The 72,089-nt window shown below is 35.3% G+C and overlaps 1 protein-coding gene and 1 pseudogene across 1 annotated transcript; both read right to left on the bottom strand.

Moving 5' to 3' along the window:
* Positions 1–18,661: 18,661 nt before the first annotated feature.
* Positions 18,662–19,387, bottom strand: LOC149150972 (delta(24)-sterol reductase pseudogene; annotated as a pseudogene).
* A 13,308-nt stretch (positions 19,388–32,695) lies between these two features.
* Positions 32,696–43,118, bottom strand: FZR3 (FIZZY-related 3). The gene is made up of 11 exons (XM_089446058.1): positions 42,257–43,118; positions 38,002–38,124; positions 37,614–37,718; positions 35,314–35,493; positions 35,133–35,195; positions 34,828–35,022; positions 34,175–34,276; positions 33,864–33,926; positions 33,687–33,755; positions 33,190–33,567; positions 32,696–33,083 (listed from the first exon to the last, which is right to left on the bottom strand). The coding sequence occupies exons 1-10, from the start codon at positions 42,827–42,829 to the stop codon at positions 33,514–33,516; spliced, it is 1,527 nt and encodes a 508-aa protein (XP_089302184.1). The 5' UTR covers positions 42,830–43,118; the 3' UTR covers positions 32,696–33,083; positions 33,190–33,513.
* Between the last annotated feature and the right edge of the window lie 28,971 nt (positions 43,119–72,089).

Here is a 72,089-nt window from a genome sequence, read left to right as displayed (position 1 = left end):
AGAACATAATTCAAGTAAAGGCAAGAGTCAGATCCCTTGCAGATCAGTTACCCCTCCAAGTGATGAGTGGGTACGATGAATTACCTTGCAGATCATGTGCAGAGATTAAAAAAGAAACGTTATAGGAATGGTTGAACAGAGTTGTACCTACCTGCGTCGAACGTGAACAAGGGAGATGACGTTATGGTTGGGTATGGTCAAATTCCTCTCCAAGTTGCTGCAATAGGGGATAAGAGAACGTGAATAGGAGAGATGGCGTCGGGTGTGGGTGTCGCTGCAAAAAAAGATATGGCGTGGGCAGGGAGGGGTTTTGGAAATTTGAACGGGAGCGAGAGGTGGTGGACGTAGTTAACGTGAGGGGAGAAGTTGGTGGTATGTAATGCAGCGAAGGTTGTTCGGGGTGGCGCAGATGCCGGCACCGACAATGGTCAATGGGATTTTCAGGCGACGTTCCATCAGCCGGAGGTCAGTCGGAATGCGTTGGTCGGTGTTTCCAAAAGAACACTACCCGGAAGGGATATTTGTGTGTGTTTTTAATACAAATATTATTTAATCTACATAAAAATTATCAATTTAATACATCACCAATCAAGAAAATTTATTTGTAAAAAAAATAAAAAATAAAAAATAAAGATAATTTTTTTTATTTTTTAAAATTTGTTTTAATAAAAATTCACAAATAACATTATAAAAAAATATAATATTTTTTTGTTTAATATAAAACAAAGTAATTTGAGTAGCAACATAACTATTTTATGATAGTGGTTCAAAACCAGAGGGGGGTAGAGTATGTATGCCTTCGTAGACTTAGCAGTCAAATCGCTGCGCGGAGGTGGGTCCCTTGTCCCACAAACAAGGGGGTCTCATACACCAACTTGGTGTCTGGCTTGGCTGTGACCTTAAAATGGATATTATTATTATTATAACAAGAGCCACGTGGTGGCATGTCACTGCTTATTTGTATACATGATTCATGTGCATGTAGTTTTTAGTTCATTTAGTTATGATGTTATGTGTGAAGAAGAAGATGAACTTATAGCTCAAGTTCATATATACAAGGAAAGTTTAGGCCTAACTAATTGCTAAAAACAAAAAACAAAATAAGGCCAAGTATTTTGAAACTAATACAAAACTATTCCATTTTAGTTTCTAATTTCAAAGTATTGAATCTTAATTTCTAAGTGTAATTTTATAGATTGTTCTTAATTGAAGAAAAACATGACGTTTTGATAATATCATTTTTTTCCTGAGTTGATTCTATTTTTATTGGTATTTATTTACATGGAATGGGAAAACAAGTTTTTTTTGCAAGAATTACTTTTAGCTATCTTTTTACAAAATGACATTTGCGTTGTTGTTTATTTGGTTTAATTGTGTACTGATATTCATAGTGATTAGTTGATAGACAATTTATTTCCTAAAATATATAAGTAAATAGTTAGAACAGTTTGACATTTTCTTTAGTTTGCATCAGATCAACGAACAAAAATAGACATTAGAAAAGGGTATTTGTTGGTCATAAGTTTTTCTGAGTTTTATTGTCTATGTCACAGTCTCATCGAAGGTTTTAGTATAAGCTTCGTTGTAAAAAGAATGTATATACGTTGTAATATTGGAATGACAAAACAAAAAAGTGATTGGATCTGAGGACATGAATTATAGAGCTAGGAATGGAGAACTCTCAGTAGGGATGGTACACTTTATTGTGCAAAGAATAAACTTGAACTTGACGATAGGAATTAAATTCTTAGTGGTCCATGAGGTAAAGGTGATGGTTCGTTAAATTAAATGGTCTTAGGAAAATATTCAGGCCCATGCTTGTTTGAAATAATACAAGGAGCAAAAGGGAACAAAATTTATGGATTGATTGCAAGAGAAAGGATGCAGTAGTAAGGGAGGGACAGGAAACTTGCTCCAAAAGAAAGAGAGGCATTTGGAAGAGATGATGTGGATAGAGGGCCAGATTCAGTTTTACTGCAAACAAAAAAGATAAATATTGTATGATTACAATTTCCAATTAATGGGTTATGTTGCATTGTCATTGTAATAGATATGGATAAATAGGAAGTGCAATATGTGTTGTTTTTAATATATCTACGATGCAACTGTGAACCGATATTTTCCTAATTTGTATATTGATTGTGGTTATGATTATGCATGGGCACATGTGTCCTATGCTTCTATGAAAAAGTAAATAAGTTAATATAGTAAACAATAGTAATTACAGAGTGTCTAAAGTTCAAACTAAAGAAGAGTCCCATAACAGTTTTTCCTAAATGCTTAATGATATCATAAATAATTCAATAAATGAAGTTAAGGACCTCAACGATCTATTCAAATTGCAAAAAAAGATCAGTTAGAAGAATTGGGTTCTGAGACTCTTTGTATTAATGTACAAATCTATACTAGAGATGCTCTATTTGACAGAGACAGTCAATGTGTACATTAAGATATTTGTTTACAAAATATTGTCCTGACAGGAAAATAGTATGTGAAAGATCAAATGAATGTACTCATGCCAATTATGTCTTTTTGTAGTGCTTCTATAGGCTTTATCCTTTATTATGCATGAGCCTCCATTCCCACCACAAGGAGCTTGGAAATGAGGATCACAATTCCCTGTCAATAGCCAAATTCCTTGGTTACTTATGATCAGTCTTAAGGAGCTACTGAGAGATTTCGTGATCATTCTAGAATAGTTGGTGTGTGGTAGGTGAGGTGGAAGCCTGATGTAAGGTGGCTCCAGGCTTCTATCAGATAATAACTATAGGAGCACTTATGTCTCCATGCGAGGAATTACCTAACTGAAGGAAAAGAAGCACCACGGGATAGTAATTCCTCAATGTAGCTATCACCCAAGCTCAGAAGGGGTAATGCCATGGAACATCTTAGTATGACTTCAACAGAGTGGTGAGGTGCTCATTTAGATATAAAAGTGGAATGAATTCCTGAGAGCAGCCTGTAATCGAGAGTATTAGATGGAGGTAGTTCATGCATTAGCACACGTAGTCTTTGAGGACAGTGCATAAATGTCGACTAAAGCCTATGTGTGGTGCAGATCCAAAGGGCCATGACACAACCATTCTTAAAAAATAAGAAAGGATGTTCAATGTCGAGCAAAGGGGAAAAATACTGAATTTATAAAAAGAATTGGATAAGGCTTATCCTGTTACAGTTAGGACCATGGGTGAGTGATCCAGGTGGATGTTGGTGGCCACCCACCTATCCCATTTGGACCCCCACAACTGTCTCTTTCAGTTTTTCAGTTTCCTTAATTATAGCACAGTTTACTATTTTTAGTAGTTTTTCGGGTCCTAAACTTTCAGAGCCGTTTTGAGGCCCTAAACGACTTTTTTTGGGAAATCCACTGCCAGCGAATTTTTTGATAAAAATTGTCTTTTCCATCGTAGTCCTCGGAGAGATCTTTCCAACGGGCTATCATGCGCGTCAAACGGAGATAGTACGACCAATTCGCGACCCCGGGAAGTTGATGTACCAACTTACCCAAAAACGGGGTCCACAATTTGGCATTTCATCTTCTAGGGTTAGGTTTTGGAATGTGAAGGGTTTTCCATTGTTTCTCAACAATAAATAGGCCCTCGAGCCTCATTGTAACACAGTGGGAAACAGTTCAGAGGCATGTAGCCGACACATCTCTTCTCAGAGATAAGCTACCATCGCCCTAGCTGGGTTTTTTCTATTTGTAAGCATATTTCAATATTCTCCATTAATGAAATGAAGTATTATTTCCGTTGCATCTCTGTTTTTATGGTTATCGCATCTTTGTATTTATGGTTATCTCTGTAATCTATTGCGTTCCTGCTTAAATCCGGATCAGTGAGAAAACTTGTGATTGTGGTAGCAAGATTCTCCTGTTGTACAATTGAACATCGTACATGGATTATCTGCAGGGTTCAAGCAATGAGGTGGGTAATGGAGATTTGGAAGGACAGAGTAATAGTTGCATAATATCATAAGAAAAGTAGTGTCGAAAGCCATTTAGTGCAAGTTCGGAAGGTTGGGCCATATTCGGGTGTAACCACCCCGAGTTGGTAGTCGTGTGGTCAGAAGGTCGGGTAGTCGGGAGGTAACATTTTGTTTCAAAATCTTTCTCGATCCCATATCCAACTTAATATTGGTATAATTATATAGTGGGGAGGTCAGACAGTAGGGTGTTTTTTGTTTTATGATAATTATTCTATCATGAGCTCGACTATACCATAGTTGAGTAGTTTCATTAGGTCAGGTAGTTTGATAGTCGAGAAATGATAAGGTGAGGAAGTCCAGTAGTTTGATAATCAAGCAATGTTGAGGTCTGGAGATCAGATAGTTTGACATTCGGGCAACACTGAGGCTGCGAGGTCGGAAGGTTGGGTCATTTGATAGTCGGGTGTTTTCATTAGGTCAGCAATTTCACAGTAGGGCATTGCTGAAGTCGGGAGGTTGGGTAGTTTGACAGTGGGGAATGTTGAAGTTGGAGGTTGGGCTAATCATTTATAATAAAAAATCGTTGTCACTCTGTGTTGCTAGTCGGGTGATCGGAAGGTTGGGTAGTCGAAAGGTTGTATTTCTTTTTTACAAAATGTTTCTAGATCCAACTTCTGACCTAATTTTCAAAAAAAAATGTTTAAGGCTTTTTTTATGAATTTTGTGAGTACAAAAGAAAAAATTGTAGAACAAACAAATAAAGGAGACTAGGGTTTCAGTAACTAACTCTGAAAAGTACAAGATTATTGTCATGATTGTTACGGGTTTTTTTTGTTTGTGAGCTGATTATACAGTCAGGGGGCGGACGGTCAAGCAATTTTTTGTTTTATGATTCATTTATTCTATCACAACCTGGACTAGACCACAGTCAGGTGAACTCATTAGGTCGAGTAGTTTCCCAACCTGGTAATGTCAAGATTAGTAGGTCATCTCGATTATTTATAAAAAAAATTGTGGTGGTTAGCTCAAGTTCCTAGTCATGTGGTCAGAAGGTCGAGTAGTCAGGAGCTTGCATTTTTTTTACAATTTTTTTATGGATCCGACCTATGACTTAAGTCTTTAGAAAATAAAAAGATTGTTTAAGGCTTTTGTTTTTATTGATTTTGTGACGCAAAAAAAAAAAAAAAACTTGTTGTAAACATGACAACAAGAATGCAAATTATTCGATGAATATTTAGGTTATAAGTTTCATACCAAAAACTTATAGAGCAAAGAAACATAGAAGACTGGATTCCTGCGACAACACTTGTGCAAATATAAAAATAAAATTTCTGGAAGATATTGATATATGTGGTAAATAAATAAATAAAAAAAACACAAATGTTTGGATGCCCGTGTAGAGGCATTTTTTGTTTATACAGAACATTTCATTGAACATATAAAAAAATCAAACATTTGAGATACTTGTAGCCTTTTTTTCTTTTTTCTTTTTTCCTTTTTCCTTAAGACAAAACAATTTCACAATTATAGAAAAATGAGAACTCAAGTTAATATTGTAACAATGAAAATAAAAACACGTGTATGTATATAATATGGTATAATGAATTTTTTGTAAGTATACAATGTGTTTGTGCAACTGAGATATTATGGTCCTATTAACAAAACGATGCACTGGGTTGCAAGAAATTTTCGAAAGAAGAAGTTGCTCTAGTAACTATGCACATTGGTTTCCATTTATGTGTCACAAAAAACAAGTAAAAAATAATTGAGTAGCATAGTCCAAGTAGCTAGTATCAATGAAACCGCAATCTTCTTAGATTATATTTAAATCTCCAATTTCCTTCTTTCTTTTTTTCCTTGAGTTGAAATGCATTTTAAGAAGAGACAAAAAAAAACTAGAAAAGAGAAACGAGATACAAAATCTCTTAATTCATTGCACAATAAATTTGCAATTGTATATAACTGCATCACAACACTATATAGCTCAGAAAACATGAACAAAAAAAGTTAATTATAAAATGAACACTACATGAAAAAATAGTTATGCAAATAGGAAAATAAGGACGATTTGATCTATGGCAAAAGAAAATGAAAACACAGCTATCTCAATTCTCTTGTAGTGCCTTATTTTAACACAGAGCATTCAATTGTGCATATACAAAAATGAACACATTGATACACATGCAACTATTTTCTTTCCTTCTTTCTTTTTTTTCCCTAACAGAACACAATTCCAGAATTTACAACAAATGAGAATCCAAGCCAATATTTTAACAGTGGAGAGAAAAACATCGGCATATATATAATATGGCATACTAACTATTATGGAGTTACATTATGTTATTGTGGAACTAAGATCTAATGTTCTTATTAACAAAAAAACGAGACCATAGTCTCATAGAAATTTTGATATAACTGAAATATCATATTGCATAGTGTGCATTTTGCTCTCTGTTTTCATCTGGAGTAGGAAAACTTACAGGAAAAAGAGAAATGAGAACTATATATATATATATATATATATATATATATATATATATATATATATATATATATATATATATATTCTTGACTGAGATATTGCAGCACATATCCAAAATGCACTCGACTAAATTTTTTTGTGTTTTGTAATTCTACAACCTGCAATAAAAGCAAAACTACATATTATTATTTCTGCAAGTATTTGTGAATTATGAATTGGTGCAATACAGAAAATAAAAAATGAAAATAGCAAGAACAACTTAATTATCAAAATTTATGAACTTGATATACAAAAGAAGATTTTTGTTTGTTGGTCATAATTATTTTATCTCAACAATAATGTTGTTAATTGTTAAAGTAAAAATACTTCGAATACAAAGTTTTCTTAAATTGAAAAATTTAGATAATATGCTTTGCATGTATTCCTGAAAGTTTGTCCCAACAATAATTGGGCAATGTTATTTTAGTTGTGGCATTTGCATCATATAATCAATTTTGCAATGCTCTATTTCCAGCCTGCATTCAACATTGTGCTCATAGTTAAATGGTGTGCCATCTTTACCAATTGTGCATTTATATGTCGTTGGATGAACAAGTTGTTTGCATTTATTGCAAATTCGCTGAAAATGGGAGAAAACATTTTTCGCTTTCAACACTCCCTAGATCTGTGTTTTTTCAAAAATTGAATTGTTAGGTCCAATATGTATTATCAAAATCCAAGATTTTGTACATAAAACTAAAACTACTGTGACTTGAACAAAAAATCTATTAGTAAATATATCTGTGTTCTTGACATTATAAAAGACAATAAATCTGCTTTTGCAAATTCATCATTCAATGGCTTAAGAAAAGTTGTTGATCCAGAGTGTAATTGTTGACTCCCTTTCACATCATTTCTGACAATGTTTTTGAACAAATAGAGTAGAGTCATCTTTGATGCCAATTCATACTATATTTTGAAAAAATGCTCTCTATGACTATCGTTCAATAGCAGTTGTAGTGAATCAGGCAACATATTTTTGGTTAAGCAGTCTATGCAAAAAATAATGAGATAATTGCTACCTTGATAACAATGGAAAATAAGATACAATAACACAATTTCAAAGAAACTATTAGTTTTTTGTTCAAAATGCAAGTATAGTTATTCTAGCAACAGACTTACACTTGCATTGTCCTCTGTAGCCTCACCATATTTTATATTGAGTTCTAGTTGCTTGTTATTTTGGTGGAGGCCTATTACTATTACTCCTATTGAACCAACTGCATATGTATCACTTGAGACAACAAGATTGTGTATTGTTGTATCTGGAGCCAATCTACGTTTTATGCAAACTTGTGCAATTGATTCAACTGTGGTTTTTTCTGTAATTCGAACACTATTTCCAATGGTAAACATTTTTTCGAAACACTCTATAAGATTGTTGCTCATGTTCACTATGATAGTCAATTTGTCGTGGCCATCAACCAAATCAGAGTGGAGCAGCTGCACCTTTATAGGAGAGTTAGGACTTTTAGTTTGTGTTGGCCCATAAATAACCAATATATCACCTTCAAAAGTTTTTTCATATGCTCCTAAGCATATTTCAATGATTGACAAGGATGTTGCTTCCATTTTTTTTTCTCTACTTATATGAAAAGTCAAAACAATATGCTTCAAAAAACATTGACATTGATTGATGCAAACATGTCATTTGACTATACAAAAATTCAGTGTAGCGCAAACCTAACCTTTTTGGATTCTCATTTTCCACCATTTGTTCTTCCAATAATTGTTTGCTAGATCTAGATATTTCCATGATATTGTTCCAAATGACTGGACCAATCGTTGCTAGAAAATGAAAATGCAAGTCATCAAGTGAGAGACAAGTGTTTAAAGAACATTTAAAACAATGTATACTCTACAATGATACATTATACATACATGTATTTTTTTATAGTACTATTAGCCATTGTTGGTGGCTATGTAGTAAACATGCATAAGTTACATTAATTTTTTTTTTTTAATGTATTTCATTGACAAATATACATATAGTTTATTTTTGGAAATGTGTTATTAAGAATTACCATGGCCACGTTTTTTTTTTAATCAAAAGCAGTTGCATAAGAAATAATGAAATATGAACTACAAGCTAAAGAAAATAATACTATTCAGTATATGGAGCAAAATGCAACAAACTAAGAACGAAAATGCGTAAATTGCATGTGAAGCATGGCATAATAATTTATAGTTATACAAGACAAACTGAACAAATTTATGTTCATGGTTCAAAGACTTACCGGAATTTGATATTTGCATGTTTTTGTTGTTTTCTTGTTTTTTGTTCTGCAAAATTTCTTTGTTTTTCAATGTTTGCAAATCAAGGCATATGCCAAAGGTGCACATTTTCAAATGTGACAAATATTGTGACAAGTCAACAATGAAATCATAGAATATGAACATTTGAAAAATGACTTAAGGTGAAAATAAATATATGGTAAGACAAATTGTATGATGATCTGTCCAATAAGCATCGAAGACATGGAAAGAAACAATACTAGACGAAAGGTTTGTCCAGGAGTGATCTAGCATTGAGCTATAATCAGTTGTTGGTTTTTTCTATGAAAATTGAAGCCATTATTTTGCATAAATTAAAGTAGTTTTTTTAGTTGATGGTTAGTTTGCAACATGTGCAAATTGAAATCACCAACAAGCACAATTGGGAAGTTGTTGCATGTGCGCTCTAAAATGAATTTGATGAAATTAATTATCTCTTCAATGTTTGCATTTGGTGCAACATATACTTTTGCAACTATAATGGTTTTTTTGTTAACATGGAATGTTGCAATTGTTGATTCAATTTGGTCTTTTGTATAAGTGAAATGATTCTCAGCCCCAAGGGTTAGATTGATTGGTCGAGTTCTCGTTGCTAAGTACCTTACTAGTTAGGAGGTCACGAGGTTAAATCTCCTCGATGCCCTTGGGGTTAGGCCCTGCTTGTTTGGTTGACAGGTAGATCCCTTCAGGTTGATCTGCCTCGATTTTTCCATGGATGTAGCAACCACCTAGTGTCCATGAACGACCTCAAAAAAAAAGTGAAATGATTCTCAACCACACTATTTTTTCTGTAATATGTGAGAATTCCATGTAAATGGTATAAATGTATGTAGTCATATTTTCCTGAAAATAATGGATTCGATGGAGGTTATTTTGCTTTTTTTTCTTGGAAATAAAGAATGTCAACACTCATTAGATCATAGTCAACAATGATATCTTTGAAATACAAGGACAAGCTACGAGTGTTCAATGAACATATTGTCAAATCGTCAATTGTTTTATTTTGATATATGCTACATTCAAGCTCACAGGAGGCATTTTTTCAAGTCTATTTAGCTCAATATAAACTTTGTCATTGAGATAAAAGTTACTGTGTTCCAATTTATTTAATAAATACAAGGACTTAATATCTTTGACACGAGAAAGTGCAGTATAAACAAGTCCATGTTATCTAATGCCTTTTGGGTCAAAAGCCAATTTGTCCATTGTTAACCCTTGAGATTGATGTATAGTTCATGCACATATCATTTAAATAGTAAATTGTTCTCTTGTAAAACTAATTTTTTTGTTTGATTCGTTATTCCTACAAACTCTAGTAATAGGTGTCCACGTAGGCATTATTCCATCTTTGTACAAATGCGCCATTTTTCCCCGTTGAATAGTGCCAATAACTGGATCAACAAATTTAATCCAAATTGCACCATTTTCAAATGTTGTTGATGCTCTAAAAATTCCTTCAGCATCATTCACCAATCCATCCTGAATATTGTAATTTCCGCCAATTAGTTCAACAAACATATTTTCTTTCAGCACAATAGAAGATGGAAACTACATTTTGATTTGTTTATTGCAATTTATATTTTTTGAGTCAATTGTTCTATCATATGCATTTAATATAATTGCTTCTTTGTTGATGAGAGAAAACATTATTTCATTATGTTCATGTACATTCTTGTTTAAATAAAACAATATGGAAAAGTTGGATCATTTGGTGTCGATCTATAACAATGTTTGTTCAAGATTGCAATATCATCATCAGTATGTGAACATGTTCTGATTCTGTTTAAGATGAATACAAATTATTTATTGTCTTGTCGCATTACATGTTTTAGTTCATAAGTTTTCACATTTTCTTTCCAAAAGTTGTAAGGAGCACTAGTTTCTTTAAGATGCAGTTGTTCAAATATCCAACAGTCACGTACAGGATTTGCTTGACATAGGTTGGACATAGGTCACCACAAAATATTATGTCAAGGTTCCCAAACGGGGAAGATGGAGTATGCATAATTTCACAGAGTCACTTGTCAATAGTGTAAAGCAATCGAGACCCAATTAATGAAGCCTCATCTATCAACAGGAATTTAAGTTGTTCATATTCTTTTCTCAATAGATTGAGTGTGTTAGAAGCCAATGGAACCATGTGACATGGTGAAAGTGGAAAATGAAAAATGAATGGATTGTATCACCATGTCCAATATATGCAGATTTTCCAGTAAATGCAAGTATTAGACATTTTTTTTCAAAGGGTCACTTTGTAAGTCTTTGTTATAAATTCATATGAGTGCATAGTAAAGTTCTTGTGTAGTGAATGTTTTTCCTATACCTGCACCTCCAGTGATGAACAAATAGAAATGCTTACCAGGATTATTATTTTTCCATAGAACTATTTGTTTGATTATTGATTGTTGCTCTTGATTTAATTGTCTCATAATTTCATGGTATTCCAATGTGTCCAAAACAAAGGGATGCTTAATGAATTCATTGTTTTTTGTATATTTAGTTTGAGTATTTTTTTAATTTCATTTTCTCTTGCAAAACTTGTTGAATGTCATATTTTTCATTAGAACAATCCCTATTGTCAATTTCTAATGGAAGGTGAAGCAAAAATATCTCGTCACTTTGCGATGCAATTGTAGTGGAAGTGGTTTCAATATCACCACATGATGTGACTAAATGAGAAAATTGTTTTTTTGTGACATCGATAATGTGTTTATGAGAAAAGTATGCTTCAACCCATGTTTCTTCATTTTTCTTTAATGTGTATTCAGACTCCCTATATGGGATGTAAAGCATCATTTTTTCTCTATAATGGTTTTTTGGGTCCATGTGTTCATTATATTGAATGAATCTTATGACACATGGACATTTTTTTTTCTTTTTTATGTTGTTTTCATGATTGAATAAGAGGAAACATATTCTGCCTAGCAAAATTGTTCAAGGGAAATGGGACGTACAACATATCTATCAACAAATGTCATGCAAAGAATATCTTCAGAATTATCAGGTTCTTGTTCTAACAAAATAGGTCTTTTTAGAACATATGTTTGTTTTTCAGCTCAAGCAGTGTTAATTAAAATTGTTTTTCTAGAAGTTGAATATAAAGGCAATGATAGAGCAATGTGGACTGCTCGTCGACTTGAAATTTGTTGCATATTTAGCAATGTGTTTCTAATTTTATGAATAGTTTCAATTTTGTTGCCTCCGCAAAATATGCGATTTTCTCAAATTTGTTTGAATGAGTTGTCATGGAGCGATCCATTTTTGTCATATAAGAGTTGTAATATGTTGTTACATCATAGACATCTAAAATATTGAGCATTTGTGTTTGTTTTCCACAATGAAGGGATGTTTTTTTCAAATGCATTTATCCACACATCACAGGGATTTATTTTGAGCAGTACAATTGGCTGAGTAATACAAAATCATAAGAGAAAAATGTATTATTGTATTGTAATTCCAAGATCAGCTAAAAACATGGAAAATTTTATGTTCTTTGAATATGATTTGTCCTATAGAAGAAATGAAAGTTTCTTTTGCATTGTTTTCATATCATTGTTTTCATTGCACAAAGGATACAAGATACAAGTTTCATCCATTAGTGGGATAGGGAAACCAAATCTACAACTAGAATTTTTATGTTTTTTTGCAAGTTTTTGTGTGGTTATTAGTCTAAAATTGAATCATTTGATTCGACAAAATTGTTGAATCACAAGTCAAATATTGATCAATGAAATCTATGATATCGACATCAAGGGATTGTTGATATATTGGCGCATTTTGAATCCAAATCAATCCATGGTCATGCTATGTTCCTCTACTTTGGAATTCTATAATATAAAAATAATCTTGCACTTGACCAAATAATTCATTATTTTTTGTTATCAAGGAACGTAGTGACGAGATTCTATGCCTATAATATCAACTATATATGACTGGTTGACGTTTGATCAATGTGTCAATGCATTCATCATCGAAGTTCTTTGCCTCATTTGTTATGGAGTTGGTACTAACGGACCAAGTTCTCGTATCATTTCAAATATATATATATATATATATATATATATATATATATATATATATATATATATATATATATATATTTGTAAATGCTCAAAGTAGTAAGGATATGTGTGAATGCTTCCTAAACATTGATATGCAATTGGTGACTTTAATAATTTCTAAAGATTTCTTTTATTTTTAATGTCTTTAGCAACTAGTTATTTTCCTTTTAGCTCTCCTTTGCGATTAGAAATCCAAGTTCATTTAGAAACCTAGTTTATCAAAATACAAATTTCTTTAAAAAATAAGTTTGTAATATGTGTTGAAAAGTCACTATACATGTGCAACAGTTCCCATTGTGCAATTTTTTTATACAAAAAGTGATTGATAACATCAGTAGGGTGACTTGATCCAAAGAACAGTGTCAGAAAGTTCATTTCTTCAGAGAATTTGTCTTGAAAAATGCCTAGGGGAAGAAACCCTTCAGAAGGTGCAATTTGTATTATTATTGTATCAATATCATGGATAAGGTGGTATTATGAATAACCATGTACAAGTGTTTCAGTTTCTTTCTCTAGATCATTATCTGCATTTGGTGAGTCTAGTTCCTTCATTTTTGGACTATCGTTCTGATGATCTTGTCTACTTTGATCAAAATGTTTTTTCCATTCATAGTTGATTACTATTTGTTCGCTCTTGTATAGAGACGTTTTGTACAAGTCATGTTATGCACACATCACTTTCTTGTGTCGAATATTTCTGGATAGATAGAAATTCTTGTATTCCAAATTTCTTTTTAGCATAATTCCCACTGTCATATTGTCATCAATATATTAATGCAATTCTCTATGAATTACATCTAGACTGGAAGGAAAATTTATGATTGTTCCTATTAATCCAATTTATGATCTTTTCTAACCAGATTGTCTTATTTGTCCAAAATCCATCCTTGGCACCACTAACCTCTCTTCCAAATATGTCAATTGTGTAACAGACATCAATTTTTTCATTTCATCAAATATAAAGATGTGATGCAAATGTAGGGACTTTTTCATTGAGTATTGCATTATTATAAGATTTTCATATGTGTTCATTGAGTTTAATGGTTTTGAAGTTTTAAGCAGGCATCAGATAGAAAATAGTAGATAATATGTCTTTGTTAATAGATTGTATGTCCTTTCCAAAGGAAAATCTATCACAAATGCAACATGCATATGTAGGTGTGTCTTGTATTGATTGCAAATATGCCTTAATTGGTTTATTTGACTTTACATGTTGCTTTTGTGATTCTTGTATTATATCGCATGTGTTTATATTACAGATTTCAATTGATGTAAGTGAGTGTATCGCTTACTATAAGCATTGGAAAAAGAAGTAGAGACTTCTTTGTTATTTTGTGTCTCCATTGAAAAAGGATTATTGTCCTCATTTGATGATATGGAATCCTTTGATACTACAACAAAATTTCTTTTTTTGATATTGTGTTGTCAATTGACAAATGCTTTAATTGAGTAGAACATTGTTGGGCAATTTATTGGACTTAAATTGCTGCATAAATTATCGACCAGGGAAACTCGTAAGCTTGTGATGATGCCAGCACAATATATGCAGGAGTAGGCAACTAACCTATGTCTAACTAAATTATTTATGATTCAATATAATATGCAAGGGAAGAGGCTCCTAACTAAGGAGGTCCTGGTTGTCCTTCCTTGCAGTATCATAGAGAAATCATTCCTAAAACTAAAAACTTAAAATGAAAACGAGAGAATGAACTTAGTTATTGTTTAGATTCAAGTAGAGAGAGAGACTAACTTAGTCTCTTGATTGTCCTCTCATGTACTAATCCAAACTAAACTAAGAGTCATTCATGAGCATAAGAAATGAAATGACTTGAAACAAAAGAATGAATTTCAATTACCATATAAATCATTGGAGAGAGAGCCTAACTTAGACTCTTGGTATCTCCTCATATGATACTTGAAACATAAAAGCAAAAGAATGAATTTTAATTATCATGCAAATCAAATAGAGAGAGCCTAACTTAGACCCTTGGGTATCCTCTCACATGCTGATAAGATTCTAATTTAAAACCCATTCATCAATCAAATCCTTAAACATCTAAACAATGAAATGAAACAAGATCTAATATGAAATAAAATTTTTCTCTCATCCTTTTAGAGTGAGCTCAATTCTCTTAAGAACAAGACAAATTATTCCATATACTACATTAAGAAAATTAAATCTAAAACTACATAATGGAAAGAAAACTACATAATGGAAATATATGCAAAATGAAGCCTTATTCTATTCCATCATCAATTGGATACAATGCTCTAAGAGTCCTCTCCTTTGGAATGGAGGAGGTACTCCTATTTATACAAAAACTTATGATAACAACCTCATAAATGTAGACCCACTATTCTCTCCTTTGACCCACATATTTCTCAACCAATGATGACACATAACCCTATCCTCCATGATCTCCTCCATGAGGTCCATGATCTTCTCCATGAAGCTTATCTTATCAAATTCGAATTTGATCATTCAAGGCCACATAAAGATGCCTTGGAAGCTTCCTTTGTGCCTACACATGTCAACAAACTCATGCTAATTGTTAGGTATAAGTTTAAGCATATTATTTTCTAAGTTTTAGCCATAAATTCACTTAGAAATGTTAAGAATTAATAAACTTTGGAAAAGTATTGTTAGAACCCAATAATGAGGTAAATGTAATGATATGGAGGTGGAATGGAGGTGACATGAAGGTAAAATGTGAAAATATTGGTGAATAATGGAGTGAAAATAGGGACTATTTTGAGGCCCAACATCTCCCCCAAACTCAAGATATTGCATGTCCTCATGCAATCAATGGTATTACATGTCCTCATGCAATCTATTACATTACGTTTTGGTACTTGAGCTTTGGCTCGAACTCTGCATGATATCATTTACTTAACTTTTGCAAAGCATTTTTGATGAATTACAACTTGGTTGGTTCTTGTGTTTCAACCATATTTTGTTTGTTGCATTCAATGTATGACCTTTGCATAATGATAATGTGCTTTTTATTGCAAAGTATTTTTGTTGGAATGCATCATGGTTGGTTCTTGTGTAACAACCATGCTTGTGTTGGCATTTTGTTGGAATGCACCATGGTTGGTTATTGTGTAACAACCATGATTCTGTTAGCATCCAATTAACTTTTAAATACTTTTGACAAAGCTATTTGTATGCTCATGTAATAGTGAATATAGCTTGAAGGTAAGTGGGGTTAAGAATGTGATATATGAATGTGGATGTTATATGAATGTGATATATGAATGTGGATGTATCCTTCCCCTTAAACGGATGATTTGGGAAATTATGTGAAATGGGGAAAGCAAGGAAAAAGGAAGTGAAGTTTTTCCAAAAATTATTATTCTAACTTTTCAAGGAATTTAATGGTTAAAAGTTAGAAAATACCATACCTTAACTTACCCTTCCAAAATGGATGAGAACTGTGCACGTGTGGCTGCAAGAACTTTTGTTCATGGTCTTCTTTACTTGGTTGGAAAAATCATGCATGAATCATGCATGTGCAGCTGCCACAATTCTGCTCTAAATCTGCTTCTTCAAGCTGTGGAGGAAAGATGAATCTGTGTTATTGTATCGGCTGCTGGATCCTCTGCTGCTGGATGAAAAATCTGAGGAGTCTGCTGAACATGGCTGAAAGTTGTATCTGCTGCTGGATGATGAATCTGATGAGTCTTGCTGAATATGGTTGAAAATATATAAGGCTTGGAAGGTATACAAGATATAGAAGTTACATTTTCCTCCCAGCCTTATTTATTCACTTGTCCTCAAGTGAAATACAATGTATACAATGAATGGAAATACAGTGAATGGAAATTGACTTCATCTGCTACAAAATATGGGTCTTCAAGTCTTCAACGCTCGATGGCACAAATCTTACTATGTGATTAAATGTGTCGATGTCGAACATAGCAAGAAGTTGTTGACTTAGTGGCCGTTAATGAATGCCCCTAGCCAACACAAGAGCTCCCACCATTAATTCCAATGGGAGTCAGGATGCCTAACACATCTTTGTAGGTACGAATAAATTTGTCGTAGTCGAGTCACCTACAAGATCCAACGAACAAGGGATATTAATGTACTCCCATTGTTCATTGGCAAGAGTACTTGCCATTAAGGCATGCAAGCCTCTAGGTGTTTTTCAATGATACATAGACTCTAAGACTTTGACTCAAGCAGGGTTTTATTGGCGGAAATGAAGGGGAATGATAATGACAAAGAAAATGGATGGATGTAAGGAAAATGCATGTTGGATGAATAAGAACTCTTGCTGTGAAAAATGGATATGGAAGTGTCATGCTTTATGGATGTACAATTGGTGGGATTCAAAATCTTTTCAGAAAGGGAGGTGGAAGGTAGTGGTTGTGGAGATGGATTTGTCTTCAGAATTTTTCATGAATTTAGTCTTTGGAAGACTAATTGTCGTCACAATGTAATCTCCTGAATGATCACTTTGATTATCCTGTAACCTGTAAAAAAACTTGGTACAAAGAAAACATAAGTGTGCTCAAGAAGAATTGCGCATATCCTTCATGATTCTTACGCAAAAATTTCGTACCAAATAAAAAGATAAAAGAAAATCAAAGCGTTGAATGTAACTCAGTTCATGATATCAATTTCAATCCATTCTTCAAAATAACCATGTAAAATACTACTCCTTGTCAGATAACTCATGAATGTGCTTCGCAATTCTGTTCTGTAAAGCATACAAGAATTATGTTATGAGTTTATGCCATCTTGATGCTATCGAGAATTGAATCCTCCAATTGATTTTTTTTAAAATTTATTTCCAAGTATCCTATTTTTCGAATCTGTGTGAATTTTGTGAAAAAAAAAATTAGATTTTTTTTTTTTTTTAAAATGAAAACATAATTTTTTAGACGTTTCATTAAACAATAAATTAAAAACATAGATTTTTAATTTATTATTTAAGTGAAAAATTTTTATATTTTTTTTTTATTATTTTTAAATGAAAAACAACCAAATTTTATTTGTTAAAACCTAATAAAAAAAAACTATTACTAAATTAAAGTTAGCTCTTTTTGTTTTTTCTTTTCTTTTTTATTTTTTTTTTAAATTAAAAAAAAATAAGAATAAGAATTTTTTTAATATACAAATATATTAATACAATCATAATATAATAATATATTAATACGGTTAATATAATTAATACAATTGTATTAATATATTAATATAATTAATATATTAATATAATCATAATATATTAATGTATTAATATATTAATATAGTTAATCATATTAATATATTAATAGAATCATAATTAATATAAATTAAATATGTAAATCAAAACATATCCATCAACAATAAATTATGTACAAATATATACAAAAAAACAAATCAAAACAAATCAATTATTAAAACAAAATTATAACTAATAATATATAAATACATATCAAATCAAATCGAATCATTATATGAAAAGCTATAAATATAAAATTACAATAAATACAAAACTAATTTAAACTAAAAATGGAAACACAAAAAAAAAAAAATCCAAACAAAATATCACCATGAATTGAAACAGCGAGAACCTCGGTTACTTTGTGCCTATAACATCCAAACTCCGACGCACCCGATCCAAAGAAGTAACAGGGTGGCAGCGGAGGCGCTTGAAGTGTTGCTATCATTGGAGGCATTTGGAGAGACCGACTGGAAAGGCGTGGTTTCAGGTGACTCGGGGGCGAGGGAGAAGAGTTCTTTGGACTTCATCACCCCATTCACAGTTAATATAACTAACGGGCGTTCCACATGCAAAACCCCGGGATCCACGGATCAAACACCCGGATGATTACGAGGATATAAGTTGCCTTATGAGTCGGAACTACCAGTGAATGGTAGATTATTTAGTTAGCAATTGACGAGCTCATAGGAAACACACTTATCAGAGAAGAGGCCAAACCGGTGGCTGCTGCCCTGGATGCCGTAGCCATTTATGACCCCGCCCACATCGAGCTTGGGGAGCACCTGGGGCGCCACGCCCAGAGGCAGCACGGCGGCACTAACCTCTGACATGCAAACCATGGGCTCGCATTTGATGAATCCACCCACACAATTTCTGTGAGATGGGAGAGATCCACCTCGAACCTGTGAGAATGCTTGTGCTCAGAATGCCTCATGGAGACTTTCAGCCACGGCCTCCGTCCCGTGCAGATCATCCTGTCGGACTTCGGGCGCCGGTTCTTGATACGATCCTGCGCTTTCTTGATTGCCCGCCTGCACATTCTATTGATCATGGTTGCGAGCTCTACATAGGGTCCAGGGTATCAGCCATACTGAATTGGAGATACGAATTCTGGTAGGGACTAAAGAGGTGAAGCACCGAAGAGTGATAGTTCCAATAACCTGTATTGAAATGACCCAAATTCTCATTGCAGAGACGCTAACTGTGATAATGGGACGTTCGAAGTCTTGAAGATCAATTTCATTCCTTGTCGAGGTGAACACATACTGATAGAACAAGAAGGACAGAGGCAGAACGATGGGGACTATCAACACCCATCTGAATGGCACCAGAAAATCTGCAAACAAATTCGGGCGCTTCGCCCTCTGACGACCACTGCCGGGCGACCCCATTTCGTCCAAACACCCAAATCAAACACGACGGGTTTGGGAAGAATTGTATTCAAGTGAATGAAACAAAGCAAGCGAGCTTGTGTACGTTTCCTGGTTACATGTGTGGCATTTGTGCTTCCCCCATAGCACTTGCTGACTTTCGGCGGATAGCAGTCTTGGTTAGCATTTTCTTCGACTCCACATAACAATCCATCGCATGGTTCATGAAAAACACAACAGAATCAAAGTCAATTTTTTTTATTTTTTTTATTTTTTTAATAATAATAATAATATATATAGGAGATATACATATTATTACATAGAAAAAATTTTAAACAACAAATTTTAAAAGAAAAAGAAATGAAAACATATTTGTTGTTTTTTTTTATTGTTTATTTTGTTATTTCTTTAGATTTTTTTTTGTTAAACAACAAATTAAAAAAACAATTTTTTTTAATTTGTTATTTAAGTAAATTGTTTATTTTGTTATTGCTTTAGATTTTTTTGTTAAACAACAAATTAAAAAAACAATTTTTTTTTTAATTTGTTATTTAAGTTGAGATCTATTATTAAACAATGACTATAATGAAGTTGGTTTTTTTTTTTTTTAATATCTAAAAACAATAAAAGAAATGGTTTTTTTTTTTAATTAATTTATTTATTTTTTTAAATCTAAAATTAAAAAAACTAAATTTCATCTAAAAATTTGAAAATGTTTTTTTCACAAAATTCTTTATTTCTTTTTGCAAATTGATTCTTCAGCAAGAGTTTTTTTTATTTGAACCAAATCAATGGACTTTCTGATCTTCCTGATCGCACGAAGCGCAGGAAGAGAGCATACTCATCGCTTGATTTGTGTTTATTCATGCAGGGGGGGTGTTTTTGAAAAGACAAAATTTAAAACTATCTAAACACTAAAAAAAAACTCAAACTTAAACTTCTTTGTGAAGATCCTGCTGTCACCAGGTCTCACAAATTATTGTCTAAAGAAAATTACTAGTACTGAATTAAATTCTAATGCCTAATCCCTTAGCACCATCCCCGGCAACGGCGCTAAAATGTTGGGCAATTTATTGGACTTAAATTGCTGCATAAATTATCGACCAGGGAAACTCGTAAGCTTGTGATGATGCCAACACAATATATGCAGGAGTAGGCAACTAACCTATGTCTAACTAAATTATTTATGATTCAATATAATATGCAAGGGAAGAGGCTCCTAACTAAGGAGGTCCTGGTTGTCCTTCCTTGCAGTATCATAGAGAAATCATTCCTAAAACTAAAAACTTAAAATGAAAACGAGAGAATGAACTTAGTTATTGTTTAGATTCAAGTAGAGAGAGAGACTAACTTAGTCTCTTGATTGTCCTCTCATGTACTAATCCAAACTAAACTAAGAGTCATTCATGAGCATAAGAAATGAAATGACTTGAAACAAAAGAATGAATTTCAATTACCATATAAATCATTGGAGAGAGAGCCTAACTTAGACTCTTGGTATCTCCTCATATGATACTTGAAACATAAAAGCAAAAGAATGAATTTTAATTATCATGCAAATCAAATAGAGAGAGAGCCTAACTTAGACCCTTGGGTATCCTCTCACATGCTGATAAGATTCTAATTTAAAACCCATTCATCAATCAAATCCTTAAACATATAAACAATGAAATGAAACAAGATCTAATATGAAATAAAATGTTTCTCTCATCCTTTTAGAGTGAGCTCAATTCTCTTAAGAACAAGACAAATTATTCCATATACTACATTAAGAAAACTAAATCTAAAACTACATAATGGAAAGAAAACTACATAATGGAAATATATGCAAAATGAAGCCTTATTCTTTTCCATCATCAATTGGATACAATGCTCTAAGAGTCCTCTCCTTTGGAATGGAGGAGGTACTCATATTTATACAAAAACTTATGATAACAACCTCATAAATGTAGACCCACTATTCTCTCCTTTGACCCACATATTTCTCAACCAATGATGACACATAACCCTATCCTCCATGATCTCCTCCATGAGGTCCATGATCTTCTCCATGAAGCTTATCTTATCAAATTCGAATTTGATCATTCAAGGCCACATAAAGATGCCTTGGAAGCTTCCTTTGTGCCTACACATGTCAACAAACTCATGCTAATTGTTAGGTATAAGTTTAAGCATATTATTTTCTAAGTTTTAGCCATAAATTCACTTAGAAATGTTAAGAATTAATAAACTTTGGAAAAGTATTGTTAGAACCCAATAATGAGGTAAATGTAATGATATGTTGGTGGAATGGAGGTGACATGAAGGTAAAATGTGAAAATATTGGTGAATAATGGAGTGAAAATAGGGACTATTTTGAGGCCCAACAAACATCTAGTAAACCTAGACTCTTTACTAACAAGATATCTACAAGGTACACTTGAGGTTGGCTTGCAATTATCTCTTTCCGAGATTCCTTAGAGAATTTGTGGTGACTTATTAATGTCACTAATATTCTCAACATTCTTAATTTTTATAATTGCATAGAAATGTGCATATGTTGTAGATATTGGTACATGCATAAGATAGAAGACTTTGGAGCAAGTTTTTGATGAATAGAAACTCAAGGAAATAACTTTTGTTTCTATATTCCAATATATGTGTTAACGTCAAGGAGTTCAAATATCCATTATATTGCAAAATCTTTTCCCTTTATATGTCCATATGCATATGGAATTGAAAAATTTATAATATAAGCTTGCCAATCATTGATACATTGCTCTTGTTCAATGTTTTAGCACTCGGGTTTTGTTGTAAGAAATTGATATCTCTATCATCATTGCAAATGATACAATTGTAAAAAGTTTATGCAATTTTTTTCTTCTGATATTAGACATATCAAACCATGGTGCATGTGTTCAAATAGACTCAAACAAAGAGTCATGAAATTCATTGAAATTTTGTCGATAGATTGTGAAGCCTTGTTCAAATAAGATTTGCTCAATTGACAATATGTCAAACTGTCCATGTAAGAATTGGTATTGGAAAATTCAAGGGCCAATCATTCTATTTATTGAAGCTACACAATCTACTTTTCTATGTAGCAAGAGTGGTTCAAAATGTCCACATGCAAGATTTTAGTTATGTAGCAAAATATTATATTGATAGCCATGAATGTCTGAATTGAATCATAGGTATGCATGTCCATTTTTAAATATCCAAACGTTGACTAGAACTAACAACCACTTGGAGAACCATTTGATACAAAATGCACCCCCCCATAAGCTAATTATAGTTCGACAACAAATAGAAGAAGGTGTAGACAATCCTTTCAAGTACATTTCAAGATCGTTAACATGGTGAAGATCCTTAAGGTATTCAAGAGTCAATTATGTATGCAATGAATGCAAAGCAGCATCATGTCCATGAGATAATCAATGTCGAAAGTGGTTTACAATTCCATGGCGTATTTCAGTGAAGCTATAGCGAAAGCGAAGAAGAACAAAAAATGAGTCAAATAAACAGTCACTGGGACAATAGAAGAAATGTTATAATCTATGTAGATTGAATCTAGATAACTTGTGATCAATTTCTTGCAATTTTGATGCTTTCAACACAAAGCTACTTTTCATTGCCATAAAGTATATTCAGACAAACTGACATTGTCCAAATGTGACAATGACTTATAGCATTAAGAGCATTGACTGCATTGAATGTTCAATCTACACATATGATACTAGGAAATTTTTAGGCCTCATATATTATCTAGTCTACATTGTCTTTGTGACTATCTTCTCTCCTTGTTTTTTTGTTTCACAATACTTTGAAAATGAGTACCTAGCACTGTGACAAAAGAATAGATGAAATGGCCATAAGGAACCTTGAAGATTGCATTTTTTTGCAATTGAAACATAATTTAAAACTAAATACATTTATGCAATTTAAAATAATAGCAACAAAAGCATTATTATCATTTTAACAAATTTCAAGCACAATATTTTATTTGCAAAATTCCATAAAAAAATATTTGACAATTACTGTAAATTCATTTCAAAAAGTATAAATCAAATAAAACCCAATTATTAGCTTCAAAACAAATTAAAATATAGGTTTCTATAATAAACAACTCTAATTTAAGATAACAATCATAAAACTACTTAAAACAATTATCATATTCATAAGCTTATTGAAATAATAAACATATTCAAATGCTTATTACTATAAAGCTATCAATTGCACCATGTCTAAGTTACTAACCTATTGTTGCATTATAAAAAAAGTATGCTATGAAATAAAATGTAAATTATTTAGTTTCCTAGCATAATGCAATATTTGTTTTTTAAGACTTGGTGCAAATGGATATAGCTCCAATTTTTCGAGCATACCTATGGCTAACACATGAACATCATAGTTTTTTGACATATCCACATCATAGCAGTTGGAGAAAGTCTCATAGCTAATGTGTGCATATGCAAGAACAAAACCTAGGCATAATTGGTAGACAAAAAACAATGCATGGAGTTAATGGAAAAAATGAAAACTAGAAAAACTAATAATTGGTATTTATATGTAGCAAGAAGCACCAAAGAAAAATGTAAGCATTTTGATCAATAAAACACACCACACATTGTTGTTTTTCAATAAATACCTATGCAACTTTTTTTTGCCATAAAATTTCTATTTTTTTGCTATATATATGATTTTAGAATTATTTTATGTAAATTGTCTCTCTATGATTAATGACACAATAATCATACCCAATTCCCTAATCAACATCCCAAAATTCACTCATAGATTCTTTGTTTATTTGACTATCATGATCTTTCTCAGAACCCTCCTATTCTTCACTATATGTTTGGTGTTGTTTAGGATGTCATTCATTCTCTTCTTTAGAGAGGGAGGACCTTTCCTCTTTCATTTGTTCCCGAAGAATGATCTCAAAGTATTTACTACATATTTTGATAAAATTCCTGAAGAAGAAGATCATTGGTAGGACTCTTTTTATATCCACGCTTCATGTTACAGAGCCTTTTCGATTGCTCACAATAGTGGCAGAAAATATCTTGGGAAGTATATGTCCATCGGTTTCCTGCGAGACTTTTCATATTCCATCATCCATTCTTGCAATGTCTGAAGGCTCTCGAGGTTGAGCTCTTCCTCATTATCCTTAGAGGACATGCTTTCCAATTCATGAATCTCTCCTTTGGCACCATCCTTAAAGTATGCATCAATAAGACACTCTTCCTCAAGCATAAAACCATATTCAATAACTTCCTCCTCTCGAAGGGCCACATCCAACATTTGGCATATGTCTTCATGAGATTGGAAACTTGGCCCTTCATGTAACAAGAAGTGCGTAGTCAACACTGGAAGAGAAAGAATGCTTTTAGGTTCACATGACTCAAGCCAATCGGTATTTGGGGAAATGGATAGGAAAAATAATTCCATTTGGTCACAAGGTTGAGTTATATTTTGTTTTGAAAGATACCTTATGAACCTTACAATGCGATTGGTTTCGGAATGTAGACCCCCATCGAACATTGGCATATTCTTCATGCATTTTGATGAGGGATACTACGGGATCCATGTCACTTTTATGGTGGGAATATATGTGGTCAACATGTTGTTGGGTCCTTAATGACATTAAAGTCACCAGAGTGAATGAAATTGCCTTGACAAATACTTCCTTCACCATACAAGCATTGACTTTAGAGATCAATAAAGAGTTAGGGCTCCATTCTTCCAATGGAGTCGCCAATAATGATATGTCAATATGTTTTATGGGGAACAAAACACATGTTTGGTGTCCCCAGAAACGACGCCAAAATGTTACTGCTCAAACTAGTAAGGGGACTAAGAGGGACTCCTTAAGGGACAACTACTAGATCAAGGGAAACAATGGAGACTTAGCCCATTGTTACCTCATCTAAGACTTCCTACTCTTTACGTACTTTCACCGATGGGAAGAGACCCGGTATATGGAGAGTCACTTGAAAATGATGAATCAACAAATGGATGTGAAGTGACCTTAATGATTATTTTCCTAGAAGGAGGTCAAGGATGGAGTTTTCTTGCTCTTTAAGTAAGGTACAAGGCTTTCTAGGAGAAGGAGGTAAGGATTTAAGGGCTAGGTTGAGGGGATATGACTTGTAAAGGAGTTTCTCAATTCCTAAAATGATTATTAAGCTTGGTATCCCAAGTGGTTCTTGAATATTTTTGACTTTTCAAAGGTATGGGACCACACGGGACCAAGTGGACCCAACCTAGGTTAAGGGGAGGGAGTCTAGCAATCAATGATGATCTTAACCCAAACAAGGAAGGGGAAAGGATCAAAACAAGAATTTCCAATTAAATGTGTCAAATTGATCCTATGAGGTACTAGCCTAGGGCACACCAGGGCAAAGTTTGATCTCACAGTTAGGTCTTGGGATATATCACAATCCCATCATCGAAATTTCTTCAAATTTGGAGACCTTGAGGACACACCAGCGCAGTAGAGAGGCATACTTTTTTAGACTTTAAATATTCTTATGTCCTAAGTATGCAATTTTTTTTAAATGTTGATTATTTAACCATTTTTCAAATCGTTTTATTCATCTTCTTGTTTTTCGTCCTAAGATGTTTGTTTTTTAAGAGTTTTCCTTTGTAATGTTTTTTTTATAATGAAATTTTTATTTTTATTTTCAAAGTTTAAAAAAAAATAATAGCATAATATTTTGAGGTTATGATTTTTTATATATTTATATATCGTTAATTAATACTTCAATTACACATAAAATAATTGTCACTAAAAATAATAATTTTAGACTCTCGACAAAAATACACATTTTGCATATAGATATAATTAAAAAAAAATATGTATGTCAGGATCTTTTAATTAAAAATAACATGTTAAATAAAATATTTTTATGAAAAAATGAATAGAAAAAAAGTTTAAAAAACATCAAATTTTATGAATTCTATTTTCAAAGATGATGAGATTTTATTTTTTCTAAAAAAAAAATCGAATAAGATTTTAACTAAAAATAACTAAAAAAAGATGTTAAAAAAAATTAAACATACCATTTAAAAAAATTCAATTAAAAATAAAAATTAGAAACCTAAAAATGAAAATAAAAATAAATTTAAAATAATAATATTAATAAAAAAACTTAAAATATTAATAAAAAACTTAAAATTATTAAAGAAAATAAAAAATAAAAACCAGGACCGACCCAGGTCGAGGCGGCATGGACTGCCCAGGACCCGCAAGGCCTCGAGCAGGTGGGCGTGGCACTACTTTTTTTTTTTTAATAATTTATCTTTTTAATGTTTTTTTTTTAATTAATTCTATTGTTTTTTTTTAGTTTGTTTGTTTTATTTTTTTAATTATTCAATCAAGTGTTATTTATTTATTTATTTATTTTTTTTAATATTTATTTTTTATTTTTCGGTTTTTTCTTAATATTTTTCTTAAAATATAGTTTTAAAAAAATATATATATATTATAATTTTTAAGTTTTTTATTTAATTTTTATAATTTTTAGGTTTTTTTATTATCTTTTATAAGTTATTTTTCTTTTTCTTTTTACATTTTTATGTTTTTTTTTTTTTTTTTTTTTTTTTATATTTGATTTTGTCGTATTTTTTTTTTTAATAAAAAATTAACGTTTTGTGGTTTTTTGTTCCATTTGTTTTTCAATGTCTTAATTTATTTATTTATTTATTTTTTTATTATTCAGTTTTTTTATTACAGTGGAATCAACAACAGGGGCAGCGTCGCGACTCGCGTTACACGGGGTCGATTCTGACCGCTACCTCTATAACCATTGGGAACTGTGCCCGCCCCTCTATACAACTCTAGAGTAAGTCCGGGGGATTTGAACTAGTGACTTTCAGTATAGAGTCCGCCTTTCTAACAAACTTCATCGCATTGTGATTACCAACTCGCCTAGCCCGTGGGGCTTATATTATTCATTTTTATTTATTTATATACTTATTTATTATTTTGATTTATTTATGGTCTTTTGTTCAGTTTGCTTTTCAATGTTTTAATTTATGTTTTTTTTTATTATTCATTTTTATTTATTTATATACTTATTTATTATTTTGATTTATTTTATTTTTTTGCAGAGTTTGTTGATTACTGATTAGCAACTTGCACCCTAAGTCCATTATGTGTCAATTTCATAATTGATTTTAAAGTTTTTTTTATAATGGATGAGTTTGCCCTCACAATGTGTCAATTTCATGGTTGGCCTTTGATTTTTCATTACAATGGGTGGGCGAGGCGCTGCATTTTTTTTTTAATAATTTAATTTCTTTTAATGTGTTTTTTTTTTAAGTTTTTTCTTTTAAATATTTTAATGTTTTATTTTTAATTATTTTTACAGTGTTTTTTTAATGTTTTTTATTTTTATTTTAAAGTTTTTTATTTTGTTTGTTTTGTTTTTTTATTATTATTCAATCAATGTTATTTATTTATTTATTTTTATATTTTCTTAAATTATGTTTTCTTGAAAAAATTTTTATTTTTTTTTTAAGGTTTTTTTTTTTATTTTTTAAAAAAAAATTTACATGTTTATGTATGATTTTTTTTGTCTTTTTTATATTTGATTTTTTTGTCATGTTTTATTTTTATTTTTTCAACTAGCAACTTGAGCTCATTATGTGTCAATTTGATAGTTGATTTTACAGTTTTCATTATAATGGATGAGTTTGCCCCCACAATGTGTCAATTTCATAGCTGGTCTTTAAGTTTTCATTACAATGGGTTGAGTTCACCTACACTGTTTCTCAATTTGATGGTTGATTTTTAAATTTTTGTTGCAATGTGTCAAGTTGTCGTAGGCTAAGATGTTAAACTATATTTTTAGCATTTAAAAAAGAAATTACTCTTGGTATAATGACTATTTCATTCAGGGGTCTATTTTTAAAGTTTTTTTAGTCATGGAATTTTTCCATAATGTCATGGTTGAAATATATTGAAAACTAGGTTTTTTTTGTAGTCATGATCTTTGGTTTTAAATCTATGGTTGAAAATTGTCAAAAATTTAAGGTTTCTCTAAGTCATGATATTTTATCTTTAACGCTATGGTTCAAAATAATTACAAGTATTTTTTAAACATCGTGACCAAAAATTGTTGGAATTTTAAGACTTTTCATAGATGTGATATTTTATCTTTAATGTCATGCCTGGAAATCATTGGAATTTTAAGGTTTTTTAGAGATATGATATTTAATCTTTAATGTCATGCCTGAAAATCGTTGAAATTTTAAAACTTTTCAATGCCGCGATATTTTATCTTTAATGTTATACCTGAAAATTGTTGGAATTTTAAGATTTTGGGAGTCATGATATTTTATCTTTAACATCATTATTAAAAAAATGTTAAAAAATTATCCTTAAAAAAAACATTATTCCAACATCAACAGTTTTCAGAGTTTTTTGCACCAAAAAAATTGGCTTTTACTTCCATTTAAAAAAAAATGTTGAAAATTTACCTTGAATAAAAAATAAAAAAAGGTTATTTCAGCATCAACACTTTTCGTTTTCAAGTTGTTTTTTATGTTCTCGTTTTGAAGTAATAGCTCTCATTTGATCGATAACTTTGTTAGTATTTCCCACTTGTGCTATCATGGCCCTTATAGGCACGTGTGCCTCAATTAGCTATTTAGATATTTTCTTTTCAATTGATTGTAAATTACATTATATACAATGTTTTTTACTTTTCCTACAAACACTCCACGACCTTCTTAATGACCATAAGACATCAAAAGTCAATCATGCATGCACATCATCAGTTCATAAGCATAGATACATACACATGAGGAAATTATTTGTTTGAAATGTTTGTCCAACCAATTGACCAACGGTAAGCAATTTTCCACCCAAGTGTCTTTAAAACTAACCACATCCTAGCTAGACCATGATAATGCAACGGTGAAATCTAGGTAATTCTCAACAATTGTATGCAATGACAACCTTTCAAGGGGTAATTTCGCAAGCAAAACTCCTTGTTGGGCTCTCAAGAATCCCATGAATGATTTGCTAGGTGGCCTCCTCTGCTAGCTCTATGTAATACAAGGGCAAGCTTTGTTCATTGTTATGTAGTCGCTCAAGCAATTCCTCTTTCTAGTGCCTTCTTATGTGCCCAGCAAGGCCCTAATCTTGTTGTCATGTGCTTAAACATTTCGAGAGAAGTTCCCACGTGATTCTAGGGTATTAATCCAAGGTTGTTGGGTTGGTTTTGCACATTTATTGGCTCAACTTGTGTCTCTATGCTCTTCTCCCCCTCTTTGCCTACAAACATTGCTCTCCAATAACTCAAGCTCATGACCCCCTCCCTCATTCATGATTACTTTTTACCCATCCAGCTAGGGTCATCCACGATTTCCAAGATGGCTACCCTTGCCCATTCCTCATTTAGTTGGCAAGGAGGTTGTTTACCAACCTTTACAGTAAATGGCATCATTCCCATCATATGGGTACTTATCCATTCCTCCATAATTTGGAAAATGACCCCTTCCACCAACTTCCTTACAACAGCACAATGATTTTGGCTACCGCTAAGAGAGAAAATGACAAATGATTTGAAATTCACAAAAATGGCCTTGGCAAGGGGCGCTTGGGATAATTTACAAAATGAATTTTCATAAGCCCCCCTCACTATTCCCCACTTGTGGTATCATGGCCCATATTTGTGCCTCAATTAGGTATTTAAATTTGTTTTCCATTATATACAATGATTTTACTTTGCCTACAAAAACCCTCTCCAACCATTCAATGATTTTAGCTACAGCAAAGAGGGGAATGATTCGAAATTCAAATATCAACAAAAATAGTCTTGGCAATGGTGGCTTGGGATTATTTACAAAATGAACTCTCATAAACCCCCTCACTATTCCCCACTTATGATATGATGGCCCTTATAGGCGCTCGTGCCTCGATTAGCTATTTAGATTTTTTTTACATTAATTGTAAATTACATTACATATAATGTTTTTGACTTTGTCTACAAACACTCCTCTCCAACCACTCATACTTGTGACCCCCTCCCTCAATCATGATTTTATTTTCACCCATCCAGCGAGGGTCATCCATGGGTCACTCTTGCCCATTCGTCATTTAGTTGAAAAGGAGGTTGTTTACCAGTCTTTTACAATAACTGACCAGTCATTCCCGTCATATGGGTAGTTATGCATTCCTCCGCAATTTTGAAAATGACCCCTTCCTCCAACTTCCTTAAACCCATTCAATGATTTTGGCTACAACAAAGAGGAGGAAATGAGGAGTATTCAAAATTCAAATATCAACAAAAATGGTTTTGGTAAGGTGGCTTCGGATTATTTATCAAATGAACTCATTGTTCCCCACTCATGGTATCATGGTTTTTATAGGTGCTTATGGTTGTTTAGATTTATTTGTTTCCATTATTTGTAAATTACATTTGTTCTGGATTGGATCATTGTATTGTTTATCATCCATCTCGATGCTTTCAGAGTGGAAAAGTGGAGGAATCAACTCACATGACCCTTTTTACCAACAAGACCCAGTTTGGCAAATTAGGGTCTGAAACCTTCCGGGAGGGTTTTGAGGCAACAAATGGCATTTTTTGGGTGTAAAACTTTGTCACGTTAGCGTCGTGCCTATTTTTCCTATTTTACACACAAAGACCTTTCAAACAATTCAAAATTCAAGTCAATTGGAGTCCATATGCGAAAGTTGTGCCGCTCAGAAGTTGACCTTCCTATTTTCACCACCATAATTTGAGAGGATGCCACATCAGCCTCCATAATTCATGGACAAAGGGCTAGCCACATGATTATGATGAAGAAGAGTCTATTTTGTAACTCTGATTAAGAGTTGAGGTAGTAAAGACTAACCACTAGTAGATTATTGGGTTGTGTTATAACCGAGCCACTAGGAAGAAAAATAATTAATAAAATAATATAATAATTAATAAAAATAAAGAATCATGTGTCGGCCTTTATAAAATTAGGGTTCTTGTTTATTTATATCCAGGTCGCAAGGTTCTCTTCTCTCAATAATCTTTCACTCATATTCTTTCTGATTTGTCCTGATGATGGACCCCCTTTGGGGTTTGAAACGTTGGCAGAATGAACTAGAAACTGTGGATAATCCGGATCTTGACACTACAAAAAACTTCCACAGAAGCTTAAAATCTAACAGGAAAAGGGGTTTCATTCTTTTGAGTGCATTTGTTCCATAGTTGAGCAAAATAGCTAAGCAAGATAAGAAGTAGAGCAAACAGAGAGGATTTGTGCACTATAGCAACCCACAAACCACAAGTACTCGTACTCGTAGCCATATTTCCATTCAGAGACAGCCATATTTCTATTTAGAAACAGAGAGCAGAGCGGCCTCACCTTCCAGCTAGGTTTTTCTCCCAAAAGGGTTTTGTAGGTCAAATCGTGTATCAGTGTTTGTGAGCTTTTATTTTGTCGTTCTCAATTTTCTGCATAATTTTAATTCGCATGCTTACAATATTAACAGTAATCTACATATCTATAAACCTAAAGATATAAAACTGTAATAATGTATATTTTGGAACTTTTAAGTATAATTTTATCAAATTTGTTATGACAAACTTTCTAGTGAAATATGCACAACAGTTTACAGATCAACATTATATACAATGCTTCTAACTTTTTCGGTTGAACTTGGCATGGTAATGAAATATTCTAAATATGATTGTAAATATAATTTTGATTATTTTAAAGATATTTATATTTGCATTGTAATAATATTTCTATATAAAATATCATATTTATAGTGGTTATATTCCGGTGTAAATATGGTCTTTCTTTTGATCTCTCTATAACAAATTTTATGTATATGTACATATCAACTCTATCTCTTTCATATATAGAGATATTTTTATTTCAGATTCTATTTATATTTGTCTAACCTATAGGATTATAGAATTACAATTATTATGGTTGTAAACATTATATTAATTATTGAGGATGTAAATGTTACCCCATGACAACATCTCCACAATATTAAACTGTAGATGCCCTTCACTACTCTCAGTACAATCTAATTTCTGTCCCAAATCTTCATCTCATCTCCATTCCTCTTCATACTTATCAGATGTCAGCTGATAATCTTATCCTCCTTCTGTCAACATTAAGAAATTTGCAAGTATTCCAAGCCACCCATTATAATCACACAAATATGGTTTCGCAACAATACAAATTATCAGTAGACTTCTAGCGAAAATCGTTTCAGCCTGAAATATTTCTGCAATTGCACACTGCTCAATGGTAAAGAATGAGATGCGGATATTCGCTTAATGATAAATAACTACAATATGAAATCAGTGACCCATAATACAGTAATCCATATGAAATAACTGACTCTGATGTATATATATATTTCCACAATACAAAATTTCAGTAGACTTCTTGGCCAGAATCATAACTTTCAGCTTGAAATATTTCAGCAATTGCAGCAGAATAGCTGAATAAAGACGCGCATGAAAAATGAGATGCAGATGTTCACTCGGCAATAAACTATTACAATCTGAAATCAGTAACCCATAACTAACCATCGAAAAGAAACAACCTTTAAAGAGATCACATTTCCAACCAGCCTCACTTCTGCCTACAAGAAAACCCAAAAAATATTTGGAAACCAAAGAATACACAACTATCAAACAAATCAACTTTGATGAACACCATTCACGAAAGATGGTGTGACTTGATGTTGCCAAACAAAAATGAGGAGAAAATCCTGCAAAACAAGCAGAACACTCCTTCAATAAGAAACAAGAAAAGTATTGCCAAATCTATAGATAGTAATAAGGAATTAAAAATCGCTAAAGTAAGAAGTTACATACCTATTGTGGCTTCGCTCTTCATATTTAACAGACAGTAAAACCTCAAGCTGTATTGAAAACTTTTGGTACAAAGAATAATAATTTCAGGATATAATTTACTCTTGCCTTCAACTCACAGGGGATCTTACAAATAATGCTTCGATTTATGGTTTTTTTTTTGTTGGAAGACACATAAGTTCAGGACATAATTTATTCCTGCCTTCACTTCACAGGGATTCCTATGATTTATGGTTCCCAGTTGGATTACCTAGCAGCATAAAATGGATTTGGACAAGAAATATGTTCTCATGGGAGGGAAAAGATATGTTTCCTCTAATAAAAATATCATCGAATTTGAGTTCGTCCTAGAGACCATAATCCAGAATCATGAACGGCACTCTGCACACAAAAATATAATCCAATCAAATGGTTGGTTGAAATAACATTTGAGAAACATGATCAAATATACGAAGTCGCAACTAAGTAATGAAAATGCAGTATAGCAGAAACAACTATACCTGTGACTTTGGAGATGGAAAAATACTCCAAAATCTCAGTGTTTCATCCCCTGCACCTGTGACAATCGTCTACAAACAAAGCCCAAATATCGTTTGATCAAGCTGACTTTCTATCTAAACTTTTATCTCAGAGCATTAAAAAAAATCTGTAAGTCTTGTTCGACTGAAAGCAGTTACCTGTCCATCAGGTGAGATGGCAAGATAAAGAACCCTAAGTGTATGGCCTGTTAGAGTAGCCAGCTGAATTTTCAAAACGGAAAAAATGAGATCAGAAACAACAGCTATTATTGAACTAGAAAAATCAAACAAATGAAATGAGGTATCCGACCACCTTTCTATTGTATAAAAGGAACAGGGATAAACTGATACAGCAAAGTTTATTGTGCATGCAAATTTATTTAGAACAAGGGGATGATGCGTTGTAAAAGATACGTGAAGAGTGAATAAAACATGGAGCAATGTTTTACAAAGTAAACATGTTTACATACCTTTGACATTGATGGATATCGCCAGACCATTATCTGGTTCTGAGAATATCCATGCGTGCTAACAAGTTCATTGACATTTTTGCACCATACAAGATTACAAACCTGCCAAACCAGAGACAATCTCATAAAGCAGGAATTTTACAAAGAATGCCACAGTACCGCTTTCGTTAAAAGATTGACAAACAAAATGTAGACTCTCCATCACTGTGGATTCACGAAGTCTTAGCGTGATATGCCAGCAATCCGAAATAAAAATTGGTCAGTGAGAATTTAAGGTAACCCGGTGATTCTGTGGCTCCCCTTTCTACAAGAGGGTGATTAGATAAGCAGAAAGAAAGAGAATTTGAGACAATATACACCCTACAGGCATTTCCCTCTTTTAAAAAAGGCGATGTTGGGCAACCTTTAATAGAGATGATACCATGTTACACCACTTGGGTGGAATGCAGGCTTACAGATGAGATTTAGCCATTCAATATTTGCTAGAATAGGCATATTTAGAAAATAACTGTACTCTCTTGCAATGTGCGCCAAAATAGACATGCGTGTTCTTTCTCGCCTATATGCGGAGGGAAACACTCGCATATCTATGCTCCGTCCAAGAAATGTATGATTGTACATAAGATGCATTATTTTTGGAAAAAAATGTTTACCTGACTACCAGTGTCGACACAATTCAAACGTGTATCTGTTGCTGTGTTCCAGAAGCGAAGACACCGGTCTGCTGTCCCACCTCCAGATGCAAGAATTCCATGTTGATGGGGTGACCATGCAATGGCCTTAACAGCAGCAGTATGCTCATTGAATCTCAACAAGGGTTGTGACGATTGTTGATTCCACACTAGGAGCTGTCAAAGAGTTCAACAGTTTAGAGTTAATATATGCCTCAGCAATTTGAGAGATCATGAATAGTAGCAATAGCATGGATCATTGAACCAGACTGTCACAAACACCTAACCTGATTATCATTTCCACCCGATGCCAGCTCTCGATCATCATAAGACCACTTCAATCCACAGACCTGGAAGTAATTAATGCAGGTTGATCATGCGTCCTTTATACAATGTTATACACCAAAAATTAACCATATAATTATACTAATATCTGCAACAGCGGAAATCAAACTGTAGGGAACTTGCCTCTGACTTATGCCCAACAAGCTTTCTTATGAAGTCATCCTGAACACGAATATCACGATGAAGAATATTCCGGTCTCTGCTACCAGATGATAAGATGTAAGAACTCCAAGCTAGTGCTCCTGCTCTAGTGCAGTGACCACCCATGGTCCGAACTTTTTTACAGCGAGATGCATCCCAGATCTGTATAAAAGACAAATAAATAATCACTATATAATTGTTACAAGCATCTCTTAAGCGTCCACTCAGATTATATAAATTTGGAACAAATAAGAACAAATCTTAAAAGATGTGTTCCATACCCCAATGAAATCATTCAGTATTTAAAAGATCCATAGATATTAATATTTGATTTACAAGCATTGGTGTTATACATCTCATCCACATTTAATTGTTATGTTTTTAATTTCTTTTTAAATATTATATTGAGCCGATTCATGCCACTTATCACATCAGCTTTAGGCACAGACACTATACATCTAGCTTCTACTTTAGCAAATGAATGAATTGTAATGTATCACAAGATAATGTTAAACCATGGTTTTAGTTCAAAAATTAAAATAATCATCAGTGAACTCTTGTCGCTGTGACAAACACCCCCCAAAATTTTGTCAATACTTGAATTTTGGAGCCTATTGTGGATGTTGTGATCGGTCGTTCCATAGTCACTTCTTGGTCTATCAATGTTTTGTAAAGTCTTTGAGCTTGCTTTTGGATCGTAAGTGTCGAAGTCACCAGCACACACATGCTCAGTCCGTAATTTCATGAAAGCATTCCTTCACAAAAGCTTGAACAGGCGTAGCAAAATCCACTAAGACAGTGTCTATGCAATGTTCAACCCATGTCGGCAGTCAGCACGCACTGTCATTGAAAGTCAGTCTCTCACTTTGTTTGCAATCATACTTATATTTCGGTGAGTTTCTTCAACCGTCGTCTTTTGCACACTTTCATCTTCACAAGTGTTGTTTTCATACTTAAGACTGTCGTTTTTGCTTGCGTTCACTTTAATTAGTGTCATTTTCATGTTATCTTCATCCTAGCATGTGTTGTTTTCACCGTCGTTCGCATATCGCAAGTGTCGTTCGCACTTTTCTTGTCATATCGCAAGTGTCGTCTTTTGGTGTGGGAATTGCCGCTTATCGCGTAAAGTGGAGTTTTGGCTTGTTTCAAGGTGCAGTTGTTTGTAATAATGAGTTGTTTTTATCATGTAGACATGTTTCGCACTCATTTTCAAAATTTCAAGCACTATCGCACAAGTGTCACACTTGGGGAAAGTCGTCACAATGTCGTCGCATTGAGGGAAGTATGTTGTCCATGTCTTTTGAATGATTAATGTTGTGTCTTCAATTATTCTAAGTGTGTGATCATGCTCAAGTTTTGTCCTTGTTCACTTTGGCTCACTGATTGCACACTTAGCCTCATCCGGAAAATTTCACACCCGGGCAACTTGACCTCACTCAACCTTCCTCAACTATGCATTGTGCAGTGTTAACCCTCAAGCCCTGACCTTGGCTCTTGCAACTGCGCATTGTGTAGTCACAGTGCCCAGCTTTGACCTAGTGAGCTCCAAAACGGCGCAATTTATGTCTCCCAGACGGCCTTAACTGTGCACTGCTTAGTGTCAAGCCTCAACTCCTACCCTGACACCTTGAGTTGCGCAATCCTTGAGACTGTTCTCCCTTTAGAACTACACATTGGGCAATTTCAAGCCTCAAGCCTCAACCTTGAGCCCTTAAACCCCTCAACTGTGCAATCTCCCAGCTGGTTCTCCTGTCTGAACTGCTCATTGGGCAACTTCAAGCCTCAAGCTTGAACTCTCAAGTTCCCCAACTGGGTAGTCACTTAGCCCAAGCTCTCAGAACTGCACACTATGCAATCTCAAGCCTCCAGCTTGAGCCCTTGAGTCCCTCAACTGTGCAATCTCAAGGCTCAAGCCTCCACATGCAATCGCAAAGGCACATACATGCTTCTCTCTCTTGCTGAATATATATATATATGTCAACCGGGTCGATACTCCGGATGGGGCTCCTATTCTGAACGGTGTGAGGTCTAATTAGGACTTCACATCAAGGAGACCCCTTGGTTGACGGATTTCTAGCACCATCAACATGAACCTAATAACCCTTAATACTTACCAGTTTGACACAGCAGTAAGCTAGTTAATTTTTTTACAAACATACAAAATCAACCTGTTGGAATGGATTTAAATGTAGAATAACATGAAAAAATAATTCATTTCTCAAGCATTTAGCCTGCAATCTATCTTAACATCGTAGCCTTAAGAAGAATATTTATTGCATTACCTGGACCTCTCCAATATTAGTACCCACAGCAAGATGTGTGCCCTGTGGTGTCCATCCAACTGAACAGACACTATCATTGACTCCTAGATCACACAGTTTTGTCACCTGCATATGAGGAGATACAAAAATGTCAATGCGTGATAATGTTAAGTTACCAGAAATAATATTCTATGATTTTGGCTCAGCTGAAAGATGGGTGAAGAAATAACTGCTGTTAATATATTGTAAACTTTGCAGGGTAATATTCAAGAGTTATAAAAAGTATATCCGATCTATTCTTGCTTCATCCTTGATGTTATAAATCAATTCTGTCAAGTCAAACTAACATTATTTCGATTAAAATCAGTGTGTTTTGTGCTTTTTGAAATAATTTCATGAAATAAAATACCTTACTGGTGCATGCACTCCATAGGTAGACACAGGTGCCTAAGCCTACTGCAAGTACATTATTGGATGACCAATCCACGAGATTCAAGTAAAAATCATCTTGAAGTGCAGGGGCATCCAAAACCTGCATGCATCCAAAAGCAACAAAATTGGTTTGAACACAGTGAGCTTAGTAATTCGTGTTATATATATGAGCAAACAAAGCTCCTGTATTTATTTATTTTAACTCGAGCTCTCCGCTAATAATACAGACAATAATAATACTCCAATAATACAGACAGTATACAAAATTCTGTCACCTTAACTGAAAGAGTCTTAATTTTATGACACCTCTCTGTCTGCAGTGCGCACACATATTTTGCACTCAGCTCTTATTAAGATGGAGAATTTTTGCTTATGACTACATATTATAAGTCATGGACAGCATGCCGTTTTACAAGAAGCTGAAAATGCAGATGACAGCAGTGCTATAATTGAAACCAATAACCCGATCTTTCAGACAGAAACAGACCAAAGATTATTGAAATGTTGCAGCAAAACAAATTGTTTGAGTTGTCCATTGATAAAGTATAACCTGCAAACATGTTTTCCTTCTCTTTCAGCAAGTAATTCTCTTGGACATTTCTATGGAATCGCAAAACACATAAGATCATATTCTTTGTCATGTATTCTATTTTGTATTAAGTGGAACTTTCTCTCCGCAGCTTTGCTCCCAAAACCAAAATAGCCTCTTCCTAAGCATGTTCAGACAGTATAATCCTCCCCTGTATCTTCGTGAAGCACACTTTACTGCCAATGGCCTTTCAGACATGAACGAACAAAGGGGACTTATCAACGAAGAGTCACCAATCCTGCCAACTTCTTGGAAAGCATGAAGATCTTATTGATACTTACAAAAGACCACAACCGTTATTGTTGTTAGGGAGATATATGATACCCTATATGTTATATTTTACCAACTAATTTTCAAATTTAAAGATATCAATTATAGAGATAATATTATCAGCTTTTCCCAGATGCATGTGTTATTGTAGCGTCTTAATGTTGGAACCAGTTCTGCTCGAGAGACTAAGCCGTTCGGCTTTTTTGACAGACCAAAAAGATTTCTTTACTTTGGCTGCATCGCAGTTGACAGAACTGAGCGGACAAAAAGTTAGAATAGGTAGTCAAATATAAATTGCAAGTCAAAGTTGGAATCAATCCAATCCTGGTCAAGGCAGAAGTCTCTTTTCTAAATTGTCGATTATGATTTTCAGTTGAGAGAACCTAGGTTTAAATGCACACCCTGCACTCTTCTTCTTCATTTGTCCGTGCCCTAGCATAGCTTGGGGATAAATGAGATCTCATTGTCTATAAAATAGCTACCATGAACAGCTGGGAAAATGGACACTCCTTTTATTACATCAACCTGGCAAGCATTTTTCACGACTAGTGGAAAGAGTATCTCCCAGCCAGATGCCATAGGAGGACATCATTCAACCATTCTGCTGACCATTGGATATTGAAGCAATACAAACTGCGCAATCTACTCTACTGCCTATTGTTATAGCCCTGTTCAGATAGAACTTTAGTTAGTGGAACTAGAGAAAACAAGCTTCTAATCAAACCAAATCTAGCTATACACGATTGAATGATAAGAGCATCATCCAGATTCCAACCTGCAATGTATGCATATCCTACGGTGGGCACTATCTCCACCAAAGTAAAGACTCTGCTGACAGTTGGATATGCAACCAATCCAAGCCGCTCAATCTACTCTACTGCTGAAAGTGATAGTTAGAAACAAACTGAATGTGTGTATAACCCTGTTCAGGTAAAACTTTAGCTAGCGCAGTCAACAAAAACAAGCTTGTAATCAGATAAAATCTCAATCATGGTCTGGTTATAAATTGTTCAAGAGAGAAGCCTCCTCTCCAGATTGTTGTGACTTTCAGTTGAGAGGATCTAGGTTTAATTGCACACCCTACACTCTTCTTAATTGGTCCATGTTCTAGGATGGCTTGGGGAAATTATGCAGATGTTATTGACTATAAAATCACTACCATGAACAAGTGGGAAAATGACTTTCATGACAATTGAATAGAAGGAGTATCTCCCAGACAGATGCCAAAAGAGGAAAACATCCAACCTGCAGTGCGTGCATATCTCACGCTAGGCAGTATCTCCACCAAGGTTAAGACTATAGTAGGCTGGTCCATTTCTAGGTTCATTTTTTTTTGTGAGGAGGGAGGGGTGGTTAGCTGGTAAGATAGGATTTCCTTCTCCAAATTGTTGAATGTGAATTTCAGCTGAGAGGACCTGGATTAAAATGCACACCTTACACTCTTCTTCACTGGTCCATGTTCTAGCATGGCTTGGGAATTCTCTGCAGTCTGCAGATATGATTGAATCACTACGATGAACAAGTGGCATAATGGACATTCCTTTTATCATGTCGAAATGGCAAGCACTTTTCACAATTGAAAGGCAAGAGATCTCCCAAACAGCTCCACAGGAGGAAATCATCCAATTTACTGTCTATACATATCCTACGGTAGGCACTATCTCCACCAAGGTAAAGACTGCCGATTGTTGGGACTTGATACCGATCCAAGCTGGGCAATCTATTCTACTACCATATGTTATAGTTGGATACAAACTGAACAAGTGTATAGCCCTGTTCAGGTAAAATTTTGGCTAGCATAGTCAACAAAAACAAGTTTGTGATCAAATCAATTCTCAAGATAGGAGTCCCTTCTCCAAATTGTTGAATGTGATTTTCAGTTGAGAGGGCCTAGGTTAAAATGCACACCCTGCACTCTTCTTGACTGATCCAAGTTCTAGCATGGCTTGGGGATTAAAATCACTACGATGAACAAGTGGGAAAATGGACATTCCTTTTATCATATCGATATGGCAAGCATTTTTCACAATTGAAAGGCAAGAGATCTCCCAAACAGCTCCACAGGAGGAAATCATCCAATCTGCTGTGTATGCATAGCCGACGGTAGGCACCATCTCCACCAAGGTAAAGACTCTGCCTACTGTTGGATTTGCGACCGATCCAAGCTGGGCAATCTGTTCTACTGCCTTACGTCATAGTTGGATATGTTCAGGTAAATTTAGCTAGCATAGTTAACAAAAACAAATGTGTACTCAAATCAAATCTCAATCATTGTCTAGTTATAAGTTGTTAAGAAATAGGATTCAGTATTTTTTTATTTTTTTAAGCTGGTAAGATAGAAATTTCTTCTCCAGATTGTTGAATGTGATTTTCATTTGAGAGGACCTAGGTCTAATGCACACTCTACAATCTCCTTCATTAATCCCTGTTCTAAGCTCTAGGATGGTTTGGGGAATATACGCAAATCTCATTACAATAAAAGCACTACCATGAACAAGTGGGAAAATGGGCATTCCTTTTATTATATCAAAATGGCAAGCTCTTTTCACTATTGAATAGGTATCTACCAGACAGATGCCATAGGAGGAAAACGTCCAACCTACAATGTATGCATATCTTACATTGGACAATATTTCCACCAAGGTAAAGACCCTGCTAACTGTTGGATGTGTAATCAATTCAAGCTGGGAAATCTACTGTACTGCCAAATGTTATAGCCTCTACAAATTGAACATGTAAAAATTTTAGCCAGCACAGTCAACAAAAACAAGCTTGTAATCAAATCGAAATCTCAATCATAGTTAGAAGTGGTAAAGAATTAAGGTTCTTTCTTTAAGTTGGTGAAGTTCAAAGCTCAAATTAATTTCTATATTTACTAAACACCATATCTCTCCATGATTTGGGAGGCTTGCACCAACCATTTTAGGAAATTTTAATCATTACGATCCGCCCACGTAAATTACAATGTTGCTCATAGCAATCTCAGCGACCGAACCTCTCTCCAAATCACCTCCCCAATAAGGGAGTAAGAGCAATAAAAGATCATTAGCTTGTATACACATGTCATAGGGGGCGTCTAAAGCAGGGCAAATCATAATTACCATGTAGTGAGTCATTAGCTTATTGCCTTTTTTATCCTGTCCATTAAATATCACATTATTCTCATTCAACCGACAAGATGGCAAGCTCACTGTATGGTGGTTATTGTTGGCCTTTAAAATACACCCAACCTTCTTTCTGATAAAAACCCTTGATCTTATCCTTCTAATAATCAAAAGCCAGGAACTATTGACATAGATCAATCGATTTTCCTTCAGAAGATTACAATAGACCTAAGAAAATCCTACATCAGAAGAAGACTTAAGAAGCCTACCTTGTAAGGAGAACGAGTAATCTTCCGAGCCGGTTTGGGTGGAGTTCCGACATTGGACGAGAAAAGCCCCTCACTTCCAACAGGAGAGGCAGAGTAAGGCGAACCGGGACTGTTCCCTCCATGATCATTCTTAAATCTGAAAAGGTTCCTGCTTGGACTCATAGGTGACTTGATCGAATCCCTGGAACCGCCATAGAGTCCTGTGGACTTCTCCGGAGTGGCAGGAGTGGCTGGACCAACAACATCTTCCCCAAAGAGCTCGTTTCTCAGCAATGTGGAGTATGCAGAGGCAGAGGATGAAGATGCATCATCACGGCCCTCGGCAGCGGAGCGAGTGGGCGAAGGCAAAGGTTGAGGCTGTTTGTCGATGAGCGCAAATCCGTTGAGCCTGGACCCTGTTCTGCTGGGAATGAACCGGTCACTGTACGTTGTTGTGCGACTGGGGGAGGGGGTACTGGGACTGGAATTTACTCTCGAGAGGCCAGGAGAGCCTGCTGTTGTTTCTAAGTGCAAGGAGCTCGGAGACATTCCAGGAGGCAAATTCAAGCGCGATCGCCTGTTTCGGGAATCCATTGCACTGATTAACACTGTTGTTCAGTCTCTGCAAAATAGAATCACAAGGACTTCGTCTGAAAAAATTAATTCCAACGGCTCTTTTCTCTCTTTTTCTGCTGAGATTTGGATCAGCTAGTATCAGAAGAAGAGTAGTCGAATCTAAATCCCAAGACTTTGTCTGAAAATTTAATGCCGATAGCTCTTTTCTCTCCTCTTCTGAAGAATTTTGATCAGCTGATATGAGAAGAAGAAGGAAGATAATTAAATGAAATCCCAATCCCAATCCCAAATTTTCAACGAGCGAAGCATGGTGTTAAGGCTAGTGGTGTGGGAACGATAACGGTTAATCCATGCCCTGCGCGGCATGTAACGGTCACTAAATTTAAATTTATCCCAGTCAGCAGCTCCCAAGTCCAAGTCTTCTTACAATATAATTGGATTCGGACATTTATGGGTAGAGCGCTTCTTACTTTACTCCATTCCATGAAAAAGTTAAAGTGTAACTTGCCTTTTCACTTTTATGTTGTTCTTCTTTTTCGGAAAATTATTTTAACGTCTTTTTTAAGAAATTAATAATTAATTTCTTACACACTGTAATATTAATTTTAAATTAAATTAAAAATAATTATAATAATAAGTATTTATAGCTTTTTTAAATATTAATCAATTTTAAATTATATTTAAAAAATTAGAATAATAAATATAAAACCCATAATTTTTTAACCATGTATATACTATTATAAATATATAAATATCTTAAAAATAGTTATAACTCTTCTAAAAAATTTAGACTTTTACAAATTTTACATATGTTTTAAAATGTATTTATCATATATTTTTACAAATTTTTTTCTTCACTCAGTTAAATATAGCCGTTTCTTTTTCGTTGTTAGAAGGTCCCTCTCCCTATTTAAGTTACAGCGATGATGATTTTTGATCTTGTCCTGGTGATGAACCACATAGGTTGGTTTGAAAATGGGTTGACTTAATTCTTCTAATGTGATTTAAAATGTTTCTATTATTTAAATATATTTAAAACATATTTATATAAATATGATGATACAAATAATATCTAAAAAATATTTGATTAATACTTTTCGGATTATACTTGTGGTAGGGAGTGAGGAATGTCATGTATTTAGATTGAGATTTTATTTTCATGATATTTAATTGGTGTTTTGAGATGATTATAAAAAGAGATAAAAACAGAAATTTAATTTATTTCAAAACATGTGTATCTTTTATATATTTGTAGGTTATAATTCATTTTCATAAATTCTAATAATTTAAGGTGGTGTAGGATTTGAATTTATGATAATGTATGTATTTTGGATCTAAGTGTATCTTTATGTTCTTTTCCAAATGAACATTGTTTAATAGGGTCCATTCCCATGGGATTTACTTAACACCTTGAGGTAAACATGGAAACACATGGAAGTGGGAATTGGGCTTATGTAGTAATGCACATATTACAACCCTAGGCTTATCCCTAGGTTGTTATTCATGGTGACACCACTAACTAGGTTTGATGCCCATGAACATTAGTTATCATCTTGAGGCAATTGTGGGGCACATGGAGAGAGGGGTTGAATTTATGAGACTGAAGGTAATTACTTGCATGTCCATATTATAGACCTAAGCTCGTCCTCGTGTTCTTCTTAAGGTGGATGTTGGGGAGTATATCTAGCACTTTTGTTTGAGTCATCAAATGGGCAAGTGATGAAGTCAACGATTGACTCCACCACTTGCTCATTTAAAATTTGAATGCATGTGCTAAATAAGACACATCAATAGATGACATTAAGTGCATTCCATTCCCATGGGCTTTCCCTAACATCTTGAGGTTGGTATAAGGGCAACTAGAGATGTAGTATTGTTATTGTCTTGTACATATTGCACACCTAATTCCACCCCCATGTTCTCATTAAGACAAACAACATTAACTAAGTTTTGATGTTATTTAACACCTTGAGGCAACCGTGGAGGCATGACACATGTGGAGGTAAGGGTTAAACTTAGAGCATCAATGATCCAGGTGGATGTTGGTGGCCACCCACCTATCCCATTTGGACCCCCACAACTGTCTCTTTCAGTTTTTCACTTTCCTTAATTATAGTGCAGTTTACTATTTTTAGCAGTTTTTCAGGTCGTAAACTTCCGGAGCCGTTTTGAGGCCCTAAACGACATTTTTTGGGAAATCCACCCCAGCGATTTTTCTAATAAAAATCGTCTTTTCCGTCGTAGTCCTCAGAGGTATCTTTCCAACGGGCTATCATGCGCGTCAAACGGAGATAAGACGACCAATTCGCGACCCCGGGAAGTTGGTTGTCCAACTCACCCCAAAACGGGGCCCACAATTTGGCGTTTCATCTTCTAGGGTTAGGTTTTGGAATGTGAATGGTTTTCCATTGTTTCTCAATAATAAATAGGCCTTCGAGCCTCATTGTAAAGACAGTTCGAAACAGTTCAGAGGCATGTAGCCGACACATCTCTTCTCAGAGATAAGCTACCATCGCCCTAGCTGGGTTATTTCTATTTGTAAGCATATTTCAGTATTCTCCATTAATGAAATGAAGTATTATTTCCGCTGCATCTCTGTTTTTATGGTTATCGCATCTCTGTATTTATGGTTATCTCTATAATCTATTGCGTTCCTGCTTAAATCCAGATCAATCAAGACATGATTATTCATGTGCACATATTATAGACTCAATCTTACCCCCAAATTCACCTTAAAGAGGAACCATTAAGCACATTCCATTCCCATGGACTTTACCCAACACCTTGAAGCAGTCATGGGAACACAAGGAGGTAGGGGTCAAACAAATGGCATTTAGATATGATTGTCAACATGTTCTATTACGAACCTAATTCTAACCTCAATCCCATCACCATGTGTAACACCCTCCTCCCACATCTACCCAAGTAACTGACCAACGAGGGTAAACATGTGACAAGATGCTATTATGATGGGATTCAACCTCCTATGTGAACTTAAGGAAGTGGAATCGACGGAAACACAACATACAGACTTTCCACATCAGCTACAGGACTCATAAGAACCATCCCAACGACTCAGGTAACGAGCCCCTGGGTCCCACTAAGTTTTTGGACCAATTAACCCTTGGACGCTCCCATGATATGGGCATTCTTGCGTCTAGAATGCTCTGGACATTCCCACAGCATGGCATGCCAACATCCAGGGAATATTTTGCTCAATGTTGTGCCATCGTCCCCAGAATTTGAGCCAATTTTTCAATCCCAGAGCCTAGATCACTTCCCAGAATTAAATGACACCTTCAGAATAGAAAGATAACAAGGTAATGATGATAAAATTGCAATTACTTGAACAAGGGTTTGACTGGATACCTACTAGCCATTACACGCATTTCGTCAAACATAAAACAAATATGTAATCTACAGGTGTAAACAACATATTTAAGCATAGGGGTCTCATACTTACATGACAATCGCTAAGGAGCATTGTTCCCTTATATCATTAGTTTCATTATCATCTATTAGGTCATAGATACATTGTTCATTCATTTACAAATCAAAACATGAGGAGAGGCATACATCATCATTATCATAATACATGATTATAACCAACATAATAACAACAGAAATACCAAGGATACATCAGCCATAGAATCCACTTATAAACCATTACATTTACACATAAGATACCAAGGAAAGAACCTCTTATTGATGAATGCAAAATCCAACCCGATATGGGACTACCACGTTCCACTCGACCATAAAATGGTTGGGCCAAATCTCTCTTCATCCAATCACCCTTGTTCCATATTCCAAGCATGAATGTGGGACTCAAACCAAAAGAACCAACCAGGGCATACCGAGGCTAAACCACCTCACTCTCATCAATAGAAACCAAGCTTTACTGCAATCTACACTGAATCACTAGGTCAAAATAATAATCATGTAATAACAGGCTTTACCATGATCTCCACCAGATCACTAGGCCAAACAACCATGGATGACACTGGATTTCTCCACCTACACCATGAGGAATTTTCTTGTCTCCTAGTCTCTCAAGATTTATCGCAATCCACCCCATATCACTAGGCCCTAAACGAAGACCCACTCTCCTGGATTTAACACATATCACATCCCAAGATTACTAAGCCTGATGGAGAGCACCCACCTCTAGGCTTTACCATATATCGCGCCATTCACAAGTCGAGGATTCCTAGGCCCACCGAGGCACACAATACATGGCTTTACTGCAACCCACAATCTGGTTCAAGGGTCACTGAGCTAGTGCCTTCACTGCAATCAACAGTTTGATCCAAGGATCACTAGGCCATGTGTTCTTTCTTTCGGAGATCTACCTCACTCAACTTTGAATCCATCCGAAAATCTAACTCAACCATAACATGAGAATCCATCACACCATGGCTATCCAGAAATGGCAAGGCTAGGCTGAAAACATTGTCACAGCTGGAAAAACCCATGCCATGACAACAAAGAACCATGTGCAATACCATGCATGCAACTAGCAAGGAAATCACACATGCAAATCGATACCTACAAAGAATCTTGTTGTAGCTACTTGATCCCACTCTTCCTTGCTTGCTCCTTCCTTCCTCTTCCCCTCTTTGCCTTTCTTGATCCAATGGTGAGAAAAAGCTTGTCAATTGATCCTCATAAGCCTTTTATCAATGAGGCCTCTATTTTCTTTAATTTTCATTATTTTCCTTCAATTTCCTCCTAACATGCAACCTATGACCTTTCACCTTCCTTTTCTCCTAATTTCCTTTACTTTCATAAATAAAATGTCAAGAATGTCATTTTCCTTTCCAAAGCCTTTGCCATTGCCTTTGCTAATTTCCTTAGCCATAATAAACCAAATGAATACACACATTAGGATGTCTTGCCCACCATTCAGCTTGGAATACGTGTCCCATGATCGTGGTCTTATATATTTTTACATATATTTTTAACCAGGGTTGTTACAGAACCCTCCCCCTTGGGGGAACACCGTCCTTGGTGTTCAATGACACTTATAACTAGGAAACTACTAAAAACAAAACATATTGCCTATGGAGCTTTATAACATAGCTCGTTGCAGTATTTACAATGACCATCTGCTAAAATATGACAAACATATAATTTATTAGAGCTTTATAACACAACTCATTATGGTATTTACAATAATAACCACATATACACACATACACATTTGCTTCACCCAAAAAGAAATCACACTGCCTATGGAGCTTTATAAATCCAACTCGATACAATATTTACAATAATACACACATATACAGATATGCACATTTTCTCAACTAGAAAATAAAAGGATATGATGCCTACATCTGCAACAAAGGAATTCAGAGGTTCACACTTCCACCCTCGAAGTAGTACTAGGATTCACCTCCTTCCCAGGAAGTCTATAATCCATTGCAAGGTCAAATATGCATCCAATGTCTAGTGTTATAATCATGCGTTGCTTGTCCTCTCAGCGAACAGCTACCAACTCATTGTTCCAGGGCGCACTCCCAATGTGCATATAATTCCATCTAGCAATGCTAATGACCAAACAATTCCATCCTCGGCCTTCCCTTCTCTACTACATAGTCCCTCGGGCAATCTGTTCACCCCTTCTGTGTAGTCACTCACGTTCCAACTTCCCTGACATCCCCTATCCTAGGCAATCCATCCCTTGGCAAGGATTCCTTACATCAAAAGGTCAAACAACCAAGGCATATACTTTCCTCAAAACCATCATATTGGTCATAGCATGCTCATGGAAATTAATGGACATTATTGGTTACCAGTGTCCCACAATGGCCCTGCTCCTGAAGTGCTTTACCAGCATACTGCTACATGTTCCAATTCCTTTCACGGACATTGTTAATTCTTGTTGTCAATTTCAACCACCTAATCGGGCATTTCCATGCTTCCTATACCAAGCACATAACTTTCATTAGATTTAAAATAAATCGAAATAAATTCGCATCATATCTCATTGGTAGCTCATCAATAAGGTACACTTGCAATTCTATTCGCTTCTTGTCACAACAAGTCAAACTAGCATCTTTGACCAAATCATCATGTATAAATATATCACATCGAGTTAGCTCAAAACACAACCATCATAGATCAAAATCATAAATCACATGTAACTATCATAAACTATAATCATAGATCACATGTAATCATCATAGACCATAATCATAAATCACATGCATAACAAAATTAAAATAAAATATCGATACTTATCCTTTAATCAACCTTAGCTTCTACATTTGTCCTTATTTCGTATGCACACCAGATCGGTTGCCACACCCGACAAACATCCAACATCTTCTGCTCAACCATGTGCACATACACATAGTGTGCATCACACACATACAACCACACACGACATACAACACCATGCAATACATGCACCTACACCTGACATACCACACATACATCTACACCTAGTGTACAACACAACACAATACATACTCCTACATCTGGTGTACACCACAACACAATGCATACATCTACACTTGGTGTACAATACAACACAAATACGTACACATAGTACAACACAATGAATACATATGTCACAATACCACGACTACACAATGCTTATATATGGTACTACATGCTGGCAACACAACATGTATGACATGCACACAATACCACATGTACACCAGTACCATATGTACAACATGTACGCAATACCACATGTTTAAAGCACCACCTACACAATGTGTACACAATGCCACATGTACATCGCACCACTTGTACAATGAGTACACAATACCACATGTACACAGTAGCACATGCACGACATGTACATGACACCACATGTACACAACACCACATGCAAAACATGTACACAACACCACTTGCACATAACACCACTTGTACAACATGTACACAACACCACATGCACACAGCACCACTTGTATAATCATGCACACAACACCATATGTACATAGCACCACATGTACAAAATGCATGCAACACCATATGTACATAGAACTGCGTATACAACATGTACATAGCACCATCTATACCCAGCATTGCATATGCAATATTTACACAACACTATATATACCACCTTGTACATAACATTGCATAAACAACATGTACACACACTATATACACAACACCACATGCGCACAACATCAAAGATGCAACATGTACAACATACACAACATATGCACAACAATAGTATCACACATCCAAAACCACATTGTCTCTACCAAGCAACCTTGCTTCTAATGTCTTTTAGTCATCCATGTGTATCCTAGCATTTCGTGGATCTCATTGCTTTCATTCAACTCATGTATCCCTCAAAGTTACCTGGCATAACATAAACATAGGCATAATACAAGCATACAATATCAATTCATATCCACATGATATTGACCTCATAGATTTTTCAGGACTACTCTTCCCACTTGATTCATCATGAACCTGGAACCTCTTCATATCATTCACTTATGTAAGCAATCATTCCTTCACAAGAATGATTCCTAACAACCTGTCAGATAGCAACATACATATATATACATATAAATATTAGCATTAAACAATCATGATCCTGTCAGACAACGACAAACATACATACATACCTACATGTATACATATATAGACATCAGCGTAATCATGATCACAACATAATTACCATATATCATAAGGTCAAGGTTAAGAGAACTCCCTTTGTTTGTGCACAACATTGAGAACAATCATTCCCAATATAGCCAAGGTATCTGACACCTTGTTATGAAACCAGCTCAAGAAAAGATAGAAAAGATAGATCAACGCCTTAGAATTCAGCCTCTTCGAGGGGGCAACCTCCTTTACATTACATAAATGAACAATTCTTGGATGATTCAAATGACAAAACCTCCTTTCTATATATAGGAGTCTAAGGAGTCACAATATAATTCAGTCGACCTAACAATAATACTATAAAGCCACAAAAATAACAATAGAGGGATTTTATGGGGCACAGTAATAACAATCTGGGGGCAATAGGGGCACAACAATATTAATAAGGGGTATAAATACAATAGTAATGGGGTAATCACTAGTATTATAGGGACCCAACATGCCCCTCTCCTTCAAAAAAGTGTTGTCCTCAACGCTTAAGTAGTTCTAGATACTTCTGCATAAAATTCTCATCCTCCCATGTGGAATCTTCAGCGGATAAGTTCTTCCACTTGATAAGATACTCTGAAATTGATCGATTTCGTAGCTGTCGAGTTCTTGTTTCTGTGACTGCTTCCGGTTCCAATATAATTTTTCCTTCCTCGTCAAGTTCTGGCAATATTGTTTGAATTGGGAGCTTGTCGCCTATAACCTTCTTTAAACATGAAACATGGAAAACTGGGTGCAATCGAGAAGCTGCAGGAAGCTCCAATTTGTATGCCATAGTACCAATCTTTTGCAACACCTTGTACGGACCATAATACTTTGGTGATAATTTATTATCCTTCTTAGCTTGCTTGAGGGACATTTGCTTATATGGTTGTAGCCGTAGGAATACCCAATCACCTACATCAAAACTTCTTTCACTGCGATGTTGATCTGCTTGTTGTTTCATTCTATTCTGTGCCAACACGAGGTTATCCTTTAAGAGTTGGAGGACTTGTTGTTGATGTTCGATGTGATGTTCCACTGCCTGAACCTTAGAATTTTCTCTTAAATATGATGTGATGGATGGTGGTTGATACCCATAAAGTGCCATAAATGGGGTCATTTTTGTTGATGTATGGAAGGAAGTGTTATACCACCATTCAGCCAGAGGCAACCATTTGACCCATTGTGTCTGTTTATCAGATACAAAGCAACGAAGATATCCTTCCAAACATTTGTTTACTATCTCAGTTTGCCCATCAGATTGAGGATGATAAGATGAGCTATGAGCTAACTGAGTACCAAGACAAGAAAATAATTCTGTCCAAAAATTTCCGTGAAAATGGGATCTCTGTCACTTACAATAATCTTTGGGTTTCCATGTAGCTTTTGAATTGTTTCCATAAATGCAGTAGAAACTGTACTGGCTTTAAATGGATGTGATAATGCACAAAAGTGTGCATACTTGGTAAGTCTGTCAACTACCACCATGATGACACTCTTTCCCTCAGACTTGGGTAAACCTGTGATAAAATCCATTGAAACCTCCTCCCAACGTTGGCTTGGAATGGATAAAGGTTGTAATAGACCCGGTGTCTTAATTGTTTCAACTTTATTTTGTTGGCAAACCAAACATTCCGCCACAAACTTTTGAATATCTGATTTAAGGCCATCCCAAAAAAATTCCTTCTTAACCCTGTGGTAAGTTTTTAAAAATCCTGAGTGCCCTCCTAAGGGAGAAGTGTGCAATTCCATAAGAATCTTTTGTTTTAGCTGGGAATTCTTACAGAGGTATAAGCGATCTTTGTACCATAACGAATCATTTTGCCAGCTAAATGTATCAGACGTACTGGAATCTTGTTGTAACTTTCGAATAAGTGCCCACACTTCATCATTCTTCCATTCCTCCCTTGCTTCGTTTATCCAATCTGGTTGGATAATAGAAATGGCGCACAACAATGCTTCCACATCCTCATCCTTTCTTGAGAGTGCATCTGCCACCACATTTTGCTTCCCTTTTTTGTAGATGATTTCAAAGTCATAACCCAACATCTTTGTGACCCACTTTTGTTGCTCTTCAGAGGATAATCTTTGTTCTAAAAAGTATTTAAGGCTATCATGATCCGTTTTTACCTTGAAGTGTCTTCCCATTAGGGGTCGCCATTTCTTAAGTGCATGGAGTATTGCCAACATTTCCTTCTCATAAATAGCTTGCTTAAAAACTTTCCCTTGATTGGACGACTTTCAAAAGCAACGGGTCTTTCATCTTGCATTAGAACAACACCAATTCCATTTCCTGAAGCATCACATTCCACAATAAAGGTTTTTGTGAAGTCCGGTGTAGCTAAGACCGGTGCTTGGCACATTGCCTCTTTAAGATGTTCAAAGGCCTTTGTTGCTTCCGGAGTCCATGAAAATGCATCTTTCTTCAATAATGTTGTTAGAGGTGCTGCTATTCTCCCATAATTCTTAACAAACTTGCGATAATACCCTGTCAACCCGAGAAATCCTCGCAGATGCTTTATGGATGTGGGGATTTTCCATTCCTTAATGGCTTTAATTTTGCTAGGGTCTACCTTAACTCCTTCATGAGATACAATATGACCCAAATATTCCACCTCCTGGACTCCAAAGAAACATTTGGATCTTTTTGCATATAATTGTTTCTCCTCCAATAGTTGTAGCACCCTGTCAACATGTTCAACATGATCCTTCCAAGACTTGCTGTAGATTAGTATATCATCAAAAAATACTAACACAAATTTTCTAAGGAATGGTTTGAAAATTGAATTCATCAAACCTTGAAATGTTGAAGGTGCATTGGTAAGGCCAAAAGGCATGACCAAAAATTCATAATGACCCTCATGAGTTCTAAATGTTGTTTTCGAAATGTCTTCAATCTTCATTCTGATTTGATGATATCCTGAACGAAGATCCAACTTGGTGAAGTAAATTGATCCATGCAATTCATCCAGTAATTCATCAATGACAGGAATGGGGAACTTATCTTTAATAGTGAGCTTGTTGAGCTCCCTATAATCCGGACACATGCGCCATGATCCATCCTTCTTGTGCACCAATACTACTGGAGCAGAGAAAGAACTTTGACTCGGTTGAATTATACCAGCCTCTAGCATTTCTGCAACCATACGTTCAATTTCACTCTTTTGGACATAGGGATATCTGTACGGCCTGATGTTTGGAGGAACACTTCCTGGAATCAGATGAATAGCATGATCATGATCACGCATAGGTGGGAGACCTTTGGGAGTCTCAAATACCTTGGAATGATTGTCCAGGACTTTTTGGAGATCTGGAGAAATAGATGATTCTGATGTGGAAACATCTAGCGAACATAATTGTGCAATTACACCTCTTTGCTCTTTTTTTAGAAGCTTTGTCATACCATTAGAGCTGATTATCTTTCCTGGTTTCCCTGCAATACCCCTTAATTCAACTTCCTTTCCTTTTGTAGAAAAATTGATGAAAAGTTCTTGAAAATTAAAAGCTATTGTACCCAAGGATTGTAGCCATTGGACTCCTAGTACAACATCAGCACCTCCCATTGGAATGGAAAGCATTGGGCTAGTCAATACATATTCTCCCATGGATAGCTTGATATTATGGCACTTTCCAGAGCAATTTATTGTTCCTCCATTTGCAATCATCACTTGACACTCTGGTGCTGGATATAGGAAGCAATTCAATTCTTTTGCTACCTTACAATGAATAAAATTGTGGGTGCTTCCTGAATCAATCAACACTATTACCTTTTTCTTCTTGATTTGTCCTTCTATCTTGATGGTTTGAGGAGTGGTAATTCCCGCCAATGCATTACAAGATATGGTCGGATTTATTTGTTCTTCATCTAGGCTTTGTTCCTGGAGTATATCCTCTTCTTTTGACCTTTCTTGCTCCTTTTCTTCTTCCTCTTCACAATCTATGTAGAATAATTTCTTCTCAGCACACTTATGACCTTTAGTGTATTTGCTATCACAATTGTAACAAAGCCCTTTTGCTCTTTTTTCTTCCAATTGTTGTGGTGTCAACCTTATAGGTTGTGGAAGACTAGGGGCAACAACACTTCCCTCTTTATAGTTGTGAGTGGTATGCTTCCTGGTTGCCATAATTTTGCTTTCCATTTTTCTTGCTAACCTGAATGCCTTCTCTAATGAATCAGGTTCCCAAAGGCGAACATCATGTTGGATATTATCCTTTAAAGACCCTATGAACACATCAATCCTATGCTCCTCTGGAATATCTTTTACCCTTATGTTCAATTTTTGGAACTCCTCAATGTGCTCCATTATTGAACCCTTTTGTTTGAGACTTATCAATTGGCTAAAAAAAGTGTTGCTTTTTGTATCCTCATAATGTGCTATCAATTCTTTCGTAAAAATTGCCCAAGTGATAAATTTTTTACGAGAGCAAAGCCATTGATACCATACAAACTGATTTGGTTCCAAATATAAAGTTGTCATACGTACCTTTTGTGTGTTTTGCACATTATTGAGATCAAAGAATTGCTCCATCTGTAATATCCATGTGGCGGGATCCTTGCCATCAAACTTCCTCATATCGATTTTTGGAATATGGTGGGTCTTCGATCCAACATTAGAGTCTATGGAATCATGATTAACATTTCTTTTGTTCACATCATGAGTTTCCTTTACAACCTTTTCACCATTAGTAAGTATTTCTTGTAGAAAATTTGTCAAATCTGTCTTCAAATCTGCCATGTCTGTCTTCAAATCTGTCTTCAATTCTGCCATGTCTCTTTTCAAATATGTCTTCGAATCATCCATCTTAGCTTCCATGCCCTTTATCTTAGATTCCACGCCATTTATCTTAGATTCCACGCCATTTATCTTAGCTTTTGTTAGCTTTTGTGAGCGTGACATTTGTTGCACTTGTTCTTGTAATTTTGATATATCATGTAGCATTTCTTCCTCTTCTTCATGAGTCATGCTAGAGCTTTCAGGTTCCTTACTAGGTGTTTTCATTTTCTTTCCTTGGGGCATCAGTTACCGATAATAATGCTTTACTATGCCCTTTGAATTCCTTCAAACCAAGCTTACGCAAAAAATTAAAAAAAAACTACACACCTTTTTTCACTTTGTAGAAGCCTGATATTGAATCTGATGTATCTCTGTAAACTTAGATCCTCCAGTTCTGAAATTGCGACCTGTAGTATCCTTCTGCGTCCTCTTTCCAATGCCACAAGTCTGACCCAAATTGGATTCTCCAAGGAAGAGTTATGCGAAATCTCCCACAGTGACTTGATTATAGACTAGTTTAGTAGAGCGAACTTGTACGACGTGCCACGAGTCACTGTTTCAACATTTGGATCTAAAAAATGCATACAAGAAACTATATTCCGTCCTCTTTCTGTACCTTCTTACAAAATTTCAATCCGATCCCCAGAGAGAAAGTTATGACGATTTTCCCCAGGTCACCTGTTTGGAATGTAATTGAGGAGTCTGCAAAAAGACCAACTTCCTCAAATCATATCTCCACAAATATAGCGCGAAAAGCTCTGAAATTCATATCCGAGGTTCAGCGCGGTTTCTTCTCAAATGGGTTTTTTTTGCAACTTCTAAAATGTTGCAGAGAAAAAGTTATAGCGAAAATGCCACGATGACCTGTTTGGAGCAGTGAAACCCTAGAATCAAAAGCTTTGATACCAAATGTTATGAAACCAACTCAAGAAAAGATAGAAAAGATAGATCAACGCCTTAGAATTCAGCCTCTTCGAGGGGGAAACCTCCTTTACATTACATAAATGAACAATTCTTGGATGATTCAAATGACAAAACCTCCTTTCTATATATAGGAGTCTAAGGAGTCACAATATAATCCAACCGACCTAGCAATAATAATATAAAGCCACAAAAATAACAATAGAGGGATTTTATGGGGCACAGTAATAACAATCTGGGGGCAATAGGGGCACAACAATATTAATAAGGGGTATAACTACAATAGTAATGGGGTAATCACTAGTATTATAGGGACCCAACACACCTCAGATCCATTTACTTCACCTTTCATGTTACCTTTCTCAATATTGTACTGCCATTGTTCGTTTACACCAATGGACCGAACCAATCTAACTGATTATCATATTCTTACCTTCAACTTCCCTTACTCATGCATCGAGCTTCATTTGGGTCTTACATTACCTATTAGGTTTCATTCAACTCTCCCTGAGCTCCATTAACTTTCCTCTTTCCCAACCAATTCCCAAGACCCTCAAGACATAAAAGGCAATAAAAAACACAAACAAGAAGAAAACCATGAAAACCAATAACAATACGACACCGTGAACAAAGTGGTATGGCCATACACTAGACATAAACAAAGATGCAAATCAAGCATGAAGAAATAAAAAAGAATCAAAATCATAAGACTCTCAACAAATACCATGACTCAATCCCCATGGTTCCCAGTGTTTCCAAAGGAAATCTTAACCCGAGCCTTCTTCATAATTTCATGGCAATCTCTTTGCCATGCAATCCCCTACATCATATATCCATAAACACATAATTGTCAGTACATAAATAAACATAACAATACACCAGTTACCTTACGTTGTTGTGCCAAGCACGTTTCTTACAACTGAACACATCCACGGGACTCTAATCCTTTGACGAATCTATCCATAACTAGAACCAATTGTTATACTTGTCAAATGCATATTTATGAATATAACACATATCCTCGTAATGTCAAACAAAGTCAAGGTTAAGAAGACTTCCTGTATGTAAAGCACTCATTCGTTTGGAATTAGGGTTTCCAAACATAGCCAAATGAATTCTCACCCAATTCCTTTATTTTACTTTTACCTTGCTACAACTAAGTCTTACTATGTATTGTCACATCACCCAATGGATAGTTATATAAAAAGATCAATTATTACCTTGTCATGCTAATACCAAGCATGTTTCCCTACAACTTCTCACACATATCAACCACACATTCTAAAGATCAAGACAACATATCTATTAATTTCAAATCAACCTTTACCAAAACTAATAATCATGTCATAATCCATAGTCAACTCATAGTCATTAGACATAATGCTACAACTATCACCTACTTACACTCAAGTACATATCAATTGTCTCAACACATATGTGTGAGTAAAACCATCTTAAAACAAGATCATTCCTTTGATAAATCTTACATACACATATTCATATCATGTGATTAATCAAACATTCAACAATAGATAGACGACATAATAGACACCAAACACTCAAACACCAAATAAATGACATAGTCAAACATTTTAACACCAAATAGACGACATAAGAAAACTCATACCTTAATGTATCTCAAGGGAGGTTATCTTGTCTGCACAATCAAGTTAGATTAGCATGATATAACTTCACAACATATCAACTCAAACATAAATAAGGTCATGATATCCATAATATTCACTAGCTAACATGTTCACATCATAAACTCATAATCAGTTATCATTCATACATAATAATCGCATCTGAACAGTCAGTCTAGATTAGTACAACACAATGTCACAAATAAGTCGACTCATACACTAATGTCGTAACCCTAACCATCTGCATATGCCAATCCAATTTAGCATGATACATATAACATCAAGATATTAATGTTATAACCCTAATCATCAAGTTAACTAACATATAACATCAATAAGTTAACATATAACATACTCATCAACAACATATAACATAATCATCAAGTTAACTATCATATAACAACAACAAGTTAACCTATAACATACTAATTCAACAACATATAACATAATCATCAAGTTATCTAACATAAAACAACAATAGAAATGCATATAACCATAGGTTACTATCATTCATGACTATTTGACACATGTGCATATGACTACACTAATCAACCAGCATATATCATACATGTAACCATAATAATAATATAATGACAAGCATATCAATAACCCTAATGCTTATAACAATCCATTAACTAACATACATATATGTCCAACATACAAAAATGTATGACGACATGCTCTTGCCTCTAGGTCCAATGCTACAACTTCACTTTGATGATCTGCATCTCCTGCTCTATCTCAGCTAACACATTAGCATCATAACATACCAATAGCATCATGATGACCTAATTACATACAATGACCCCATGCACAAAAACCTTCACCATGAAAATGCATGCATAACAATGTATATACCCTGACATGCATAACAAATGAATATACAACCATACACTCATGACGACACATTCCACAACACCATCGACCTTAAAATGGTGAAATCACTACAACCATGATCAACACCATGGAAATGCAACAAGCACATGGACTACAAGCATAAGCAATACATATGAAACTGATATGAATGCATGACCAATGCACTGCCAATCCAGTCTGAGGGGTGAACCATGCTTTGATACCACTTTGTAACACCCTCCACCCACATCTACCCAAGTAACTGGCTAAGTAGGGTAAACATGTGACAAGAGGCTACTATGATGGGATTCAACCTCCTATGTGACCTTAAGGAAGTGGAATCAATGGAAACACAACATACAAACCTTCCACATTAGCTATGGGACTCCCAGGAACCATCCCACCCACTCAGGTAACTAGCCCCTGGGTCCCACTAAGCTTTTGGACCAACTAACCCCCGGACGCTTCCATGATATGGACATGACTATGTCCAAGAGGCTCTGGATGCTCCCACAGCATGGCATGCCAGTGTCCAGGGACTATTTTTCTCAATGTTGTGCCAACATCCCTGAGATTTGAGCCACTTTTTCAGGCCCAGAGCCCAGGTCACTTCCCAAAATTAAATGACACCTTTAGAACAGAAATATAACAAGGTAATGATGATACAAATATAATTACTTGAACAAGGGCTTGACTAGACCCCTACTAGCCATGACAGGAATTTCGTCAAACATATCACAAATTTGTAATCTACAGGTTTAAACAACATATTTAAGTATAGGGGTCTCATACTTATCTGAGAATCACTAAGAAGTAGTGTTCCCTTATATCATTAGTTGCATTTTTATCTATTAGGTCATAGATACATTTCTCATTCATTTACAAATCAAAACATGAGGAGATCCATACATCATCACTATCATAATACATGCTTATAACTAGCATAATTACAATAGAAATACCAAGGATGCATCAACCATAGAATCCACTTATAAACCAATAAATTTACATATAAGATACCAAGGAAATAACCTCTTATTAATTAATACAAAAGTAAAACCGGTATGGGACTACCACATTCCACCCGACCATAGAATGGTTGAGCCAAATCTCTCTTCATCCAATCACCCACGTGTCATATTCTAAGCATGAATGTGGGACTCAAACCAAATGAACCAACTAGGGCATACTGAGGCTAATCCACCTCACCCTCATCAATAGAAACCAGGATTTACCACAATCCACACCGGATCACTAGGACAAAACAATAAACATGTAATAACATGCTTTACCATGATCTCCACCAGATCACTAGGTTAAACAAGCATGGATTCCATCGGATTTCTCCACCTACACCGTGAGGAATTTTCTTGTCTCCTAGTCTCTCAGGCTTTATCACAATCCACACCGGATCACTAGGCCCTAAACTGAGACCCACTCTACTAGATTTAATGCATATCACATCCCGTGATTACTAGGCCTGATGGAGAGCACCCACCTCTAGGCTTTACCATATATCCTTTGATTCACAAGTCGAGGATTCCTAGGCCCACCGAGGCACACAATACATGGCTTTACCTCAACCCACAATCTGGTTCATGGGTCACTAGGCCAGTGGCTTTACTGCAATCCATAGTCTGATCCAGGGATCACTAGGCCATGTGTTCTTTCTTTTAGAGATCCACCTCACTCAACTTTGAATCCATCCGAAAATCTAGCTCAACTGAAACATGAGAACCTTATCACACCATGGCTATTTGGAAATGGAAAGGCTAGGATGAAAACATGGTCACACCTGGGAAAACCCATGCTATGACAGCAAAGAACCACATGTTATACCATGCATGCCAAAGCTAGCAAGGAAATCACACATGCAAATCGATACCTGCAAAGAATCCTGATGTAGCTGCTTGATCTCGCTCTTCCTTGCTTGCTCCTTCCTTCCTCTTGCCTTCTCTATATTTCTTGATCCAATGTTGAGAAAAATCTTGCCAACTGGTCCTCATAATCCTTTTTATCAATGAGGCCTCTATTTTCTTCAATTTCCATTATTTTACTTCAATTTCCTCCTCACATGCAACCTGTGACCTTTCACCTTCCTTTTCTCCTAATTTCCTTTATTTTCATAAATAAAATGCCAAAAATTCCATTTATCTTTCCAAATCTTTTGTCAATTTCCTTAGCCATAATAAACCAAATGAACACCCACACTATGATGTTTTTTCCACCATTCAACTTGGAATATGTATCCAATGACCGTGGTCTTATATATTTTTACATGGATTTTTAACCAAGGTTGTTACACTATGCTCTTATTAATGTCGACAACATTAACAAGTTATGTTTCTATGGGTTTTACCTAGCACCTTAAGGTATCCATGAGGGTACATGGAGGTAGGGATTTAGCTCATGGCACTAAGAGGTGATTGCCAACATGTAGATGTTATGAATGGAAATTTACCATGTGTTCACCTTAAGATGGATGTTATTAGCCAAGTTCCAAACTCATAAGCTTTATTGGACACCTTGATATAGAAATGAGGGAATTTGAAGGTAGGTGTTGAACTTATGGTAATTGTTAGTGTGAACCTATTATTAAATAAGGGCATGGCCTCGTATTCTCTTTAATTCCTTCCAAAAGAAATTTTTGTTCCCAAATACCTTAAAGTCTATTAGGTTGTGGTTCACCCATAAATTGGAACAATTTTCATGATAATGGCCTAAGAACAAAAATCAAAGAGTATGGTGCTCTTCATGCTAATGCACTTAGTCAAGTCTTCCTAAGGTGTGATGTGTCAATGTAGTAATTATAGGGTCAATAATGATATAATGTGGTACTAAACATAGTTGCCCTTAATCATGTAATAAAAAACAAAGTTGTTCTCAATAATATTACCATATTAATGTGGTCATCGTGTTGTTTTTTAATTTTTTTTTATAATGTATAAGTTTTTTTCTAAACAAATGAAGTTGACAAAATAAATACCAAAAGAATAAAATGTTACAATTTTAATTCCAACTTATATAAATAGAAATCCACCCTAACCAAAACACCAATAATATTGTTATTCAAATAATAATTATAGTTATTGATATGTGAACTATAAGCATCTAAAGCCCACCACCTAATTGATTTGAAAGATGCTAATCGTCATCATAATTTTGCATATAGGATATTTTATTGTGATACTACTCATCTAGCATAACCAAAACACCACTAATATTTTTATTCAAATAAAAATTATAGTTATTGATATGTGAACTATAAGCATCTAAATCCCACCACCTAATTGATGGCAAGATGCTAATCATCATCATATAGGATATTTTACCATGATAATACTCATCTAGCAATTCCATCATAAAATTACGCATTCATTAACACATTTTTGGTTCAATACAATTCTAGTTTTAGCATGGATACCTCATTTTGGTGATTATTAGTGTTCAATCACTATAAATGAAGGCACGCTTTCATGTTTTCTATTCTCTCATGAGAAATTTTTATTCCCAAATACTTTAAACTCTTTTGGGTTGTATTTTGTTGATAACCTTAGTTCAAAACCCAACAAATATGGTGATTCTTATGCTAATGCACTTAACCAAGTCTTACCAAGGTGTGATGTGTTAATGTGGGAAGCATAGGGTCAATGGTAATGCAATGTGATATTACACATAGTTGTCTTTAATGGTGTAACAAAAGTCAAAGTTGTTTTCAATGGGATTTCCATGTTAATGTTTTCATTGTGGAATCTTTTAATCTCTTATATTTACTTATGTCTAGACGTCTTGTTCTAGGTGAATGAATGAGGCGAGACAAATTAATTTGACAAAATAGATACCAAAAAAATTGAAGTGTTGCAAAGTTAAAAATAAATAAAAACAATTTTAACCCTCTATTAATAGAGGTAAACCATAATCATCACATCATGGATAATTTCAACTAAATAATAATGGCCAATTTATGAACTATAAGCATCCAAATGCACCAAATTTATGGGAGGAAACTAATCCTCATTTTAATTATACATTTACCATATTCCATCATGAAAAGGCATAGGCCAAAGGACCAATGATTTGGACTATTCTCAATGTACTTTTGTTCCAACTTTGGTGTACCCCTTTCAAATTCTAATAATGAAACCTTGGTAGTTCATGTCATTTCCCAAACATCCATTAACCCGAATTAGAGCCTAACCCTTATGCAGAAGATATATGTAATTAAGGGTAATGAAGGTTGATAACATGACAGAGTGGTGGAAAACATCATGGCCACTCCATTTTTTAACTCCATTATTAATCACTTGAATAATTAAGGCTCAATTGTAGTTTCATTTTTCCATCCATTCAAAAATTTCCCTCCATTCAACACACCTTACAATGTTTCAATACTACTTGATATGGGAGATAGAATGGAAGGTGATCATGAACTCAATTATAACACTGTTAGGCCCCTATACTACTAGGGTAACCCCTTATTGTTATTAGTACAACCCCCTTATTATATTGATGTACCCATGTAGTGCCCATATTCTTACTATTATGCCCCATAGAAGCCCACTATTGTTATTATTGTGCCCTTACATTATTATTGTTATGTCGACTCTGATTATATTATGACCCCTTGGACTCCTATATATATAAAGGAGGTCTTTTCATTTGTATCATCGAAGAATCATTCATTTGTGTAATGTAAAGGAGGTTGCCCTCTCGAAGACGTTGAATTCTAAGGCGTTGATCTATCTTTTCTATCTTTTTGTGAGTTGGTTTCATAACATTTAGTATCAAAGCTTTGAATTCTAGGGTTTTGCTACTCCAAACAGGTCATTGTGGCTTTTGCACTATAACTTTTTTCTGTGACGTTTCAGATGCTAAAAAAACCCATTTGGACTGAAATCGTTCTGAACTGCAGGTCCAAATTTCAAAGCTTTTCACGCTATATTTGCGGAGATATGATCTGAGGAAGTTGGCATTTTTGTAGACTCCCGAATTACATTCCAAACAGGTGACCTGGGGAAAATAGTCATAAATTTTGTTTTGAGCATCATATTGAAATTTCGTAAGAAGTTACAGAAAGAGGATGGACTATAGTTTCCTGTGTATATTTTTCAGATCTTAAGGTCAAAACAGTGACACGTGGCACTTCCTACAAGTTCGCTCTTCTGAAAAGGTCTATAATCAGGTCATCTTTGGAGATTGTGCCTAACTCCACCTTGGAGAATCTAAATTTGATTAGACTGGTGGCATTTGAAAGAGGGCATAGAGGGTTACTGCAGGTCACAATTTCAAAACTAGATGATCCGAAATTACAGAGATACATTAGAGGCAATATCGAGCTCCTACAAAGTGAAAAAAGGTGTGTAGATCTTTTTAAATTTTTGCTTAAGCTTGGTTTGAAAAATTATTTTGAAGGAATTCAAAGGGAATAGTAGAGCATTAGTATTGGTAACTGATGCCCCGAGGAAAGAAAATGCAAACACCTAGTAAGCAACTTGAAAGCTCTAGCATGACTTATGAAGAAGAGGAAGAAATGCAACATGATATATCAAAATTACGAGACCAAGTGCAACAAATGTCACTCGAACAAAAAGTAACAGAATCTAAGATGGATGGTTTAAAGAAAGATGTAGAAGCTAAGATGAATGATGTGGAAGCTAAGATGGATGATTTGAAGATAGATTTGAAGACAGATTTGAAGACAGGCATGGTAGATTTGAAGACATATTTGACAAATTTTCTACAAGAAATGCTTACTAATGGTGAAAGGGTAGTAAAGGAAACTCATGATGAGAAAAAAAGAAATGTTAATTATGATTTCATAGACTCTAATGTTGGATCTAAGACCCACCATATTCCAAAAATCGATATGAGTAAGTTTGATGGCAAGGATACCGCAACATGGATATTACAGATGGAGCAATTTTTCGATCTCAATAATGTGAAAAACAAACAAAAGGTACATATTGCAACTTTATATTTGGAACCAAATCAGTTTGTATGGTATCAATGGATTTTCTCTCGTAAACAAATTATCACTTGGGCAATTTTTACGGAAGAATTGACAGCACATTATGAGGATACAAAAGCAACACTTTTTTTAGCCAATTGATAAGTCTCAAACAAAATGGTTCAATAATGGAGCACATTGAGGAGTTCCAAAAATTGAACATAAGGGTAAAAATATTCCAGAGGAGCATAGGATTGATGTGTTCGTAGGGACTTTAAGGATAATATCCAACATGATGTTTGCCTTTGGGAACCTGATTCACTAGAGAAGGCATTCAGGTTAGCAAGAAAAATGAAAAGCAAAATTATGGCAACCAGGAAGCATACCACTCACAACTATAAAGATGGAAGTGTTGTTGCCCCTAGTCTTCCACAACCTATAAGGTTGACACCACAATAATTGGAAGAAAAAAGAGTAAAAGGGCTTTGTTACAGTTGTGATAGCAAATACACTAAAGGTCACAAGTGTGCTGAGAAGAAATTATTCTACATAGATTGTGAAGAGGAAGAAGAAAAGGAGCAAGAAAGGTCAAAAGATGAGGATATACTCCAGGAAGAAAGCCTAGATAAAGAAGAAATGAATCCGACCATATCTTGTAATGCATTGGCTGGAATTACCACTCCTAAAACCATTAAGATAGAAGTACAAATCAAGAAGAAAAAGGTAATAGTGTTGCTTGATTCAGGAAGTACCCACAATTTTATTCATTGTAAGATAGCAAAAGAATTGAATTGCTTCCTATATCCAGTGCCAGAGTGTCAAGTGATGGTTGCAAATGGAGGAACGATAAATTGCTCTGGAAAGTGCCATAATATCAAGCTATCCATGGGAGAATGTGTATTGACTAGCCCAATGCTTTCCATTGCAATGGGAGGTGTTGATGTTGTACTAGGAGTCCAATGGCTACAATCCTTGGGTACAATAGCTTTTAATTTTCAAGAACTTTTCATGAAATTTTCTGCAAAAGGAAAGGAAATTGAATTAAGGGGTATTGCAGGGAAAACGAGAAAGATAATCAACTCTAATGGTATGACAAAGCTTCTAAAAAAGGAACAAAGAGGTGTAATTGCACAATTATGTTCGCTAGATGTTTCCACATCGAAATCATCTATTTCTCCAAATCTCAAAAAAGTCTTGGACAATCATTCCAAGGTATTTGAGATTCCCAAAGGTATCCCACCTATTCATGATCATGATCATGTTATTCATCTGATTCCAGGAAGTGTTCCTCCAAACATCAGGCCGTACTGATATCCCTATGCCCAAAAGAGTGAAATTGAACGTATGGTTGCAGAAATGCTAGAGGCTGGTATAATTCAACCTAGTCAAAGTTCTTTCTCTGCTCCAGTAGTATTGGTGCACAAGAAGGATGGATCATGGTGTATGTGTCTGGATTATAGGGAGCTCAATAAGCTCACTATTAAAGATAAGTTTCTCATTCCTGTCATTGCTGAATTACTGGATGAATTGCATGGATCAATTTACTTCACCAAGTTGGATATTCATTCAGGATATCATCAAATCAAAATGAAGACTGAAGACATTCCAAAAACAACATTTAGAAATCATGAGGGTCATTATGAATTTTCGGTCATGCCTTTTGGCCTTACCAATGCACCTTCTACATTTCAACGTTTGATGAATTCCATTTTCAAACCCTTCCTTAGAAAATTTGTGTTAGTATTTTTTGATGATATACTAATCTACAACAAGTCTTGGAAGGATCATGTTGAACATGTTGGCAGGGTGCTACAACTATTGGAGGAGAAACAATTATATGCAAACATATCCAAATGTTTCTTTGGAGTACAAGAGGTGGAATATCTAGGTCATATTGTATCTCATGAAGGAGTTAAGGTAGTCCCTAGCAAAATTAAAGCCATTAAGGAATGGAAAATCCCCACATCCATAAAGCATCTGCGAGGATATCTCGAGTTGACAGGGTATTATCGTAAGTTTGTGAAGAATTATGGGAGAATAGCAGCACCTCTAACAACATTATTGAAGAAAGATGCATTTTCATGGACTCCGGAAGCAACAAGGGCCTTCGAACATCTTAAAGTGGCAATGTGCCAAGCACCGGTCTTAGCTACACCGAACTTCACAAAAACCTTTATTATGGAATGTGATGCTTCAAGAAATGGAATTGGTGATGTTTTAATGCAAGATGAAAAACCCATTGCTTTTGAAAGTCATCCAATCAAGGGAAAGTTTTTACACAAAGCTATTTATGAGAAGGAAATGTTGGCAATACTACATGCACTTAAGAAATGGCAACCCTACCTAATGGGAAGACACTTCAAGGTACAAACAGATCATGATAGCCTTAAATACTTTTTAGAACAAATATTATCCTCTCAAGAGCAACAAAATTGGGTCACAAAGATGTTGGGTTATGACTTTGAAATCATCTACAAAAAAGGGAAGCAAAATGTGGTGGTCGATGCACTCTCAAGAAAGGATGATGATGTGGAAGCATTGTTTTGTGCTATTTCTATTATCCAACCAGATTGGATAAATGAAGCAAGGGATGAATGGAAGAAGGACGAAGAAGTATGGCCACTTATTCAAAAGTTGCAAAAGATCCCAATTCAAACAATATTGCCAGAAATTGAAGAGGAAGGAAAAATCATATTGGAACCTGGAGCAGTCACAGAAACAAGAACCCGACAGCTACGAAATCGATCAATTTCAGAGTATCTCATCAACTGGAAGAACTTACCCACTGAAGATTCCACATGGGAGGACAAGAATTTTATACAGAAGCATCAAGAACTACTCATGTGTTGAGGACAACACTTTTTGAAGGAGAGGGGCATGTTAGGCCCCTATACTACTAGGGTAACCCCTTATTCTTATTAGTACAACCCCCTTATTATATTGATGTACCCAGGTAGTGCCCATATTGTTACTATTGTGCCCCATAGAAGCATACTATTGTTATTATTGTGCCCTTACATTATTATTGTTATGTCGGCTCTGATTATATTATGACCCCTTAGACTCCTATATATAGAAAGGAGGTCTTTTCATTTGTATCATTGAAGAATCATTCATTTGTGTAATGTAAAGGAGGTTGCCCCCTAGAAGAGGCTGAATTCTAAGGCATTGATCTATATTTTCTATCTTTTTGTGAGTTGGTTTCATAACAAACACATGCTACATTGATGCACATGTAACAATTATTGTTTGGATATAATAAGAGAAGTCAAGGGAAACAGGATGACATGTTGATTGAAGTTGAAAGCCAAGGTAAGTGTTATGATGGTCTAATATGTGCCCTATATACGTTAGGTATCAATACCAGTTATATTATGAATTAGATATCTTTTCATAGAATATGCTTTATTTTCTTTTTAAATTTCATGTTTTCCATAGTAGTAAGTGAATAGAATGGGTAGCTCCATTACTATTATTAACTTCGTAACTAATAGTGCAGATTGATTAGCATTAAGGTGGCCATTTTTCATGCATTATGGATTGTTGCAAAATAAGATGGCCCGTGCTCACAATCATTTTTCTTTGCTTGCTTGTTGTGTTCTATCCTATTTGAGGAGTCCATAAATTCAAAATAGAAATGGGGTTGCATAGTATGAAAAGAAGAAGTTGATACAATGAAAAGAGAGATAGAATCATAATTGGTCTATGGATGTGTTGAGGCCTCGAAAATCGCTGCCACAACAAAGGGGAAACCACCCGGTCCGGACCTTAGTACAGCTCCTTTTCCGTTTGGAATAATGGCTCCGACTGGGGATAATGGGACCAGTTTCCCAATAATGGATAAAAGTGGGACGGATGAGTAACTTATGATGTATGATGGTGATAAGCTAACAACTAAAACTATCGGCGAAATATATTAACTATAATCTAATCTCGGGACTTATCAATCTTTTTAAAGCGTAGCGTTTGATAATCTGTGCTTTAAGGCAGGCATATCGATGACTCTAACACTAAAGCATAGATGTTTAAACCATTTAAGATTGCTCTGCATAATTAGTTATGCAGAGCGATAATAGCGAATTACTACACATTGTCATTCATATCATTGCTACATGCATGATTAAAAGAAAGGGCATATCACAAAACATCCAATAGTGGAATGAAATGAAGATTTGTTGTTACAGCGCATACATGTATTCAACAATAGCAAAAATAATAACACAGCAATTCATATGAGAGGAAAGAGGACAGATGCAGATAAAAGTACCATGTAAGCCACTCAACAATCCATTATATAAATCGCTATGTCGCAGTCCTTTCTTCAAACCAAAAAGAATTCCAAACAAGAGACAATAGTGCGCAATTGCATAAAACAGCCTTCTTGTCAAATTAAGGACTATCGGTCGAGTTTCACAAAAGAATATAGACTGAAGCACAGTAGTGCAAACTTCAGCCTTTAAGTCTATTACAAAATTTTACGACCCTTTCCAAAACAATGAAAGGGTCTATAAATACTAATCTAATCTAAATATCTAAAAAAAACTGAAAAGCTATTAAATTGGCATCAATAAATATTTTCCATCTTTTTTGGCGATCTGGCAGTCGGCAGCAATGCTTCATTCGGTGGGCTCTTTGCCTTTAAACCTCAGCTGACATATCGCCAGCATTGGCTCTACTTCCGGTGGAGTGTTGAGACGCGAAGTGAGCTGGGCATCATATGTGGCATCCTTAATGTCGGGCATCAGGCATCCGAGAGCATCTGTTAAACACTTGAGGGCCGACCTTTGAGTGTGTGGCTTGATTAGAAAGAGCCAATATGCGTCAAAGGTTAAAGTATTTACTCCAGCGATTAACTTTCTCTTTTCCTCCAGTTCATGATAACTTGTTTGTTCAATCATGTTCGCCGTGGTTATGCTTCCAGGTGTGCACTGAGAGATCATGTTGGCCAAATAGAGTGTATTGTTGACTAAATCAACAATATTGCTAGCAATCAATTTACACCTTGAAGCTGCCCTTTCCGCTTTCATCATCTGAGTGCTCCATTCCATGAAGAGTATGTCTTTGTATGTTTCATAGATTCTAGGCAAGTTCGCTGCCTTCCCCACATAAGAATCTTGCCAATCAAGATATTCGGCTATAGTTTCTTCGGCTTGATCCATCTCATTTCTGGCCCTTTCTATCTGCTTACATACTGTTGTAGATATTTCACATAATGGCTCAACCTCGGTAAGTTGTCGGCATAGGAGTCTAACCAGAGATATTAATGCGCCATTTATTTCAGCGGCTTCTACTCTGAAAGTCTCTAATTTCTTGGTGCCTTTGATATCTTCGAGTTGTGCTAACAGTTGAGCGATTTGCTCATCCTTTGACTTCGTCATTAGCTCGTTTTCCGCTCTCAATTGTGCCAATGCCTCCATTAATTCTTTCTGCTTCTGGATTGCGCTCTGGTCAATCCTTTGTTTTTCAGTTTGCAGTTGCTGGGTCAATATATTGTTTTCTTGTTGTTGTGTCAGCAACTGCTCTTCTACCTGCGCTGCCTTGTTCTTCGCCTCTGCTACTTCTGCTTGTAATGCACCAATTTCCTGGTCCTTGGTCTTCAATAGAAGACTTACCTCCGATGCTTTGTCAATAGTCGTTGCGGAATAAGCTCCCGCATACTGCGATAGCTTTGTCAGATCATCGGAGGGGTCCAATTCCTCCTTCCAGACTACATTCCCCGTGACTGTTTGCTCAGGAAAGATGGAAGGTTGATCAAGCCTTCATCTCTTCCTTGAGCGCTTAACAACTGCTTTGTGCCTAGGGCTGTAGAAAACGTCCAGGGGAGGAATATCTTCCACCTGGAGCACAATCTAATCGGAAGGGTCTTTGGTGATTACCTCGACATCCTTTGAAGTGGGTGGGCCGCTGGTTCTGCTTAGAACCTGAGAAGAAGTGGTGTCTGGTGCGTCGCTTGTCTTAGAGGTGTCTGTGCCTTTGGAGCCTTCCTTTCCACTGATAATGGAATCGAATTGATTCCATTGTTTAAGCAATTCAGGATCTATGGAGGTCTGTTTGTGTTGCTCCATCTGGGATTTACTCTTCTCCTTTTCTTGTTCCAACCTCTTCTGCTCCTCCAGCTCTTTCCGCTGCTGCTCCTCTAACTCCTTTCTCTGTTTCTCTTCTTGCTCTCTTCTTTGCTTATCCGCTAATTCCTTTTTCTGCCTATCTGACAGTTCTTTCTTTTGTTTTTCTTCTTCTTCCTTCTTCCATTGTTCCTCCATCTGCTTCTGCTTTCTCTGTTCTTTTTCCTTCTGCTCTTTCTGTTGCTTTTCAATTTGCTCCTTCTTTTGCCTTTCAGATTGCTCCTTTCTCTGCTTCTCTGCCTGCTGCTACTTTTGCCTTTCCTCGTGTTGTTTCTTTTGTTCCTTAGTTATAACAGGAGGTTGGCTTGTCTGTTTTCGACCAGGCTCGCTTGAGGAGGACGCTGAGGTTAATGACAATAAATCTAGAGGCAGAGTTTGCAACCTCTGCTCTCTAAGTTTATTGAACTCAGTTAAATTCTCATCATTGTATTTCATCCTGGCAAGCTCTTTGGTTTGGCTTATTGTATCGGCAGCTACGAACAGGTCATCAAACTCATCCTCTTGATGGTCAATCTTTGTCAGTTTGGCCTGTTCTAGGGCAATGAAAGCAATCTTCCTTGGATCATAGAGTCTGGCTGGCATAGTGGGCAGGGATAAAGCTTGCATCTTTATAGCCTCCTTTTCTGCATGCTGAAGATTATGCAGAGTAAAAACACCCATCCTCAAGGGAAAAGGGGTCCAGCCCCTCTTCTTCTCTTTCTTGAGAGTTTGGGTTACACTCTCGGCCATAATTTGGTAGGAGATCTCTCGGGCTAACAGTTTGTCTGGAACATATAGAGGGAGAACATGCGGCTTGGCTTGGCTCCCATAAACCCTAATATAGGTAAAATTCTCTTCTCCAAACCAACCTGCTACAGCTGGTAAGTCGAAGGAAGCGAGATAGGAAATTTTGGGAATAGGCCGATCAAAAATGGAATAATGAATGGGAACCATAAAACCACTGCAAATTTGATACAAATGGTCCTTGTAAGAGGACTTCCACAGTTTATGATGATACAAATGAATGGGCGAAGGGTCTTGGGTGGTCCATCTCCAACCGAGGATGGGAAACTCAGAGTTAAAACACAATGTGTCCATAATGTAGGCACTATAATAAAATGGGGGGATTTTCCTTTTGGTGACTACAGATTTAGCTCTAAAATCCCGAACAGCTACAGTCAACTTATCAGAAAGAATGGTGGCCCAATCCATGATTATACTATTAACAACGGCCTCCATCAGGGGAATCATTTTTATATCAAAATTGGCAGAGTCATGTAATCCCCATAGCCTACACATCATAATTCCCGCATAGCAATAGGGAGAAGCCAAAGAATCAACGGAGTACTTACCCGAGCTTTCGTGCTTGTGTTTGGCCGGGTTCTGCCTCCAATCCCGAATGGGCTCGGATGGTACTTCATTTCCAGC

The sequence above is a fragment of the Pinus tabuliformis genome, chromosome 9 (genome assembly GCF_031772625.1).
Source record: "Pinus tabuliformis cultivar Carrire ecotype Pingquan chromosome 9, CPIR1, whole genome shotgun sequence".
NCBI lineage: Eukaryota > Viridiplantae > Streptophyta > Pinopsida > Pinales > Pinaceae > Pinus > Pinus tabuliformis.
The sequence above is the reverse complement of the archived record's forward strand: the minus strand, read 5'-3'. Positions and strand labels throughout refer to the sequence as shown.

Excerpts from the sequence above, each read along its gene's own strand:
- FZR3 (XM_089446058.1), bottom strand. The coding sequence starts at position 42,829 with ATGGATTCCCGAAACAGGCGATCGCGCTTGAATTTGCCTCCTGGAATG. Across the intron at positions 34,277-34,827 it reads GTGTCGACACTGGTAGTCAG|GTTTGTAATCTTGTATGGTG; the intron begins GTAAACATTTTT and ends CTGGTTTGGCAG. Across the intron at positions 33,927-34,174 it reads GATATCCATCAATGTCAAAG|CTGGCTACTCTAACAGGCCA; the intron begins GTATGTAAACAT and ends TTGAAAATTCAG.